Source organism: Rhinatrema bivittatum, chromosome 18, assembly GCF_901001135.1.
Source record: "Rhinatrema bivittatum chromosome 18, aRhiBiv1.1, whole genome shotgun sequence".
Classification (NCBI taxonomy): domain Eukaryota; kingdom Metazoa; phylum Chordata; class Amphibia; order Gymnophiona; family Rhinatrematidae; genus Rhinatrema; species Rhinatrema bivittatum.
In genome coordinates this window covers 28,347,525-28,405,402 of record NC_042632.1, presented here as the reverse complement: position 1 = coordinate 28,405,402, position 57,878 = coordinate 28,347,525, and the positions used below count along the sequence as shown (strand labels likewise).

General features: G+C 47.9%; 2 protein-coding genes across 6 annotated transcripts; both read left to right on the top strand.

Annotated features, from left to right (window-relative positions):
- Window positions 1-1,812: 1,812 nt before the first annotated feature.
- Window positions 1,813-22,418, top strand: LOC115079740 (histidine--tRNA ligase, cytoplasmic-like). Of its 2 annotated transcripts, none has more exons than XM_029583551.1 (13): window positions 1,813-1,958; window positions 2,469-2,558; window positions 4,409-4,528; window positions 5,530-5,625; window positions 6,516-6,641; window positions 7,071-7,178; window positions 8,219-8,317; window positions 8,789-8,927; window positions 9,445-9,572; window positions 9,668-9,934; window positions 10,218-10,334; window positions 11,434-11,580; window positions 19,272-22,418. In XM_029583551.1, the coding sequence occupies exons 1-13, from the start codon at window positions 1,941-1,943 to the stop codon at window positions 19,332-19,334; spliced, it is 1,518 nt and encodes a 505-aa protein (XP_029439411.1). In that variant the 5' UTR covers window positions 1,813-1,940; the 3' UTR covers window positions 19,335-22,418. The 2 variants fall into 2 exon arrangements, with proteins under 2 accessions (XP_029439411.1, XP_029439412.1); XM_029583552.1 differs by having other exon boundaries at window positions 1,814-1,958; window positions 8,789-8,882.
- Window positions 22,419-25,352: 2,934 nt separating this feature from the next.
- DND1 (DND microRNA-mediated repression inhibitor 1) lies at window positions 25,353-53,909 on the top strand. 4 transcript variants are annotated; one of them, XM_029583944.1, is made up of 6 exons: window positions 25,353-25,931; window positions 39,739-39,797; window positions 41,173-42,245; window positions 44,025-44,142; window positions 46,576-47,037; window positions 50,134-53,909. In XM_029583944.1, the coding sequence occupies exons 3-6, from the start codon at window positions 42,162-42,164 to the stop codon at window positions 50,571-50,573; spliced, it is 1,104 nt and encodes a 367-aa protein (XP_029439804.1). In that variant the 5' UTR covers window positions 25,353-25,931; window positions 39,739-39,797; window positions 41,173-42,161; the 3' UTR covers window positions 50,574-53,909. The 4 variants fall into 4 exon arrangements, with proteins under 4 accessions (XP_029439804.1, XP_029439805.1, XP_029439807.1 ...); XM_029583945.1 differs by lacking the exon at window positions 39,739-39,797; XM_029583947.1 differs by lacking the exon at window positions 41,173-42,245.
- The last annotated feature ends 3,969 nt before the right edge of the window (window positions 53,910-57,878 follow it).

Genomic DNA, 57,878 nt, shown 5'->3' with positions numbered 1-57,878 from the left:
TCATCGCTGAGGAGGAATCTGCCGCTTTAAGCCCCAAGCCTAGAAAAGCTGCAGGAGAAATTTCCAAAGGCACTGGCACTGCAGGATCTTGTAAGGAAGGCCTGACGGCTATCTCATGCCATGTGCTTAAGATGGTAGGCCAGCCGCCAGAGCTACTTCCAGTGATTCCCCCAGCACAGCCATTTCCTGCTGTGGACCGACATCTCTCCACACACCTGCAACACCAGATGACTCTCCTCCCATCTGCTTTTTCCCATGATCCCCAGAGGCTACCATAGTTCACAAAGTGGCCCAGAGGAGGACCAAATCCCTCCCAGAAGAAAAAAACAAAACTTTCTCACTCACCCGAGTCAAAACCCTGTTGAAGCAGAGAAATGTTCCTGAAGGCAACGCCGTTTAAAGTGGCTCACTTTTTTTTAAACTTCACTCAAACCAACAGCAAACCGAGGGAGTAAGAGACCCCAGAAAGCTTCTCATTTTTTTTAATTCCTGAAGAGGCCTGGAGAAATAGGAAAGGGGGAAGGGGCAGGGTAGAAGACTGCACCCCAGAAAATCTTCAGAGCTCGAACCCAAAACCCCTGGAAGCCCCCTGGTCTAAAGCACTGCTCAACTGAGGGAGGGAGCACAATGCTTTCACCTCAGGAGCTGCCTCTCCAGTCCAGAAATTCTTCAACCAGATCTAAGAGCACGGTAGATTACCTTCCATCTCTGTTGGAGACAGAGAATACTGGGAAGCTGAGGTCAACACTGGAGCTTATATATGGAGACATCAGCAAACTTGTTAATCTCTAACTTCAAGTGTAAGTCAAGCCATTCATCTGGCTGGAAGATAAGGAAAAAGATATTTTATTTTGCGTCAGACAATTCAAGATTTTCCTCATGTTGCTCTTGGACTCAATGTAGGAGGGAATCTTTTCTCCAGTTGGGTCTTCTCTCTTTTGAAATTTCCTGACAAATGTATTATAAGCTATCAAGGGAGTAAGATTATTTTCTTTGAGCCAGTACATTTAGAAACATTTCTTTTGGATAAGAGTTCAATTAATTATTTTTTTCCCTTTTCTTGGTTCTGGCTAGAGCATGGGAGGGTTTGGCGAGTTAATATACAAGTGGCTTGAGGGTGTTTGGTTTTACTTGTATCTATGTCTTTCTTTTTGCTTTCACCTCAGCAATGTGGTCTTATCACGTTATGTGCATTTGTATTTTTCCTTGTTTGATATTTCTTTGGCGATTATTGCATAATTTATGATTTATGCCTTAATTCATTTGCTAATGATTTAAATGCTAGTAAAACAAATTAAATGCAAAATAGATACCCCTGTCAAAAAAAAAGTGTGTGGCAAACCAGATATGTTATACTCTGACTTAACTGTAACAAACCCCTTCATTTCATATTTCTTCTATTATGGATCTGTGAAATTCCCTGCACCATGTCATGCCAGCCTTCACGTGTGGAAAGAGCTGACTGGCCACGGAGCGCGAAGTGATAAGCGCCGCCAGGCTGCCCAGTACGTGCCTTGCTTCCCCTTTTCCGGGGCATCAGAAGCCGGCAGCCGTCTGCGATCAGCCCAGCACGTGCGCCGCTTCCCCTTTTCCGGGGCATCAGAAGCCGGCAGCCGTCTGCGATCAGCCCAGCACGTGCACTGCTTCCCCTTTTCCGGGGCATCAGAAGCCGGCAGCCGTCTGCGATCTGCCCAGCCACTCCTCTAACCTAAAGCCTCGGATTCCCACCGCGCCCGCGCTCAGCCTCGCGCACCACACAGACCGGCTCTGCTCTGTCACCCTCGCTCACCCGCATGCGCTCTATGCTTCATCTGTTCGTGGTCTCTATGGTTACGTGTCTGCTCTGGCGCTCTCTCTTGAGGCTTCTCTATGACCCCTGGGCGGATTTCTCGCTTTACGGCTTGTCGTGCGACCCTTTCCAGCTTCATTGAAGCTCCAAGATGGCGTCGGGCAGCGGGGTAGGTGCTGGGGTTGTGGATTTCACGTTGTTGGGTGGGATGTTTGCGGGTGGGTTTCTGCTTGTGAGAGTTAGGAGGCTGCTTTTTTCCCCACCCTGGATCGGAGCGTACGAGGAGGGGTTCCCATTCCCTTCAGTTCCTTGGGTGTGGGCACTTTAACTGGTCCTGTCTCAGACCGAGGGAGTTATAGGGTGACCCGAGCCTGCTCCGCAATGAGCTTCCCGGATCGGGAGAATAAGTCCTGGAATGGAATTTAAAGTCTGTAAATGTTTCTGAGCTTGTAGAGATAAACCTGGCACTTTTCAAAATGTCTCAGAAATTCTGATCAATCGTTAATGGCAGTGTAACAGACGTTTTCTTTTTCTGATGGCTTGGGTAATGCTTAAAAGCCCTAGAAAATGCATACATAGGGAAGGTTTTTACTTGCTGTCTTTCTGGGACCCAGCACTGCGTTCTGTATGCTGCTGTAGGGCGTGAGCGATTCTAATTATCTGCTCTTATTGTTCTCAGGTTGTTGAGGATGTCGCAAAGCTAATTGAATTCAAAGCTCACCTTGGGCCCAGTGAAGGGAAACACAAGTTTGTTCTCAAAACACCAAAGGTAGGCCTTGGCTCCAACTCTACAACCATCCGCTTTTCTTCCCGTTAACCATATCTTCTTGGGCTTTCTCATTCAAAGTGTCTCACAAGAACTGCAGAGTTGACTGAAAAGAACCCGATTGCTTGTCTGTCTGAGAAGGGGATTTAGTCTGCTGGCCCTGCCTCCCTCCTTGTGCCATGGCTCAGACAATAAGGCCGTGAGCACCAGCAGGTGATTCCTGCAGATTTATCATATTCAGAGGAACATTGAAGCCATTCAAAAGGATCCTCACACAGTACACCTGAAAGACCTCCTGACTAATTTATTGCAATTACAAGCAGTCTATATAAAAAGGACAAAGCTGGTGTTTCAGAGGATGCCCTAACTCTCCTGTTTCATTAGTATCCTTCAAAGATACCTCCCTCAAAATCATGCACTGCTGAGCGTCTGTCTGCTTTCCCCTTTGTTCTAATTTAAAAGCTGCTCTATCTCCTTTTTAAAGGTTAGCGCCAGCAGTCTGGTTCCACCCTGGTCCAGGTGGAGCCCATCCCTTCGGAAAAGATTCCCCCCTTCCCCAAAAGGTTCCCCAGTACCTTACAAAACTGAATTCCCTCCTGCTTGCACCATCATTTCATCCACACATTGACAGGGATGTCGTCAGGGTTTGTGTTATGGGAAAGAAACCTTCTTTAAAAAAAAAAGACTGTGGTAGCTGAATGTTTTCAGATTCTAATGGTGCCTTGCATTTTTCATTGTAGAATTTGTTGTACTGCTGTGGCTGATATCTCTTTACAGCTTTGGTATTGCCGGGACTCCAAAGAATGGCCCAGTCCTGCTTGCTGCTTCACTTTGAGTCTAAACCTGTCCGCTGTTGCCTTTATCCATTATTACTGGTTTCCTGATGATGTCCTTGTGCTTTATCCTGCACATTGCTGCAAGTTCCACTATGTCTGCTCTGCTTTCCTTCTAGCATGTTTCTAACTAATCTTCTGAACTGGCTCTTTATCGTAGTATTCCACCAGTGCTGACCCAAGTAGATTAGTTTGCAATTCACCTCGGATTTATTACTGCTTGTGCTATTTACTTGTGGGCATGCATTTCAGTATAAATTGAAATGCTGTTTTAATTCTGATAATAGTGATCCACTTGGCTTTATTAAAATACCACAGATGGGGTAGCATTTAGCACGGTTTCCCTAAAAATGTGGCTGCAGAACCCAACAGTATGCAAGGTCTTTAAATCTGTGTCCAGCATTGCAAAGCTTTCACGTTTCCCACAGAGAGGCTATTTTAATTCGTTGAAGAGAGCTCTCTTACATGCATAATGGACTTAGTTTGGCCAATGGTGCATCAGGGCTGTGAGCAGAGCCAGTGGAGCGTTGCGGTGCAAATGGAAAGGCTTAACCAGCAAACAATTGTAATACCTGTGTACAAAGCATTGGGAAGGATTCGTGTGCCGTACGGTGTCCACATCTGGAGGCTGCATTTCCAGACAGAGATAGATAGAACACAGATGCCAAAACTATGCAGGGCCTTATGTCATAAGCCTTAGGAGGAGGGTTGGAAACATCCTGGGTACCAGGTTACCCGGACCCCCAATGAAAGAGACCCGGTAGGGACCTGGACTACTACTGTGGCAGCAGCCGCTGAGGGGTGGGCTCTGCTCACGGGTCAAGGAGAAAAAACTGGTTAAGAGGGAATGGGAGGCGGGAGAGAAGATGAGAGCAGAGGGAAGCAAAAATAAAAGGCAAAGAAACAAAGTGAGAACTCTTCACCCTCCACACCCCCCCCCCCCCCAAAAAAAAAAACTAGCAAAAAAAGAAATTGTCAGGTCAATAAAGTTTCTTGAATCTGTTTTTATTTTGGTCCCAGGGCACCAGGGACTACAACCCCAAACAGATGGCAATTCGTGAGAGAGTCTTCAACACCATCATAAGTTGTTTCAAGCGTCACGGAGCAGAGACCATCGACACCCCTGTCTTTGAACTGAAGGTGAGCTGCTCATCCTGGACAGGCTGTGTACCTGTGAGCTGCTGGTGGACATAGTCCTTGTGTCGAGCTACAAACTACAAGAAATGTTTGGTAGGCCTGTGTTGAATGGGGATGAATTAGGCAGCAAGGTGTCCTGTAAAACAATAAGGCATTAATTCAGTACAATCAGTAGGTGCAAAACATAAATAACCTACGCTGGGATGTGTGCTTCTCCCACTAGCTGAGTTTGAGAGCTCTGCCTTGAACCCAGTCCAGCAGTCTTGAGTTAATTATTCTGAACAGAACTGGTCTCCTTTGATTGCTTGCTGATAAGCTGCCCTTGCTTTGTCTACTATTAAAATAGAGCACCATTGCAGAATTTCTTTCTTCTGTAGCAGATTGTCCAATTTTATTTTTCCCTTCTTGAGGTTTTTCACCATTTAGGTTGGACTTCTGCCCAGTCTGGGCCAATAGGTGGACCCTTAGCTGTATTTTCTATGACTGTGGAACACTTTTAACTCGGCAAAGCTCTTGTTATCTGTCTCCATCTGCTGGGAGGGGAGCAAAAGCTATGCGTCTGGATTGGACTGGTCTGGTAGGACTCAAGGAAAGGAAATTAGCAGGTAAGAACCAAATATTTCTATGAGTACATAAGACTTTCCATACTGGATCAGACCAAAGGTCCATCAGGCCCAGTATCCTGTTACCAGCAGTGGCCAATCCAGGTCACAAGTACCTGGCAAAAAGAATGCAGGATGCCTGACAAGCATCTGACTCAGGATGTTATCACCCGCTGGAGTTCTACCTATATGATGCAGCAGTAAATGCCCCATAGAATGTCGGTATAGAAAAGTTTTTCAAATAAATAAATGAAAACAGTAATGTTATTAGATTAAATTGTAACTTGCCTTGGTAGTTGGAAAGGCGAGACATCAAATCAAGAAACCGATGTATTTAACAGGATGACCTGATGCAGTCACTTCTCACCTAAGGTGGTTTCTTTGCCTCTGTTTTCTCCATAGGAAACGCTAACAGGAAAGTATGGGGAAGACTCCAAGCTCATTTATGACCTGAAGGACCAGGGGGGAGAGCTGCTGTCTCTTCGCTATGACCTGACCGTATCCTTTCCCGGTAACTCATCCTCACGTCTTGGAGGGGTGCTCATAAAATTGAGCTTTGGCAGCGTTCATCAGAGCCCGTCAGAGCAACAAACAGGATGTCCACAATACCTGACTGTAATCTGCTTTGAAGTGGTGAAAGGCAGAGTGTAAATTCATAAAATAACACAAATAATAAATGGCAGATTATTGCGTCCCTAAACCACTCGCATCTCTGGGACTGAAAGCAGCAGCACAAAATATGCCCCCCCCCCCCCCCCCAAGTAAGTTATTGGGGTTAATCTTCAGTGCATCCAAACTGTCACAATATTTAGCTGCTTCAATCGAGGCAGAAAAGGTTGGGTTATTTTTTTTTATATATGTAGTAAATCTCTATTGGCATGAGGCAGAGAGCTCTGGAAATCCTCATTTGAGACGCTGTTTGTTCGCAGGAAGAATTGAGCCGTTATGTCGCCCCGGGATGGGTACAATAGGCAATAGCATCAGGCCTGGGTAAGCAGGGAAAGGAAAACCCTTATGGACTATGCACGAGAGGATAGCTGCAGGGCTGTTATCTATTTGCCTTTGTTCCACACTTCCGAGGGCTCGAAGTGGTGCGAGCTCATTGGAGCGGGGCTGGGTGGCGAAACAAGAATATTTTGAGGCCACCCCCAAACTTATCGAACACACACAGCAAATACTAGGAAAATAAACTTGTTAAAACAGCCTGTGTTAGGAGAGACGGGGAGGGGAGAAAAGGGGCAGAGTAAATGAGCTGTCCAGGGCGCAAGGTGACTGCTTGGCACTGCCTAGTGCTCATTCTGAGCAGCCTTGATCGTCTCAGGTACGGGTAGCAGGATCACTTTCTCCTTTCCTTTCTCTTAATTTACTCCTTAACCTGTTGTTCTCAGGTTCCTTTTGCACGATATTTAGCCATGAATAAAATTACAAACATTAAGCGCTATCATATTGCCAAAGTGTACCGACGGGATAACCCAGCCATGACGAGGGGCCGCTACAGGGAGTTCTACCAGTGTGTGAGTACCTGCCTCATGCTTGCTTCAGGATGATCAGGGGGTCCTGAGACCTGTTTGTAGTGCCAGTGAAGAGCTACCAGACAAATCTTGAGTGCCACAAAAATAGGTTTCCCAAAAACATTTCTTGGGAAAGAATAAAGGACCTTTTTTTTTTTTTATCCAATCTAGTAAATACATAGTTCACACATTTTTAGTATACGGCACATTTAATAAATCTGAAAATATTAAGATCTGTCCTTGTGTAAATGTATATCTTGCTAGACAGAAAAATCTGTAGCATAAAGGTTCTGTTCAGTTGTAAAGAGCATGTTTTACTGGTTATGTCGTTTGTTATGCATTTAAAAGTACAGATGGCAAAATGGAGGCCGCTGGCTTTGTGTGCGTGCTCTCTCCATGTTTGATTCTCATGCCCGCTTGCCTGTGTCGCAGGATTTTGACATTGCTGGCAAGTACGATCCCATGATTCCTGATGCCGAATGTGTGAAGATTATGCATGAGATCCTGAGGGAGCTGCAGCTGGGAGACTTTCTCATTAAGGTAAGTTGTCTACAGCTAATCCTTATTCTTCTCCTAGGAGATGACTTCAGGGCTCAGATGAGAAAGTCCTGCAGTGCTTCTGATTTCTGCATTTTCTTTCCATGCAGTAACTAGATGTATTGGTTTTCTGTGTTTTGTTTTTTTTTGCTCTGTAATGTTTAGGGGACTGTAATTAGTGCTATACTTTCTAGTACTTATGTGCCGTGATGGAGATAGTATAACCAGCCCTGGAGGAGGGTTAGTTTGCTCCAGATATTACAGAGGTTGTACAAATAACTTGTGAAAATTGTGGTATGATAACTGAGGAAACAGAGAGATGCAGCATGTCTGCCAGAAATTTGAAACAGCTCTGATGAATACAGAAGTGCTACAGACGTGTGATGACTGACTTGCAGGATTTCATTTAAAATCCTTGATATTTAAAGCCATCCGTGGCATTGAATCATGCGGCTCCTCTACCATTCTGAAAACCTACTGTCCCCCCTCACCTACTGCAGACTTCGTTAGGCAATTTGCTTGCTGTCCCTTCCTACAAGGTTGTAAGATTTGAGCGAATCTCACAAGCGAATTATCTGGGGCAGGCAGCCCGGTTCTTTGGCATTTACTCCCAGAAATCTTCCAATCCAAATCCTTTCTGCCTTGATTCAGAAAACAGCTTCAGGCTCATTTGTTCACACTTGCATTTAACAAGTAATCTCAAGACTGATGTATCGATGTGACAGGATTTACACGAGCGGTGTATTTATATGAACGCCCAGCTATGCTGGGGTATCTGCTTTGCTGCAGGTGCCTCAGCAGCGTTTATTAACATCCCCTCCCCAGTGCTGCAGTTGGTGTTTGCTTTCCTGTCTGTTTTTATAGCTCCCGTTTTGTTTTATGTATTGATGCATTGTGGATGTTTCTTGTATTGCCCATCTAGAACCGTGGATAGCGCGGGACATGCGGTTTTTAAACAACCGCAGGGGTGAATAAGATGTGACTGGTAGATATTAAAGCTCCATTCAATGCCAAAGGGATGTGATAATTTTTTTTTTCCCCAGGTTAATGACAGGCGCATATTGGATGGCATGTTTGCAGTCTGTGGTGTTCCAGACAGTAAATTTCGAACCATTTGCTCGTCTGTGGACAAACTGGACAAGGTTTGTTTAGAATGCGTTCTTGCTGGGTAGGGCCGGTGGCAGCTGCTCCCAGCAGGGCTGACCTTAAGAGGCAGTGCAGGGCCCCGGGGCGATTTCAGCTGGAGCGGGAGCTCCCCCTCTACCCCATCAAAATATCGGGCTCCCAGTCAAGCACAGCAAAGAAAATGCTGCGGATACTGAGCTAAAGACTCCGGTAAAGCTAGTCCTACATCCATAGAGAGGGGGGCACTCAAATATGTCAGCGTGTGATCTATCGATGGGCGTTGGTGCAGTGCTAGGTATCTTGCCTCCTTACCGGGGAGAGATTCCACGTGCATGTGGTATCTGCAGCATAAGCGAATGGGGGGGATAGAGCAGAGGGAGGACGAAGGACACCTGGTGGCTTGTACACTAATGGATGAGAATTTTGGAGCAGTCATTTTTTTTTTGTTTCGAGAACTCCGGCTGATGTTTCCTTCCTTTCTTTCTCAGACATTGTGGGAGGAAGTGAAGAACGAAATGGTGGGGGAGAAGGGACTTGCACCTGAAGCTGCGGATCAAATAGGAGAATATGTTCGTCTTAACGGTGTGTATCAAGCTGAGATGAAAGGGATTTCAAATCCTCTTTTTGGTAAATGTCCTGCCTACATTCTTAGCCTTTAAATCTGTGTGTCTCCATTCTGCTGAATTGGGGGAATTTGGTAGATGGGGCTGAACATCTGCGAGCCCGTCTGTGTGACAAGTGTTCCAGTTGGCTCTGTTGAAGCTATCTGGACCGTACCTGCAGTGATTGTGTGAAACACTGCTGCTGCTTTGTTATACCTCCAAGTCCCTTGTATTTAATGATATGAACTTAAATGGACCTACTGCCAAAAATATGAGTTCCGGGTATGCATCCTGAGATGCTTGAAGATTAACTGACCAGAAGTAAGGATTACAGTAGAATCTGCATCCATCTTTTTTTTTCTGTGAGGCTGTCTTCACAGCAGGGGCTGTTCCTGGAAGATAAATGTTCATATTTATTCACAGACATCCAGGGGGAGTTGTTTGATGTAATTGGCCTCATTGAGATTACCGTCAAATAGACCTGAAGGTATCTTAACTTTTGCCTAGCAGAAGGTTTCAGCTGTGGGTCTTGATTCCTGCAGGTGGGATGGCTCTGGTTGAACAGCTGCTGCAGGACCCCCGACTCTCCCAGAATAAGTTGGCCCTGGAGGGGCTGGAGGACATGAAGATGCTGTTTCAGTACCTGACGCTCTTTGGTGTGACCGATAATGTGAGAGTCGAGGGACTGGGGGGGGGGGGGGAGAGTAGATGGCCTGACTGCTCGTGTGCTGGAGGTCTTGCTAGTCACCATTTTCTATCCTGTAGGTCTCCTTTGACCTGAGCCTGGCCCGTGGGTTGGATTATTACACCGGCGTGATCTACGAGGCTGTCCTGCTGCAGAATCAGGGAGACGTGCAGCTCCGGCAGCAGAACGATCACGCCGAGGAGGCGGTCGGCGTGGGCAGCGTGGCTGGAGGGGGACGCTACGACGAGCTGGTGGGAATGTTTGACGCCAAGGGCAGGAAAGTGCCTTGTGTGGGACTCAGCATGGGAATCGAGAGGATATTTTCCATCATGGAGCAGAAAGCAGAAGTAAGCTCGTCCCATCATTTCCTTTTCCATTATCGCAGAGGTGTGCAGCACGTGTATCGGACTGCAACCCTTCCCCTCTTCCTCTTTTCTGTGCCATCTCTCCTTTGATTAGCTGCTTATTTTTCCTGTAGTTTGATTAGAAATCCTCTGACTCTTGGCTTAAACGAACATCCAGCAGTTCTTCACCTGTTTTGTGAATAAAGCCTTATAAATTTACTCAGCTGGATTATCCTGCCAGACGCTGCTAACGGGAACTGCGCTGTTGCTCTTCTCTCATCTCAAGGCTTCTGAAGGGAAGGTCAGAACCACCGAGACTCAAGTGCTGGTGGCGGCAGCTCAGAAGAAACTCCTTGAAGAGAGGCTGAAGCTCATTTCAGAGCTGTGGGACTCTGGAATCAAGGTAAGACGTGGCTGGTCCTGAGAGGCCATGAGCATTATAGAGTTGGTGGCTTGGGCATGCTGGGTGGGGGGGGGCATGAGGGATGGTGCATCTGGATCCTGCAGTGAAACAATCACTGGGAACTTACAAACAGGAAGAGCGCAATACAAGAGGTCAATGCGGGAATTCAGGAGGCTGAAAAAGTAGCTGAGCTCTATCATTTAACTTGGCGTTGTCCTTGGTCATACAAAGGGCAAAGGAATGGCCCGGATACTCCTAGAAGAACAAATTGCTTTTGTTCATGCCAAGATTTTTGTTTAGAACATTTCCTTGCATTGCCCTCTGTTTTCATAAAACCAATAGGGTCGGCTTCTTCTAACACCTTTTTCTGCCTGCATTTGCTTTTGGCATTTTTTTTGTTTGTAATTGGAGAAGAGGGTCAAATTGAAGCAAGGTTCTTCAAAAGCACAGGTGAAAAAATACATGTACTGTGATTACTCTTAAGATGGATAAGCGTTAATTACAGTCTCTGAGGTTTTTTTTTTTTAATTTTCAGTTGTTGAGGCCTGTGGGGAATACAGACTTGAGGATTTACAATAACCTAGAGGAGGAATATGGTGTTTATAATAAAGCAATTCATCTTGCGGGCGATTGTGTGGGAGAGCTGAGTTGGCTTCGTCCTGGGAATTCAATAGAGCTGGTGTACTGGTCCCCAGGGAGGGAGAATGGCTACCACGAACGGTGGTGCTGAGATCGGAGTAAAAACAAACAAAAGCAATGCATTTCTGCTGTCATATACTGCGAGTGTGAGGCACATCTGGAAGCTCCTGGATCTGAGGCTGTGTAATCAGCGCACTCTCTGTCAGTCTGTGGGGCACATCTGAGGCTGTGTAATGATTTGCTCACCTCTGGATCAGTGGAGCACATCTGAGGCTCTGTAATGAATGCTCACTGCTGGTTCAGTGGAGCACATCTAAAGCTATATAATGAAGGTTCACTGCTGGATATGTGGGGCACATCTGAGGCTGCGTAATGAATGCTCACGGCTAGATCTGTGGGGAGCACATCCGAGGCTGTGTAAAGGGCGCTCATTCCTGGCTCTGCTCTGGGCTCCCTGCAGGCGGAGATGCTGTATAAGAAGAACCCCAAGCTGCTGAACCAGCTGCAGTACTGTGAAGAGACAGGAATCCCTCTCGTGGCCATCATCGGGGAGCAGGAGCTGAAAGACGGAGTTGTCAAACTGAGAGTGGTTTCTACTAGGGAGGAGGCAAGTATATCTGCTGTTTGAGAATTTGTAGAAAAACTTGTTGCAAGCTTTTGAACAAGAAGGTTGTTTTCATTCATTTATCAGTTTAAAACTAGCTTTCCTGTTAATGCTGGCATTCCCATTCTGTACCTTTTGGCAAAATATTTTAATAGGTGCACAGTGTTCTTTTTGGTGTACCCGACATAAAGCCACATAAACTGTTTGGATCAGGTACTTGGTGAACAGGACTCCTGAGTTGTAAGTTGGCAGCACAAAATCAAAAGCTCACAATCCTCATTGAGGTCTGGACACTTAATAAAAGAAAACTTCAAGGGCAGTCGAGTCTTAGCAGAAATGTTTATATTTTAAACTAAATTCCTATTTTTCCCTGTACATACCCGGATCAGTCCAGACAGTGGGTTGTGTCTCCCTTCCGGCAGGTGGAGTCAGAGAAAAGCTTGAAGCGTGCCCTCTTATAGCCTGGAGCGCTGGGCGTCCCTTCAGTATTTTCTCTGCCTCCAGTAGATGAGGGTGCAGAACCTGCGGTTCCCCATTTCAGCTACAGGAAGATAGAAGTTTAGATTTCTCTTTCTTATTCCTTCTTAAATTTCTTTCACTGTCTGGATAGATCAGGTTTAAAAATACAAAAAACAAAAAAAAAACGGGTTTTCTAGTTTCTGGCTTCTCAGTCACTTCCAAACTTGCAGGCAGAACTGGTAGCAGTGTTCCCTAGCATTTTATAGAGTAGACTTGGTAAGTTTTTGTACTTTTTGCTTCTCTGACTTCCAATGGTGAATGTTGGTGGTCCAACCTCTCCCCCCCCCCCCCCCCCACACGACGGCCCGCTGCCCTGAGATGCCGCCTTCCTCGGGGCAGCGCTAGCAGAGAGGCAACATTCCTCTGCTTTTTGAAAAAAAAGGGCTAAGTCGTTGTTTTCACAGCGGAGGTTCTCTTACCCGCTTCTACCAGGCTCTGGGGGTGTCTCTCATTTATTGCCAGACTTTCCCTTCCCCCATGCCGCGCTCAGTGCGATGTGCCGCCCAGGACGCGGCTCTCCTGTGAAGGCATTCGTTCAAGGTGCCTCCCCGGCGGGGAGGGTCCCTCGAGGCCAGCTGATCATTCGGCTCTGCGCTCCCAAACGCGACAGCTCACTGGGGGGTTGGCCCTGATCCCATCTAGCGCGGGAACGGCAGCCATTTTGGTTTCGGAGCCGGGCGCTCCTAGGCAGCCAAATGAGGATTCTGACGGTGGTTTTTCTCCTTCCCCCCCCCCCCCCCCCCCCCCACAGGTTTTAACTCCGGTTAACCCCCCTGACCAGGGGGCAATGCCAGGGGACCTTCCTGCCATTCCTCACTCGGTACCTCCATCAGGATCTCCACCCCCCAGTCTATTTTCAACAGATTTTGAGCTTCTTTTCCACAATGCTTATTTGGCCGGTTTGGAACAGCACCAGGATGGATCTTCAGGCCCCCCACCTCCTGAGGTGATTAGATTGACAGATCCTTTGCAGTCCGCTGCAGTTCCTCAGCGGTCCACGGCAGCTCCTCAGGGTTCCTCCCGAGTCAGGGTGGTTCCCCATCCGGATTCTTCTCCTCAGGGTACTCTTGAACCTGACCAGGACCACAATCTGACTTTTCACATGCACATGGAAGGGGATGACCCTAGGGTCTTGCGCCTGTTTCAGAGGGATGACTTTATCTTCTCATCCCTCATATCCTAGCAGAGCTGGATATTGAGGCTCCACAGGATCCACCTGGCACCAGTGCGGGGGCCACGAAAGGGAAACCCCGTCCTTGCCAGAATGCGTCCACCAGCTAAAACATTTCCGTTTCATCCTATGCTCTTCCAATTGCTATCCAGAGAATGGGATTCGCCAGAGTCTAGTCTGAGAGTGGGAAGGGCTATGGACAAACTCTATCTTCCCAGAGGAATTCCTAGAACTCCTCAGTCCCCAAGTCGATGCGTCTGTATCGGCGGTCACTAAAAGGACTACCATCCCAGTGACAGGTGGAGCTGCCATCCGAGACCTTCAGGATCGGAAGCTCGAAGTATACCTCAAAAGGACTTTTGAGGTATCAGCCTTGGGGGTAAGAGCCACAGTATGCAGCTCTCTAATGCAGCGCGCAGGTCTCAGATAGGTTCAACAGCTGCTCAGTACTCAAGTCGAAGCACAACAGGCAGAACGCCTAGAAGCGGTAATAGCTTATGGAGCGGATGCGCTATATGACTTATTCCGTGTCCTGGCCAGATATGATATCAACAGTTTCTGCCAGGCGTCTCCTCTGGCTTCGTAATTGGTCGGCAGAGTCCTCGTCTAAGACTCAGCTGGGATCTCTCCCCTTCAAAGGCAAATTACTGTTTGAGGATCTTGAACAATTCATCAAATCCTTGGGGGAGAACAAGGTGCATAAGCTGCTGGACTTCCAGGACGTTCAATTTTACTAGAAGCCGATTCCGGGGTCAGCGCCGTTTTCAACAGTCAAGACTTCCTCACGGTCGCAGTCCTGTTCTCTTTCCTTTCACGGTCGAAGACCAGCTCGGGACAGCCTCCCTCAGGGGGACCCTTCCAAGTCCTCCCAATGAAGAATTGCCGGCTCACTCTTCGGCCTTCCCTCCCCAGGATAGGGGGACGTTTCTCCATCTTCTACGAGGAGTGGGTCAAAATTACCTCTGACCGATGGGTTCTGGATATTCTACAGCATGGCTACGCTTTAGAATTTGCTTGACCCCTAAGGGACAGGTTTCTCTTCTATCCCTGTGGCCCAGTGAAGAAACAACATATAGTATGTCAGACGCTTGACTGGCTCCTGGACTTAGGGGCCATCCTCCCGGTGCCCTCCGACAGAACAAGGGTTAGGCCATTATTCCGTCTACTTCATAGTCCCCAAAAAGGAAGACTCCTTCCGTCCAATCCTGGATCTCAAGATGGTCAACAGGGCCCTCAGGATCCCACATTTCAGGATGGAGACGTTACGCTCCGTAATAGCGACGGTACACTGCGGAGAATTCCTAGCCTCCTTGGACTTGATGGAGGCTTATCTTCACATCCCCATCCTGAAGGAACATCAACGCTTCGCTTCAAAATCCTCGGTCAACATTTTCTAAAGGGAGTAAAGCACGTGAAGCCGCCAATGCACACCCTGTGCTCCTCTTGGAGCCTGAATTTGGTTCTTCGGATTCTAGGCGGCCCTCCTTTGGAGCTGCTAAAAAGAGCTACCCTCAAGGACCTCACTCTGAAGACTGTTTTCCTGGTGTCCTTTTGTTCTGCCCGCCGGATCTCAGAGCTTCACGCTTTGTCGTACAGAGAGCCTTACCTCCGTTTCACAGATTCGGGAGTATCCTGGAGCACAGTACCATCTTTCCTGCCAAAGGTGGTCTCGGCCTTTCATTTGAATCAGTCGGTGGAATCCCATCCTTTCCAGACAAGGATCCCAGAGAACTTAAATGACTCGATGTCAAGCGCTTCCTCATTCGATATCTGGAAGTTACTAATGAATTCCACCTATCAGACCATCTCTCTGTCCTGTGGAGTGGACCAAAAAGAGGGAACAAGGCTTCAAAAACCACAATTGCTCGCTGATTAAAGGAAGCAATCTCTTCAGCGTACGTTGATGCTGATCGGCCACCTCCAGAGGGTATCAAAGCTCATTTGCTCCGTGCTCAAGCAGCTTCCTGGGCAGAAAGCCAGGTTGTCTCTCCGCAGGAGATATGCAGAGTAGCTACCTGGAAATCGTTGCACACCTTTGCACGTCACTATCGCTTAAATCTCCAATCGCCGGGTTTTGGCTCCTTTGGCGTTCAGGTCATTCGAGCAGGGCTATCTGAGGCCCACCCTACGTAGGGAAGCTTTGGTACATCCCACTGTCTGAACTGATCCGGATACGTACAGGGAAAAGCAAATTATTCCTTATCTGCTAATTTTCGTTCCTGTAGTACCATGGATCAGTCCAGATGCCCACCCTAAGAGTAGATATGGGTTTTGGGATCATCCACGCAGTACTTTTGATTATCAGCTCGATTGATTTACAATATGAGGTCTGTTTCATGTATTACCAATGGTTCCTTTTGCAAGTTTGTTCTCACTACAATTTCAACTCAACACATTCTTGTACATAATTACAGTTTCAGGTTGGTTTACTTGATCCATTCAATGGTTTCTTCTTGCTTTGATATACTTAACACTGAAGGGACACAGAGGGCGCTCCAGGCTATGAGGGCACCCTTCAAGCTTTTCTCTGACTCCATCTGCTGGAAGGAAGACACAACCCACTGTCTGGACTGATCCATGGTACTACAGGAATGGATATTAGCAGGTAAGGAATAATTTTCTTATATTCAATTAAAATTTCCTAGCATGTAGCCAGATGGACTGAGGACCAGTGGGTTTATGCTCCCCTGACAGCAAATGGAGACTGAGTCTGGTTTCAAAGCTGACGTCACCCTAGATCAGTGATGGCAAACTCCAGTCCTCGAGTGCCATAAACAGGCCAGGTTTTCAGGATATCCACAATGAATATGCATGAGATAGATTTGAATATAATGGAGGCGGTGCATGCAAATCTTTCTCATGCATATTAATTGTAGATATCCTGAAAACCTGGTCTGTTTGTGGCACTCGAGGACTGGCGTTTGCTATCACTGCCCTAGATACACCCCTGCAGTGACCTCAGCCCTTCAGTATCTCTCAGTCTCCAGCAGATGCAGATATGCTTTCCCTATGGGGATCGCTGTACCTTTTGGAAGAAGAAATTTTACTTTTAAATTGGAGAAAAGATTGAGCCCCCGCTCTCCTGCGCTGATACCTAAAGGTCCCTCCCTTAGCTGAGAATTCCTGAGATCCCTCAGAGGTGTGCCTTGATCTGGTAGCCGGTTCTTGGTGTGGACTTTGCTGCTGAAGCAGCAGAAAGGCAGCGGGTGCAGGAAGCTGAGCTCAGCGGTGTCGGCCAAAGCCCTTTCCCCCTACAGAAGATGACATCAGTCCAATGACAGCAGTTTTAATACACTACAGCCCGAGACCATCTCTATACTCAGCTGGTAAACATTGAGCCCAGGAAAGTTTAAAAAAAAAAAAAAGAGAGAGACACGAGGATTTCCTCCCGATTCAGAGGGGTTTTGGTAAGACTTCCTCCGGTCTACTTGCTCGGCGCACCGTACCCACGTCGTTCCTGATCCTGTTGGGGTAAGGGGAAGTGGGCTCCCGAGCAGGTTCAGCGCGCCCCCCCCCCCCCCCCCCCCCCCCGGTGGGCTAGGCCCTTTTAGGCTTGGTCGGCACAACGCGCGGTAGGCCGCAGCGGCACCATCTTGCGCGCATTCTTGAGCCTGTATTGCCCACCATAGAGCTTCTGTATGCCGGCTCTGCCGCAAAATGTCGCGCGTGCACATGTGCGCACAACTTACCAGGCGCAGAATAGAAGTAAAGCCGGGCGCACCGGCTGTGCATGCGCTTTGCTGCAGCCCACGAGACGCCTGAAATCTGTGCACACAAAATTTTAAGTGCGAGCTGTCCGAACTCGCAGTTATTTCGCCAATGGCTCTGGCAGCAAAGAAACATAAGCGCCTCGCTCTCTCTCCAACTTATGTCAGCACTGTGAGGAAGCCCAGGGAGAGTTGGCCTCCCCAGACTTTGCTAAGCCCGGCTCCTCCCATTCAGAGGATGGGTCAGTCCACAGCCTTAACCAGAAATACCCCGGATCTGAGTAAGCCCGGGACTGGGTCATCCATGGGAGAGGCAAATTTAGCGCCACCTACCGCTAGGAATGTACTCGGCTGCCTTCTCTTGGGTGGAATTTTTCCAGGGCCTTCAAGCCTTCGTAAAGGCGCAGTCTGCTACCTCGCTTGTCCCCTGTCCGGATGGAATCTCAGTCGGTAAGCCCTCCCTATCCCAGTCCTATCGGCAGAACTCGAGACATGCCTCGCCTCACCAAGGGTATCCCTGGCAAGGACTCGCATGGCACAGACGAAGAAGAGGATCCAGATTCCTTGGAAGATGTTATGGCTTTTCCATAGAGACGAATTGCCAGCCCTGGTTTCCCAGACCCTGAAGATGCTGGGAGTTCCTGGGGCGGACTCTGACAGAACCAGAGAAGAATCCCATTCTCATTTTCCTATGGAAAGCCTCTTGCTATTTTCCAGTACTGGAAGAAGTCCAGGAGCTGATTGACCTGGAATGGGATGCCCCAGAAGCAAGTTTTAAAGGTGGACGAGCATTAAAAGCTCCATACCCACTGGATCCAGCAGTGTGAGAGCGTTTGCATTTCCCTAAAGTGGATGCGCTAGTCTGTGCCATCTCTAAGTGAACAACTATCCTAATGGAGGGAGGAGAGGCTTTTAAGGATGCGCATGATACACGGATGGAGTCTATCCTTAAACAGGCCTTTGATTGCTTCTTGTGTCCTGGTAGCTCGTTCGTGCCTGCTCCTCTCTCAGGAGGTGGATGACTCGGGTGAATTCCAGAGCGGTTATGGAACTCACCACTGCCATTTTAGCTGATGGGGCTCTGACCTAGTCCATTCCTCTGCTAGAGGAGTGGCCTCAGAGGTGGCGGCCAGAAGACAGCTATGACTGCAGAATTGGTCAGCAAACACAACCTCCAAGGCAAATCTTACAAAGATGCCCTTTAAAGGATCACTCCTTTTCGGAAATGAATTGGAAAAGCTGGCCAGTAAAAGGAGCCAATCTCCAGTTCCCTGGCTACCAGAAGATAAGAGAGAGCAGTTACAGTGCCCCTCACATAGGCGGGGTCAATGCAAGGGCTCCCATCGCTTTTTCCCCTACAGAAACTTGACATTTCAAAGGTCTCGGCCCTTTTGTGGGAGGTCTCAGTCCTTTCGTAGTTGACAGCCCAAGAGAGGATGAGGTTCAGGTTCACCTGACCCACCCTCAAAACTAGGAGATAGGGGCTTCCTTTGGTTTGGAAGTCTTGAGAAGCAGGCTTGGCAGTGTCCCACCCAGTAAAACAGTTGTTCCCAAACCTGTCTTGGAGGCACACCTAGCCAGTTTGGGTTATCAGGATATCCATAATGAATATGCAGCAAAGATAAATTTGCATACATTGGAGACCTGGGATATGCAAATCAGTTTCATGCATATTCATTGTGGTAATCCTGAAAACCCAACTGGCTAGGTGTGCCTCCAGGAGAGGCTTGGAAACATTACAGTAGAGGGATATCTTGGGCATCCCATGCCTCTGGACTTGGGCTGGTTGGATGAAGAGGAAGGAGAAATGAATTCTTACCTAATGATGTCCTTTGAGTCCAGCAAGACCGGTGCAGGGCCCTCCATGTTCTGCCAATTACATTTATTTTCTTGATTCATTTTCAGAATAACTACTTGTGTGTGCTGGTCGGCATGATGGATATTAAGGTACTAAACCTTATCAAGGAATGCAGGATATGTCTATTCTATTTCTTGTTTTCTGTTTGTTCTCCCTTGGAAACCTCTCTGGTTTTGGCCTAGGGAATGCGGAAAATGTTAATCCTAGCTTGTTACATAGAATACTGGAAGGATGAGGTCAACATGGGACCCCTTAGAAGGAGTGACATCAGCAAGCCTGTTTGTCTCCATCTGCTGGTTGGGAGACATAAACCCATGTGTCTAGACTGGTCTGGCTAGACTCAAGAAAAGGACATTTATCGAGCAAGAATTAATTTCTCCTGTATTGATTTGTAAGTGTGGATTTATTTTTTTATGTTCAAATTGTGTGTTTGTTTTAGCTTGATGTTTCCAGAAGAAATCTTGTGGAAGAAATCAAGAAAAGAAGTAGCCAGCAGTCCTAGAGCACATGCACCCATATGTGTTCTCCTATTTTGGCAGCATCTTCTGCATGCAACTGGCGTATATTCAGGGAGGAGAAGGCCCATCCCAAGAAAAACAGTTCTAGTGAAGAATTACCTATGAAAGTTTTTCAGATTCTCATGTCATTCCTTTAAAATTGATGTGTAAGAGTTATTTCTGTATTATCTTATATTCATCTTGAGAATACAAAACCCCACTTCCAAATAATGGAACAGATTATTGCACCGCTAATAACATATATAATTTATTTTCTGCCTGGATGCATTCAAAATACAGGTAGCAGCAGCTAGGTTTTATTAGGTGGAGGGGTAAAGGAGGACTGATAGAATTATAAATACAGTATCTCAAATGGTGTAAGTAAACTCGTTTATTTATAGAAAGAGGAGTTGAGACATAAGCTGCCCGGGACAAAGTATTTATTTTGTTGTAAAAATGGTTTACTTGTGAGGTCCTGTAGGATGAAGCTTTTCTATTTTATTCCCCCTAAACGGATAGCGCCCCCGAAAGTAAACTTCAGATGTTTATGGTACAGTTTAATTGTATCAAAAGCTGTAACGGATTTCTGTTGGGGAAGCGGGATCTGGGTTGGCATTGCTTAAGAAGGGGAATCACTGACAAATCCTTTGTAATCCTGACATTTAGCTTCTCTGGCAGTTCTAGCAGAATTCTACAGTTGCATCCAGTGTTACTGTTTTAGTGACTGTCCTGTCCTCTGTCACAGTTCTATAAGAAGGAAGTAAGCTGTGTCATGGCTCTCAACGTGTCAACCGTATTTAAATGCCATAAAAGTTACATTATTTCCTGGTGCATATTTCCTTTTTTTTATCAGACACTAAAAACTTGTGGGGAAAAATGTTTGTTTTTAGGCATTCTTAAAGGAACTAAAGCAAGAGCACCTCTGGTAGAGGTGGTGTCTTTCCATCCATCTGTCTGTCTGACCTAGTATCTCAGAGAAACCAGAGTAGCCTGGTGCCTTGGAGGTTCATATCCCATGGTGCAGTAGGGTCTCATTCACACTTTGAAGCTTGTTGGTCCTTTTACTTTGAAATTAAGTATGACCGGCAAAACCAGGGTGAGACGCAGTTTGTGGTAAAGGGAAGGGATTGGCATGGAGGCAGTGTCGCAGCAGCAGACCCTCCGCAGCCCCAGAACAGAGACTGGTACTAGAGAGGGGGGGGGGGGGGGGGAAGGAAGGCTGCCCAGTTAGGGGGACGTATTGACAACAGCACAGAACTCAGTCGCTATAAGAGGTGGGAGTCTGACATCTTGATAGGAGAAGCAGAGACTGCTCCGAGGACAAAAACCCTCTCCTACACAGGTACTTGTAGTAGGGGTAGGCTTCCTTTATTTGGATATTTCTTGCAGAGAGCATGCAGCTATATTTGTAGAGGGGGAGGTGGCAGGAATAATCAGATACCCAGAGTTGAGCTTAAATATTTGTCTCCTCTGGCTAATTAGTTTTTGTTCCAATTCTATACAAAGGAGATGCATATTGCGGTGCCTCTTCCTTGAGAAAAATTTCTAAGTCACTGTGCAAAAGTAGGTAGCAACAGAAAGGGAACAGCGATGCAAGGATTGCGTTTGGAAAAGGAATCTGCTTAAAATGAATTGGGATCCTGGAGCAGGGATGGCGAACTCCAGTCCTCGAGTGCCACTATCAGGCCAGGTTTTCAATGTAGCCACAATGAATATGCATGAGAGAGATTTGCATGCACTTCCTCATTGTATGCAAATCTATCTCACGCATAATCATTGTGGATATCCTGAAACCCTGGCCTGTTTGTGGCACTCGAGGACTGGAGTTCGCCATCCCTGGCCTAGACAGCGAGCTCTAGGTCCCCATCGGTCTCCTGGATCCGATCGCCAGTTCGGGGCCACGTTGGAAGTTCACACTAAGGCAAGCGGAAGACAGAACGTGGAGCCCTTTTTTCCCAGCTCTTCAGTAAAATTTTTATCATGCACTTTTTTGTGAAACTGACCACTTTGAAAAAGGTTATTTTCTCCTTGGAGTTGCCCTCTTACTGCTGCACATTTGAATTTGGCCTCATCCTTTAGTCTAGGAACCAGAAGATTTCAATATGTACCGTATCTTAACAGAAATGCAGTGTGTCATCTGTCACTCTTAATGCTAGAATCCCTATCTTTGCCTCCCTTTCCTCATCCCAGCTAATTGGGTCTCCCCAGACAACCTGGAGCCAGGTAAAATGCAACCAGAACAAGCCTGTCAAGGAATTGTAAGGGAGGAAAAGATAGAAGTGTTTTAACCTCATCAACGGCAAAATGTGGTGAGGCTGCACTAGTACCTGGGCTTATTTTATTTATGTAAGTGCATTTAGATGCCAGCTTCCTCAGCAAGGTACCTGAGAATTACACAGGACAGTCACATCCTGAATCTTAAAACCTCCTTCCTTCTCAAATCATAGCCCCAAAAAACACCGTATTTAATATTCATTACAATTCCTGAATTTAAAACTGTCAATGCGCTTTCAGTAACTACTGAAAATATAAACAGAGACGATGGCATCTTAATGAGCAAGACGGTCCCCTCATAATGCTAAAAGTTCAGCCCTTTCCAAGTCTTCTACCATCGGCTGGTCCCGAAAATGTGACTTAGCATTCCTTCTGCTCTGACCTTTAACATTAGGCAGATGGTGTTTCTGCTCTCTCTGCTCCTTGGTCTTTAAACCTCGCCTGAAACTCATCAGGGTTTTCATAAGTCAAGGCCCTAGCCCTACATTTGATTGACTCCCATCTTGTAAACTTACACTCCCTCTCGGGACAGAGGCCTTCACTTGGCCATCAAATAATGTGGGCCCAAATTGTGCAAGCGCTGTAGCATTTAAATGTCAAGTTTCCTTCTCTTATAAATTCCAGGCTGGGTTCTGAGGTGCTCTGCTCTGAATTCTTGCAGTGCCTCGCACAGCTACTATCGGGAAAAGCACAATTGGTCTCTTGCTGAGTACCAAATCCAAGAGAAAATGGATCTTGCCTTGCCACAGACAGACTGCATTTCACCCTTACAGTTTTAAGTTAGGTTAAAACACCTCTTAAAAAAAAAAAAAAAAGTGAACAGTGGAATCTGCCGTCTTTCAGTGCTTCATTACATAGGACTTCTATGTGTGATGTTGACCTGGCCTGGCGGTGCATGGTACTGATCCTTGGCTGCAAACGGCTGCTTTTCACAATATTAGTAGTGAGTATTCATCATCTTTCCGCTCATTATAGAATCTAGCCCTGTGTGTAGCCCATCAGGACCCAGAGTTACATAATTGTGGAAGCAGGCAGTGCTATCTTATTACCTCTGTTCTCTGGCATGAGATACAGGACAGTACACGGTGTGCATTCCCTAAGAGGCCATTCAAATTTATATTACTTGAATTTATTTAAAAAAAACCAAAATGATTATGAATGTAAATGCAAATAAAAGTACTATATGCAACAAGTTTGGGGTATTTTTTTTTTTATAGCAGGATTGAAAGTATTTTGTTCTCCTACCACTCTTCCCCAAGTAACCTATGGGAAACCAGATCATTAAACTCTGTTTGGCTGTTCCCTCCAACAGTGTGAGATCACAAGTACCATTCTTAGGCCAAGCCAGTGAGGGCCTCCTCTTCAATATTTCAGATGTGTGTAATTTGCATAGTTACAGAGGTGGCGAGAATAGGGACATGAATACCAGGGATTTGGGGGGGGGAGAAGAGCAAGGACAGAGTCCCCCATTCTTCTTTTGACAAGCCACCTGAGTTGGCAGGAGGAGTGATGGGAAAAGACTGGACTGGGTAAAATAAAAAAAGAGGGCAGGGGGGGTCCAATTGCTGGTTCTTGTTTTCCCTGCAGGAGAAAAAGGTAGTGCTTGCCAGGCTTTGCAATTGTGTTCATCTGCCTTGGGTGCAGTTCCAGCCTCTAGTGGCAGTAGGACCTGCATGGTGCCCCCATCGATCAGGTGCTGTTCTGGCAGAGTCTGCTGGCACCTTGTACTCGGGGACAGATTTAATATTTTGGCACCCACAAGCGCAGGGTTGGAGAGTGGGAAAGGGTCCCTTGGGCACTGGAGAACTTGTTTGCCTTCCCAGAGTGCCACCGTAGTGCCCTTCTGAAGCAGTGGGAGCAGGTTCCTCTTCGGCCTGGGTATTTGGTGCCCTACGTAATTGCCTGTATCTAAATCCGAGCCTATGTGCAGTTCAGTGTGCAAGGTGGATACAAGGTAATGAAGTGCTGCTCTCCTGTTCATGGAACGAAAAGGGAGAGCACCAGGCAGGAAAACTTCAAATTCTGGTGTCATCTCAGAAATAGCAATACAGCCTCCCTCCAAGGTCAGGTCCATTGTAAAATAACTAAAAAAAAAATCTCATTTGGATGTTGTTGCATACCTGCCCTACAATAAGAGCACTGAGACAGCAACAACTCTACCTATGAAAAGGTGGTGCTACAAGTATTACACTGGGCCCTAGAACACCAGTGCACTTCCTACTGAGAGCACAAACTGAACAGTTACAAATGCTACATAATAACTGCATATGGGCAAAATCTCTTACCTTGGTTATTAATTTATTTGACGTGTTTTGTATGCCGTCATTCGGTTTTGCCATCAGAATGGTTTACAGAATCATGTGACAGGTTGTATAAACATCATCACAGTAGCTTATCAAGTAGTGTTAGTTGATTACATATAGTTATTACTTGTGAGGCTCATATATATATATATGGTATTACAGTAAAGTTATTACATACACACATATATAGACGGGTTAATAAGTGAGGAAGAGAATGTCTATAGGTTGGGTGAGATATTATACATTTGGGTCTTTAACAGCAGGAGGTTTTGGAATTCATAGCAACAGACCCTCAACACATAGAGATACCTACAAATTGGAAATAGACAAAATTGAGATGGAAGCCCCAAGAAGTCAGAAAATGAAACATACTAATTTTCTCCAATCCTGGGCAAAATGCAGAGCTATAAGATGCAGATTCCCATCACTAAACAAATGTTTTTTCTCCTATTTTTGTTTTCTGGGCATTTTTAATTGTGTGGATCCCAGTGGTCTGCTTTTCTCTGTTTTCTTTCACTTTTTCCAAGGTCTCCTATCCATTTGTCATTTTCTCTCTCCTCTTGTCTTCAATTCCTCTGCTAGATTTGTATCGGACATTGCTTTTCCTAACTCTTTTCTGTCTCTCTCGTCCTTAATCTCCCTCATTTCACTTCTCACCTACCTACCCTCTTTCCATCTCCTCCTGCCACCCTCTTCTCAGTCCACACCCCCTCTCACCATATTTCCTGCTCTTCTATTCCCCATCTTTTACCCACTCTCGAGTACCCGATTTCCACCTTCTGTATTTGCCCCTCTTCACTCATTTTTTTTTTTACTTTCCTCTGTCTCTAGCCCTTCTTGTTTCTTACCCCCAGTTCAACTTCCCATTAACCCCTTTTCATTATCTGCCCAGATAATTTTTCCCAGACTCCCCTCCCCAATACATTTACTCCTTCCTCCCTACCGCCGCCGTTTCTCCTATAAACCATCTCATATCTATCGGCCTTGCTGAAATCCCAGATCATAATCGCATTCAATCACCGAGTCCGCACTCTCTCCTCAATCCTTACTCGTCCATCGGTTCTGCCCTCCAATCCTCTAAGCGCCAACTTAACCACCCCCTCCCCCATTTTCTTCTTAATGCCTCTCTCGTTTCGGTGCTCCCGGTGGGAGTCCCCTAACCTAGTGCTTCGATGATCCGCTGCCTGAAACCTAGTGCGCTGGCACCTAGGGGCCCTGCGCGCTTCAGAGAGGGGTGGAGGTGGGGGGGAGACGGGTAGGAAGTCGGTTAACGCCACCTTGTGCTTGCACAGAGCAGCCACGATCGGGAAGCCGCCGGGGTTCAGGGAGGTGGGACCTCACGCCACGCCCCCGTGAACCCCTCACATCCGCCAATCGCCTTTCGGGAGCCGGAGTGGGTGGGACCTCTTGTGGAGGACCCTTTAATTCAGGGGCAGGGAGGCTCCTTCAGCCAATCAAGGGATGGCAGGTGGGGGCGGAAGGTTCCAGACTTTACAAAGCTAGGAGCGTGGTGGGCGCGCCGGGAGCAGTGAGCCTGATCCGCAGGGAGCTGGGAGCGTGCGGCGCCCGCTGAGGAGACCCCGGAGCCCCTGCGCAGTCCTGATCCGCTGGGAGCGTGCGGCGCCCGCTGAGGAGACCCCGGAGCAGTCCTGATCCGCAGGGAGCGAGGAGTGTGCGGCGCCGGCTGAGGAGACCCCGGAGCCCCTGCGCAGTCCCGATCCGCAGGGAGCGAGGAGTGTGCGGCGCCGGCTGAGGAGACCCCGGAGCCCCTGCGCAGTCCCGATCCGCAGGGAGCGAGGAGTGTGCGGCGCCGGCTGAGGAGACCCCGGAGCCCCTGCGCAGTCCCGATCCGCAGGGAGCGAGGAGTGTGCGGCGCCCGCTGAGGAGACCCCGGAGCCCCTGCGCAGTCCCGATCCGCAGGGAGCGAGGAGTGTGCGGCGCCCGCTGAGGAGACCCCGGAGCCCCTGCGCAGTCCTGCTCCGCACGCCGGCGCAGGGTGAGATGGAAGCAGAACTTGGATGCCAGGTGAGAGGGGCCGCGAGTGGGGCCGAGGCTTTGCTCCGCGGAGACTCTGTACGGCCGCGGCTTCTCTTGTCCGCCTGCGTTCGGGCTGCGTGATTTAACAAGGCGTGATCGGGGAGGGGGCTCGGGTTTTCAGGCTAAGGGCTGGCTTGTTGTATAGGATCCAACCTCCCCCCAGTGCTCCTAGCAAACCCTAAGGCACTGCTACAAGGCGTAGCATCTCCGTCCCTGCTGAAGGGAACTTAGCCTAGTGCACACGGACTCGCCAAAACTGGGCAGATAAGGTTTAACGTGTCAAGATGGGGTCATAAGGTGCAGCTCAGTTACAGATGGACTAATTCCTTTAACTGGGTGAGTTTACCAACTTTTAGCTGGCACTTCCAGATCCAGTTGTGTAAAGTCTCTTTAGCACTACAGGTCCGGGTACAAAGTGGACGTACTTACTAGATTTGTTGGATCTCTTGCAGCTTGACGCAGGCATTGCCGAGGGCTTGTAAACTGCATTCCTGGATGCTTGGGAGGTGAGGGATTGTGCGCATGCCCCATGGGGGATCTGTGGTGATTGCTCCAATAGCAGTGGGTACCTAGGGGATTTGGCACCCCCCACACCCCATAGATAACTTTTACATTTCCTAAATATCAATAAAATATTTCAAAACAGCATCAAACACCCAATAATATAAACTAATAAGGATTTAAAAAATCTGCTCTATTGTTTTGAGGAATAGTGATTCTTGTGTTTCCATTGTTGCACTGCATACAGAATCTGGCTTGTGGTTTTTAGTTCAGTTTTTGTCTGCATGTGTGCATGAGAGAGAAAGCATGTATGTAAGTGAGAGATGGAAGAAACATGTCTGAGAGAGACAGAGGAAGTGTGTGTGTCACATGTTCCCTGACTCAGCAAGCATGTGTATGAGAGGAAGCATATTGTGTGTGCATGGCCCGCTATACAACAATCTTAAGATTATCTCTCTCATACACAGACATGCTTCCTCTATTTCTGTCTCACACACCCACCACCACCCCCAAGATCGGGTTCCCCCCCCCCCCCACACACACCCCCCCCTGAGATGGGTTCCCCCCCATACACACACACCCCACCCCCCAAGATGTGTTCCCCCCACAAGATGGGTACCCCTCACACACACACACCCCCCACCACCACCACCCCCTGAGATGGGTTCCCCTCACACACACCCCCCCCCCCCCAAGACGGGTTCCCCCCCCACACACACACCCCCACCCCGAGATGGGTTCCCCCACAACCACCCACACACCACCCCCGAGGGGTTCCTCCACACACCCCCCCCCCCCGAGACGGGTTCCCCCTCCACACACACACACACACACACCCACCACCACCCCCCGAGATGGGTTCCCCCCATGCCCCCCTCCACACACACACACACACACCACCACCCCCCCCCCCCAGGCAGGTTCCCCTCCCCACACACACACACACCCAGATAGGTTCCCCCACACCCCAATAAGACTCTCATTCACACACACATACCACCAGGAGCCATTCTACTGCTCCTCCTCATGTGCCGGTCCATGCGCTAATCAAACCACGTCAGCCTAGCACTTCCTCTGTCTGTGTGTGCGCGTGTGTGCTGTGTGGCGAGTGTGTGTGCATGTGCTGTGCGTCCTGAGATCAGCATAGAAAATGTGCTAGCTGCGCATGTTTTGAAAAGTGAACACCAGCACTGAGCAGGAGCAGAACAGGCTCCTTCCTTTGGCCGCTGGTGAGATGGAGTCCACCTGCAGCCTCGCGGGCCTATCCCTGCTCCTGTTGCTGTCCCATCAGGTGTGCCGCCCTGTGCAATGGCACGGTTTGCACACCCAGTGGCGCCGGGCCTGCTCATGGGGCTCGTCTCTCCTTTCTTCGGCCACCAGCTCCAGGAAATGCTGCCGGTGCCGCTGGCCTCTGCCATGGCTCCAGGTCCTTGCTTTTGCTCCTGGGATTTCCCTCGCCACGTTACTATTTCCTGCTGCTGCCGCAGGACCTTCCTGCCAGAGCCAATGGCCCTCTTGCCTTTCCCCTTTGTACGCCTCTGCTCCTCGCACCAAGAATTGTTCATAAACTTGGTGTATTCTTGCAGAAATGTAATGGAGAACAAACTCTGCTGCTAGGAAATAGTTGTAAAAGTCCAGTTTTACAGTCACTTGAAAGATTTTCTAGATTACCAGCCCTAGATAGAACAGTGGCCTGTAGCGTACCTAAGTCCCCGGTGGCCTCTTCTTACCCAGACTTTGAGAGCCCTGTCTCTCCGACAGATTCTCTCGGATACCTGCACCCCTGCAGCTGCTTGGTCTGGTGCCCCTTGGCCAGGTGCTCTCCTCTTTCACCAACCTGCAGTACCAGCCGCCTCAGGCAGAAGAGGACCCCCTTGTCCTGGTCACCCTGGCGGAAGGAAATGCGGTTCCTCTGTCTCGCCACGTCCTTGGGGAAAGGAGCCAGCCTGCTACCTCTCCTGGCACACGGTACTCCTGGGGGGATTCTGCACGGTCAAAATAACACACTATACATCAGTGTGAGAAAATGAAATACAGAACAGTTATTACTCAAAGGTACAGAATCTTAAATACTTTCAGCAGAATTCCCCTAAAAGTACACTGTATGTGTCCCTTTCATGCTGCCTTCTCAAGCCCCAACTCCTCAGCTTAACCCCTTCAACTTTATCTCCAATCCCTCTCCGCCCAGAGTTTGACCCCTCTCTCATATAGCCTCTCACACAGGCTCTCTTGCGCACACACACACTCTCTCTCTCATAGGCTCCTCCTCCTTGCACACACAGATCCCCCTCAGAGAGGCTCCCGCTTTCACTTGCACACACATACAGACGCCCTCACAGAGGCTCCCTCGCATGCACTGCCGCCAGCTACCCCTCAGGCTTTTTTTTGCTGGTCCTGTCATCTTCAACCACAAGCGGGATGGGCTCCTTTCATGGCCTATGTTGCTCCTCTGCCACAGGTGGGATGGGCTCTGCTCGTGGCCCACAGAGCCTTGCTCCAAATTCTCCTCCCAAAAATGCAATTTCCTGGCGTGTAGCCAGATGGACTCAGGACAAATGGGATAGTATCCACGTGCTAGCAGTTGGAGACGGATCTGACGTCAGCACAGGGGCGTGTATATATCCCCACAGGAAGCGCAGCTGTTCAGTAATTTCCGTCTCCAAAGCAGTTTGGAGTGCCTGCACGCTGGTTCAGCGTGCTTTCCAAGACTACTTTCATTTTTTGTTTTCTTCTCTTCTAGATTCTACTTTACCTTTCTTCAACACCTTTTTGAGCCCCGCGCTCCTCAGGGGCCGTTCTGGCCGTGCCCCCCAGTTGAGCTTCCCGGGGTGACTGCCGTGGTCCCCCGGAGGTGTAAGTCCTCGGTTCAGCCGAGGCCCTCGCTCCCGGCGTGGACGAGGTAGCGGGTGCAGTGCCTCAACCGCGGCGGTGAAAGGTATCGGCCCTTTCCCCTCGCAGCCGGAGACCGCCTGTGATCCTGCCCAGCAGCGCTGAAGATTTGGTACGGCATACGTCTCTTCACCCAGGTCTCCGCTATCTAGAGGACCGGCGGCGTGGCAAGCCGTGGAGGACGCCATTTGTGGCCTTACTCAGGTATTCTGCGCCTGTAATGGGCGCGGCTTTTATTTATTTTTTTTTATTTTTTTTCCTCCTTGTTCTTGCTTCTTGGCTGCCACTGTGAGTATGTGCCGCATATTGCTGCTGTATGTCTATTGACTGCCCTTAGGTGTATATTGCTACCTGCTTCGTATTGTGCGGCTGTTTTTTCAGCACCTATTGCTGTCGCATACTCTTGCTATTGGGCGCCTGTTCCTACTCAGCGCCTATTGCTGCCGCTTACTATTGCTATTGTGCGCTTGTTTTGCTCAGCGCCTATTGCTGCCGCTTCCTATTGCTATTGTGCGCTTGTTTTGCTCAGCGCCTATTGCTGCCGCTTCCTATTGCTATTGTGCGCTTGTTTTGCTCAGCGCCTATTGCTGCCGCTTACTATTGCTATTGTGCGCTTGTTTTGCTCAGCGCCTATTGCTGCCGCTTCCTATTGCTATTGTGCGCTTGTTTTGCTCAGCGCCTATTGCTGCCGCTTCCTATTGCTATTGTGCGCTTGTTTTGCTCAGCGCCTATTGCTCGCGCTTCCTATTGCTATTGTGCGCTTGCTCTATTCAGCGCCTATTGCTGCCGCATCCTATTGCTATTGGGCGCCTGTTCCTACTCAGCGCCTATTGCTGCCGCTTACTATTGCTATTGTGCGCTTGTTTTGCTCAGCGCCTATTGCTGCCGCTTCCTATTGCTATTGTGCGCTTGTTTTGCTCAGCGCCTATTGCTGCCGCTTCCTATTGCTATTGTGCGCTTGTTTTGCTCAGCGCCTATTGCTGCCGCTTACTATTGCTATTGTGCGCTTGTTTTGCTCAGCGCCTATTGCTGCCGCTTCCTATTGCTATTGTGCGCTTGTTTTGCTCAGCGCCTATTGCTGCCGCTTCCTATTGCTATTGTGCGCTTGTTTTGCTCAGCGCCTATTGCTCGCGCTTCCTATTGCTATTGTGCGCTTGCTCTATTCAGCGCCTATTGCTGCCGCATCCTATTGCTATTGTGCGCCTGTTCTAGCCTGCGCCTATTGCTGCCGCATAGGAAGCGCACGCTTGCTATATTCTGCTCATGGATCAGCTCGCAGCCGCGGCCGCAGCTGCGCCGCCACTTGCCCTAGACGTTTCAGCTCTGGGCCTCTGCTCCGCGTGCCACCTTCGTGCCACGCGCGGTACTGACCCCGACTCACTGTGTACCCAATGTGCGGCGGCCGGGGGACCCTCCGGCCAGGACCAATCTCAGCCGCAGTTTTTTGATAGTTCACCTGCGGCTACCCCGGATTTGGGAGGCGGTCTCGACCGCTCGGGAATCCCGGGGGATCTGGTACCCCGGCGTTTTGAGGCGGCTTCCATTTCCTGGGTGGATCTTTTTCAGGGAATTCATGCCTTTGTCCAGATGCAGACGGCTTCGCGTCCTGCCCCTACGGTCCTTGCTGCGCCTGTTCTTCCGGCGGTTGCTGCGGTTCCTGCGGGGGCGGCGTCTCCGGCGCATACTGCGGCTGCCGCCATGATGGCAGCCTCTAGGGATCCGGTTCCGGGTCCCTCGCAGCCTTCTCGGGAGCGGGACCTCCCGCTATTGGACAGTCCCGATCACTCGGACCTGGAGGTTTCACCGGACGAGTCCGAACTCCCGGACGAAGGGGACCTCCCCCCGGGGATTGCGCCATACCGGACTATGCGGCGCTTTTTCCCTAAGGAGGACCTCTCGGACCTCGTGTCTCAGTGTCTGGCGGAGTTGGAGATCACTGGACCCAGTGCTTCGATTCCTTCTGCGCAGAACCCCCTGCTGGAAGGTCTTCGTCCTACAGCCCGCCATTTTCCTTTCTTGCAGGCAGCTCAGCAACTCATTGATTTGGAATGGGCAGCACCGGCGGCCTCCTTTCAAGGGGGCCGGGCCCTGAAAGGCATGTACCCATTGGCACCGGCTCTCCAGGACCTCCTGGCATGCCCTCAGGTGGACGCCTTAATTAGCGCTGTGGTCAAGCACACTACCATTCCTGTGGAAGGGGGTTTGGCCCTCAGGGAGCCCCAGGACAGGCGGATGGACGCCATTCTGAAGCAAAATTTTGAGGTGGCAGCTCTTTCTTTGAGGATTGCGGCCTGTTGCACGGTGGTCACTCGTGCCTGCTTGTCTCAGGTCCGCAACAACGCTCCGGCGGCTGACATGGAGCCCGCTCTTTCCTTCCTCACCGATGCCGCATCGGATTTGGTTCGAACCACGGCTAAGGGGATCTCGTCTTCCGTGGCCGCCAGGAGACACCTATGGATCCAGCCATGGTCCGCTGATGCCCCTTCCAAGTCTCGCCTCACCAAATTGCCTTTTCAGGGCTCGTTTCTGTTTGGCAGTGACCTTGATAAGCTTGTCGCTTCCTGGGGTGCCTCTCCTGTGCCTCGCCTACCAGAAGACCGGTCCAGGAGGGGACAGCGCTCCGGTCCCCGGCCCTCCAGGGGCAGGGGTTCACAGCGATTTGTTCCATATAGAGGGCGCTACCAGACGCCGCGTCCTCCGGCCAGGAATCAGTCCTTTCGGTCCAGGCTGCGCAGACGGGGGAACGGGCCGGGCGGGGGTCCCGGTCGCATCCCACAATGAGAATTTGCCGATTCATCTGGGGGACGAAGCCATAGGGGGCAGGTTGACCCTCTTCTACCCCAGATGGGTCGAGATCACGTCGGACCAGTGGGTCCTCGCAGTTATCCGAGAGGGGTATTATCTGGACTTTCATCATCTTCCTCCGGACAAGTTTGTGGAGTCTTCATGTTCCCCGCTCAAGAAGGCAGCATTGGCGGCCACCCTGACGAGGCTCCTGACCTTGAACGCCATCCTCCCAGTGCCTGCCTGGGAAGTGAATTCTGGACACTATTCCATTTATTTCATAGTACCCAAGAAAGGGGGCACTTTTCGGCCTGTGCTGGACCTCAAATCCCTCAATCGGTACTTACGGGTGCCGAGGTTTCGCATGGAAACTCTGCGCTCCGTCAAAGCCGCAGTCCAGCCCGGAGAGTTCCTCACGGCTTTAGACCTGTCCGAAGCCTATCTTCATATTCCGATACATCCGGATCATCAGCGCTTCCTCCGCTTCAAGGTTCTGGACCGCCACTTCCAGTTTCGAGCTCTCCCCTTCGGGTTGGCCACCTCCCCGAGGACATTCACCAAGGTGATCGTGGTTGTGGCGGCGGCACTCAGGCGGGACGGGATCTTGGTCCATCCCTACCTAGACGACTGGTTGATCAGGGCGAAGTCCCGAGCGGAGAGCCTGCGGACAACCGACAGGGTGATCGCCCTTCTGGAAAGCTTGGGCTGGGTCATCAACCTCAGCAAGAGCTGCCTACAGCCTTCCCAGTCCATAGAATATCTGGGGGTAAAGTTCGACACTCGGGCGGACACGGTCAGTCTTACGTCCAAGAGACAGTTGAAGCTTCGGCAGCGTATCCAGTATCTGTTGGGAACCAGTCGGCCGTTAGCTTGGGATTATCTGCAAGTTCTGGGTCTCATGGCCTCCACTCTGGACGTGGTGCCTTGGGCACGAGCCCATATGAGACCACTACAGCATTCCCTGCTCTCTCGCTGGAGCCCCCATCACCGAGCCTATTCCACGCGCCTCCCTCTGCCGGTCCATGTTCGGACCCAGCTGCGGTGGTGGTTGCGGTCCGACCACCTGAGCAGGGGGTCGCGGATGTCCTCGCCCACGTGGATCTTGCTCACCACGGATGCCAGCCTCAGCGGCTGGGGAGCACATTGCGAAGAACTCACTGCGCAAGGGCGTTGGGACAGGGAGGAGTCCACATGGAACATCAATCGCCTGGAAGCCCGGGCAGTCAGACTGGCCTGCCTTCGTTTCGCTCCGCGGCTGCGGCACAGAGCTGTCAGGGTGATGTCCGACAACGCCACCACGGTGGCCTACATCAACCGTCAGGGCGGAACCAGAAGCCGACAGGTATCTCTGGAAATCGCCCCACTCATGGTTTGGGCAGAGGCGAATCTGCGGGACATCTCCGCCGTCCACATTGCCGGGAAGGACAATACCACAGCAGACTTCCTCAGCAGGGGACGCCTGAATCCAGGCGAGTGGCAGCTGTCCCCCACAGCTTTCCAGATGATTGTCGATCACTGGGGGCTCCCGGCCATGGATTTACTGGCAGACAAGTCCAATGCTCAGGTACCCAGATACTTCAGCCGCAGGCGCGACCCGTGCTCGCACGGCATCGATGCTCTGGTCCAGCCGTGGCCTCCGGGGACTCTTCTATATGCCTTTCCCCCGTGGCCTCTACTGGGTGCCCTCATCCACAGGATTCGGTCACACCAGGGCCTAGTTCTTCTGGTGGCCCCGGACTGGCCGAGAAGACCCTGGTACGCGGACCTCAGACGCCTGCTGGCAGGGGAGCCTCTCCCCCTGCCTCCTCTCCGGGACCTTCTACGTCAAGGTCCCATTCTGCACGAGGATCCGGCTCAGTTCTCTCTTACGGTCTGGCCATTGAGAGGGCTCGACTGAAGAAAAAGGGTTACTCGGGGCCTGTGATTACTACACTCCTCCGGGCTCGCAAGTTTTCCACTTCCCTCACCTACGTACGGATCTGGAGAATCTTTGAAGCATGGTGCGACTCTCATGGCACCAGTCCACATGCCGCCACTATTCCTATTGTGTTGGATTTCTTGCAGGATGGGCTTCAGAAGGGTCTCTCCCTCAGCTCCATCAAGGTTCAGGTAGCGGCACTATCGTGCTATGGACCCAGGAGAGGTGGCAAGACTATCGCCAAGCACCCTGATGTTTCTCGTTTCCTGCAAGGCGTCAAGCATATTCGTCCGCCACTAAAGTGGCCTATACCCTTCTGGAACCTTAATCTGGTTCTGGATTTCCTTGCGGGATCCACCTTCCGACCCCTTCGGGGCTTGTCTCTACGGTCTCTAACCCTGAAGTTGGTATTCCTGCTGGCCGTATGCTCCGCACGCCGCGTCTCTGAACTACAGGCGCTGTCCTGCCGTGACCCCTTTCTACGTATCACTTCGGAGTCTATCCATCTTCGGACGGTTCCCTCCTTTCTCCCTAAAGTGGTTTCACAGTTTCATCTTAACCAAACCATATCCTTGCCTACCACGGTAGGTTTGAAGAAATCTGAAGAAGGCCGTTTATTACGCCATCTCGACATCGGCAGATTGCTGCCCAGGTATCTGACAATGACTCAAGACCTGCGGAAGACAGACCGTCTGTTCGTCCTACACAGCGGGAAGAAGCAAGGTGAAGCGGCCTCTCGGCCCACCATTGCCCGCTGGATTAAAGACGTTGTCAGAGCAGCCTACGTAGAGGCTGGGAAGGCTCCGCCTCTTCGGGTTAAGGCTCATTCTACCAGAGCCCAAGCGGCGTCTTGGGCTGAATCCCGGATGCTGTCACCGGCGGACATCTGTAAAGCGGCGACATGGTCCTCCCTCCATACCTTTTCTCGGTTCTACCGTCTGGATGTCCAGGCCAGGGAGGACTCGGCCTTTGCGAGGGCGGTACTGCATGGTCCTCAGGCAGCCTCCCGCCCAGGCGGGGTGTAAAGCTTTGGTACATCCCATTTGTCCTGAGTCCATCTGGCTACACGCCAGGAAATGTTCAGATTACTTACCTGGTAATCTTGTTTTCCTTAGTGTAGACAGATGGACTCAGCATCCCGCCCAGCTGCCTGTGTACATGGGTTTTCACTGATTCCGGGTACGCCTTTGACTTTTGTGTTCCTACGAGCGTACACTCTGCCTATATCCACGCCTTCCGGTTGGGAAGGCTGGCGGTCTCCGGCCACTGTCAATCGGTCAGGGGAGGCCTGTTTTCACTTTTTTCTTTACTTTTCATTGAGCGTCAGTACACACATCCATAACAGCTTTTGCAAGGAAGATTACTGAACAGCTGCGCTTCCTGTGGGGATATATACACGCCCCTGTGCTGACGTCAGATCCGTCTCCAACTGCTAGCACGTGGATACTATCCCATTTGTCCTGAGTCCATCTGTCTACACTAAGGAAAACAAGATTACCAGGTAAGTAATCTGAACAATTCTGCACAGGAGGGGGAATGCAGCACATTCTGTGCTACAGTTACCCAGAATTCCCCAGGAGTAACCCGCGTGTTCTGAGAACCTAGCTAACCATGAAGATATTTCTTGTTGAATGAATTATGCAAGTAACTCCATTAATACCCTTTCAGCAGGCACGCATTTTGTAAGGTCCTCATAGGCCTTATATTACCAATAAATGGAGGAGAGACAGCAAGGGAAATAAGCAGTTATGGGTTAAGGCGAACCCTGAGAAACTAATTCTGTTCTGTCTGTGGATTTAAAAGTTCAGTTTCTCTAGGATAGGCAGCAATACAGGTGCAGAGGTTTGATGATTGAAAATATTAAATGGGTCTGCATCTTTGGGTCAGATCTCAGCTCTTGAGGCTTCAATAGAGAGAGGGGGACACAGCTTCAAAAATGAGATGAGATTGTGAGAGACCCATTGGTTAATGATAGAATGGGCAAGGGGGAAGAACAAAAGGACTTGGAGGGGTGAGAGAGACAAAAGGCGGCTGAAAGAGAGGGGGGCTAATATATTGAAGATGGAGATCTCTCGTGAGAGCTATAAAGAATTTCAGTGGATGCTGAGAGAGCAGCTCTGTGCTGCTTGGCCTCATGGTTAGTTCACTACCTCTGCCAATGTATATAAATGAGTGCTAGAAGTAGGGTGAACACAAATGGCATGAATAAATGTTTGGAGCAAAACAGGGGCTTAAATTCAGCCAGACCTGTCTGGAGCTCTGCTTTTAGTAAATATTGTAAAACCATGCTGGCAGCACCAGTGAGCATTTTCACCTTTTAGTGGCTCTGCTGATCTTATGCTTTTAGTTCCCTTAGCCAGTATAACAGCTGGGGTGAGGAGAAGGGAGTTGGGATGGAAGGGAGAAGGAAGTGTCCAGTAAATAACATGACATAAGCAAAAGAAGTGGGACACAGGAATGAGATCAGCAAAAGGAAAAAAGTTAATGGATACTGAAGCAGGGAGTCTGTTGGACCATTAGTTGATTGAGGGGTTAAAGGAACACTTAGGGAAGATGAGGCCATCACGGAAAGACTGAATTCTTTGCTTTGTTGTGTACTGAAGAGGATGTTGGAGAATCCCATGCTGGAAATTTATTTTCAATACTGATGTTTTCAGAAGAACTGATACAAATCACTGTGAAACTGGAAGATGTAATAAGGCAAATAGCCCAGACCAGATGGTATACACCCCAGAGTTCTGAAAAAGCTCCAAAATGGGATTGCAGATCTGTTACTAGTAACCTGCCGTTTGGGTTCGTCCGCTGTGCCTGAAGACTGGAGGGGTGGCCAATGTAACCCAAATCTTTAAAAAGGGCTCCAGGGCTGATCGGGAAGCTAGAGACTGAGTCTGACTTCAGTGCCTGGAAAAAGGAATCTATTCTAAAGAGCAAAATCACAAAACATACAGAAGGGCATGGCTTATTTAGGGACGCTTATAAATCACCTTAGAGTAGAGTAAATCTCTCAGAGTAAGGTACATCAGACTGAACACTGATGTTGAACTGAGAGAACCATTAAACAAAAGTTAGAACAGGTACAATACACAAGACATTTAATGCAGTGACATAGTAGCAACTGGATGTTGGTTGGCACTGTAACAAAATATGTGGTCACCTGAGTTCTGAAGGCTTTTGTTCATACTTTATTTGATTTTTCCATCAACCCAAGATAGGTCACCAGTCTGATAGAGATTATAGAGTGATTAGGGGGGTACAGAAGAGTAACAAAATCATGGGAGGCTACATGTCTTCCTGGTGCTTGGATTTGCTGGTAAGGCAGAGCGAATGACTAATTCCTTACGATAAGGGTCCTGGCTGGTAAAGATTGGTGTGTGTTTGATCAGACTGAAGGAAGGTCTGGCTGAACCAACATGCTTTAGGTTTCTTTTGGAAGGTGTGGTAGCATGATTCAAGGTGAATGGGCTGTGGAACTTCGTTCCGGAGTTTAGGAGTGTAGCGGTTTTGCAGCAGTCAAGGGAGAGGAGAGGAAGAGCACAGCCAGCATTGCCTCACCATTTTTTGAAGGGGGTCAATATAAGTGGATAATGGGGATCCAGTGGAAGTATTGTATTTGGACTTTCAGAAGGTGTTTGGCAAAGTGCCTCAGATTCCTGAGAACATTAAAAAGTCCTATTGTGGATTGCAAATGGAGAGTAGGATTAAATGGTCCGCTTTCTCCGTGGAGATAGGTAAACGGTGGCGTGCCTCAGGGATCTGGACTTGCACCGGTGCTTTTTAGGGTCTTTATAAATGACCTGCAAAAGGGAACAAGCAAAGTGAACCCACTTGCAGATAATGCAAAATAATTCTGAGTTAAATTGCAAGTGCTTGTGGAATACTGAGCATTTAAATGGCAGATGGAATTTAATGTGGATAAGTGCAAAGTGATGCACATGTGGAAAGTAGCTCTCGTTGTAGTTACAGGATGTCAGGTTTCATATTAGGAGTTACCACCGAGGGAAAGGATCTGGGCATAATCATGGACCATACTTTGACATCCTGGGCTCAGTGTAAGGAGGTGGTCAAAAAAGCAAACTGTTAGGAATTAGGAAGAGAATGGAGAATAAAACAGAGGATGTCAGGGTCTCTATCGCTCCATGGTGAGGCTGTAATATGTATAGTTTTGGTTGCAGCATCTCAAAAAAGATAGATATGGTTGCATTGGGAAACATACTGAGGAGGGCCACTAAATAAAGGGAATGGAAAGACTGTAGTGGCTGGGTCTGTCTAGCTCGGAGAAGAGAGGTCTGAGGGGATACGATTTAGAGGTCTATAAAATCATGAATGGAATAGAATGGGTAAATGTAAATTGGTTATTTGCTTTTTCAAGAAATGCAAAGACTAGGATGGTAGATGTTGTAAAACCTGCAGTCTGGAGAGAGAGATTAAAAGACAAAATCTGGATCCTCCCAGGGGGTTATGAGTTCTGCTGGGACTGCATTCCTGGATTGAGGCGGCTGAGGTTGGTGACCCTTCTGGTAGCTCGGTCCGGAGGTCCATGGATGGACATCTGGCGGTCCAGGTCCCTCATCCCTGTGAGGCAGCTGTGGAACCTGCTGGCAGTTCTGCACTGGAAGGCCAGTGGAGCAGGGAAGTATCCCTCTTATACGATTTGTCACGGGCAGAGTCGCTAAAGGAGACTGAGATATAGCCAGTGGTCTGGCTCCTTTCTGATCTGCCATGCGGCCTTTGCTCCTGGAACCCGAACCTCTGCACCCAAAGGAAAATATTGGTTTCTATGTGTCTTTATTTGTTCTCAGAGTTAAAAAAAAAAAAATCGTGTGGGCTATTTTTTTGGCAGATTTCAGATTTGGGGGGGTCGTGCACGGTGTTTTCCTTCCTACCAGAGATGGTTTTGGCCTTCCATCTCAGACTGTGGAAGTTCCAGCCTTTCCAGATTTGGAAGCCTCCACGCCTCACACGAGAGAATGTAAGCTCTTGGTTGTAAGGTGTGCTTTCTGGGGCTGTCTGAAGATCACTATTGATTTTTGTAGATCCAATCACTTGTTGGGTCTGTGGAGTGGAAGGCTTCTAATGCTTAAGAAGGCGTTGGGCTCAATTTATATATCTCATGGTAGACCTGTGCCTGAGGGCTTAAGGGTTCACGCGATGTGTTCTCAGGTGACCTCTTGGGCCAAATCACAGCTGTTTTCTCTACGGGAGATTTGCACAGCGACTACCTGGAGGTCGCTATACCCTTTTGCCAGATGTTCTCTTGGATGTCTGGGCTCCGGCTTCCATGTGCTTTGGGGAGTGTTCTGTGAGCGGGACTCTGCAGATCCCTCTTGGGTACATCCCAGGAGTCTGGACTGATCTGGGTATGAACAGGAAAGGAAAATCTGGTTCTTACCTGCTAATTTTCATTCCGGTAGTACCACAGATCAGTTCAGAGACCCACCTTTAGGAGGCGTCCACTCGTACAGGTAAGTAATATATAATGTAGCATTGTTGGGGCTTTTCAAAGCTGTTTACTTGCATGGTTTTCCAAGTTTCCATTGGGCTGCAGCTTCACCCCACTCCCCTGCTTGATGGGGGAGTTTGCATTTAGGGTTTTTAGTGTTAAGGTCATCTTGGCTTGGATACAGGTCGATACTGGGGGGAACTGCAGGTGTCACACTAGGTTATGTACAGTGTCAGTAAAACTTTGTCTTCATCTGCTGGCAGGGATGGAAAACCCAGGAGTCTGGACTGATCTGTGGTACTACAGGAACAAAAATTAGCAGGTAAGAACTAATTTTTCTATCCTCTCCTTCAGGGGAGGACAGGCTGTAGAAGGAGGGGAGCAGAGCTAGTTTCTGCTCTTTAGTGACTGCACCATCCTCTCCCTTTCCCTTCTGTTCCCCCAGGGAGAGGCAAGGGTAAGGCTGGAACAGACACTCCTGGGGGAATTCTGTGCATTGCACTTATTACTTTTCTGTGTAGTTTATCACTTGTCTTATGATTATTTTATGTATTGTGTTTTTTATAATGTTTGAAATATTTTTATGGTGTGTGTATTTTATCATGTTTGTTTTTTGTTTTACTTATGAACTTTTAGGGAAACTGCCTAGAAAAGTAGATAGACGTATACATTTTTAATAAATTAAAATGTGCATGGAATTCACCACCTGTGTGCAGTCTGCCATAGAAGCAGGGCCAGAAAAGGAAGGAGGTGAGGGACCGGGGCTGGAAGCAGGAGGTGGTTTCTTTCCCTCATCCGTGGCGCCTCCTGGCAGCAAAGAGCAGATCGGGCTGGCGGGAGCTTTCCTGCTCTGCTGCACCCAGCAAAACCGCTGCCCTGGTCTTGCCTGGCTCCCAGCCCGGGACAGTGGTGAGCTGGAGGTGGGCAGGCTTAGAGGCCGCACCCCCTAACACAATAGACTATTGAGAAGGGGAGAGGAATTGCTTAGTTTAAGGGATTGGGGGAAGTGGCCTGGTAGGAGATAGATGCTAAGGGGGGAGAAGAGTGGTGAGGGGGAGGTGGGTGATGGAAAGCAGGTATTGAGTCTGGGAGACACGGAGAGCAGGGAGCAGGTATTGAGCTGAGGGGAGGGAAAATAGGGGGTGGGTATTGAGTCTGGGGAAGGAGAGGGAGTGAGCTGGGGAGGGTCGAATGTGGGATGAGGGAAAGCTGGAGGTTTAGCTTGGGTGGGTAGGAGGGAAGGGTTGAGCCTGCCTGGGTTGTGGAGATTGAAGCCTAGAGGGCAGGGTCTGGGTCTTATGTACTTATGCAGAATTTTTCCACAGGAGAACTATAAAAGAATGTAAAGTTATGCATTGCCTTTAACATTTTCAGTGATTCTATTTTTACTGTGCAGAATTTTGCAGATTATTTTTTCAATATTGTGTGCAGAATTCCCCCAGGAGTAAGACTGCAGGCAGTGTGAGGAGAAGTTGAAAAGGGAGCAACTTTTTTTTTTTTTTTTTTCTGTCTGCTCCAGCTTCATTCCTTTTTCCTTTTTTGTCAAAGGGCAGCAGGTGGAAAGCATTCAGTGATCTTGGGTGACTTTAATACCCATTCAGCTTCTGTTCAGCTTCCCATTTTTCAGTATTCAGGCACCTTTTGGGCTCAGTCTAGTGTGAATCATTCATTTAGCTTTGCCTATATATTTCTTACAGGGACAGGTGATCAAATATACGTGTGAACGTACAAGTCGCATGCTGTTTTAAAAACAAAACGCCATCCAGAGGGAAAGCATAATTCAAGTTCATCCCAGATCAAACATCATGCGCCTACCAAACGGAGAAGTTCCACCTTGTATAGACTTATGTTGACCAATAGATGAGGTGTCCCTCATTGCTGACCTGACAATCAATAAAACTAAATAAAATTGTGATACAAGTGTTTAGAGACTTGATAAAGGAGTAAAGAATTCATGTTGCGTGCCAAGATCCCTAATGCAACCATGGAGGTCTTTTCTTATGCAACCACGGTGCTTGGCCCGGTCTTTATCCAGCACCAAGGGCAATGGAGATGAACCTGATGATATCAAGGGAGGACAATCGCCAGCACCATAAGAACATAAGAACATGCCATACTGGGTCAGACAAGTCCATCAAGCCCAGCATCCTGTTTCCAACAGGGGCCAATGCAGTCTACCAGTACCTGGCAAGTACCCAAAAACTAACTTTATCCATCAAAGATCCTGGTGGAGGGGTGGACACCGAAGCCCCAGTTCTCTCTATGGCCCTTCGGAGTAGACTGCCCCAATGCTGAGGATTCAGATTTCGACTCAAAAGAGCTTCTCCATTTTGTCCAAGCAGGCGCACCGGCCCATGGGGGTCATCTGATCGCAGAACCAACACCTCCTGATGTCGTGCAATGCCCCAAGGCAGAGAACATCTCATGTGGGTCCGTGATGGACATAGTCCGAGGGCATCGGTGAAAACCCAATACTATGAATGCACAAAAAAAAAGGCTGACGAGCAGTCGATGGCTGCTGGGCCTCAAGGGCTCCACTATTGGATGAACGACTGCACGTTGTGAGGAAAAAAAAAAACAAAACTTACCATGCCACCCAGTTAGCTAAAGCTGGGAGGAATCGAGGGACCCAATGTAGGAGTGTTGAAAAACAGACCGCACAACGTTTTCCACAGACAAAAAGAGCATGAGCTCCACAACCCCTGAAGAGGGACCGTGCATGGACGCATGGATAGTGGCATGCTGGGCATGCTCAGTCTGCCACACATTTGTAAGATCATTACAAAAATGAATGCACAATTTTGGCACAATATACTGTTTTTAGAGAGCCTCCTATGTTGGTGTTTTCACATGGAAACAATATTAAAAAGTCTTGGGATGGGAGCAGTGTCCTCTTGTGGATTGGGAACTGGTTAAATGATAGAAAACAGAGTAGGGCTAAATGATAAATGTTCCCAATGGAGAGAGGTGAATAGTGGAGTGCCACAGGGGATCTGTTCTGGGACCGATGCTTTTTTAATATATTCATAAACTACCTGGAAATAGGAACAATGAATGAGATCAAATGTACCGATGACAGTTATTCAAAGCTGAGAAATTACAAGAGGACCTTACAAAACTGGGAGAACCTAAGAACATGCCATACTGGGTCAGACCAAGGGTCCATCAAGCCCAGCATCCTGTTTCCAACAGTGGCCAATCCAGGCCATAGGAACCTGGCAATTACCCAAACACTAAGAAGATCCCATGCTACTGATGCAATTAATAGCAGTGGCTATTTTCTAAGTCAATTTAATTAATAGCAGGTAATGGACTTCTCTTCCAAGAACTTGTCCAATCCTTTTTTTTTAAACACAGCTATACTAACTGCACTAACCACATCCTCTGGCAACAAATTCCAGAGTTTAATTGTGCATTGAGTAAAAAAGAACTTTCTCTGATTAATTTTAAATGTGCTACATGTTAACTTCATGGAGTACCCCCTAGTCTTTCTATTATCCGACTGGGCACACAAATGGCACACTAAATTTAATGTGGACAAATGCAAAGTGATGCACTTAGGGAAGAGTAACCGAAATTATAGCTACACTATGCAAGGTTCACATTAGGAGTCACCATTCAGGAAAAGAATCTAGATATCATTGTTGAAAATAAGTTGAAATGTTCTGCCCAGTGTGCAGCAGCAGCCAAGAAAGCAAATAGAATGCCAGGGATTATTAGGAAAGGAATGGAAGATAAAACAGAATATCCTAATGCCTCTGTATCACTCCATGGGGCAACCTCATCTTGAGTACTGTGTGCAGTTCTGGTCCCCACATCTCAGAGATGAAGCAGAATTAGAAAAGGTACAGAGAAGGGCAACCAAAACGATAAAGGGGATGGAACAATTTCTCTCTGAAGAAAAGCTAGAGGTTAGGTCTCTTCAGCTTGGAGAAGAGACGCTGAGGGGAGATATGATAGAGGTTTATGGAATTGTATATGTTGCTTTCTGAGTTCAACGACTAGGGGATGAACAATGAAGTTACTAAGTTGTACATTTAAAAATAAGAATGTGTGTTTTGGTTTTTTTTACTCCATGCTAATTAAGCACTGGAATTTGTTGCTAGAGGATGTGGTGAAAGCTGTTAGGTAGCTGCATTTCAAAAAACGTTTGGACAGTTTCCTGGAGGAAAAGTCCATAAACCATTAAGGTGGAGTTGCAGAAATCTTGCGATAAGCAGCAGGTACTTGCAACTTGGATTGGTCACTGTTGGAAACAGGGTATTGGGCTTGATGGATCTTTGTTCTGACCCAGTATGGAAAATCTTATATTAAGTCGCTCTCTCCTCATTCTTCCCAAGGTTAGTGTCACTTTTCATCTATAGTGTAGGATTGGCATAGGGTTTTCTAGGAGGAAATAGCCAGGGCCCCAAACCTTTTTTTTTTTTCACACTTGGAATGAGAGTTCTGGGAAAAGATGATGGTATTGAAGGGGGGTCTTTAGAAATTCTTCTGGTCTTGACTGTATTTAGTACCGCTGGCTTGAATTATAACTCTGGTTCTTTCTCAGATGTGGCTGAATGCAGTGAATCCTGTAAACAAAGCTGCGCTGCTGGCCTGGGTGAGAGAGACTGGAATCGGCCTGGTTCAGGTCAATGGTCAGAGGAAATATGGAGGACCCCCGCCCGGTACGTAGAAATGTATTCAGACTTCAGGGGCTGGGGGCGGCGGGGATTAAGATTGGGTGCTATCAGAGTACCCGGGATTGCTTCTCTCGCCTTTTAAGAGCCACGAGCTGAGGATGGGTCCCTTCTTGGCCTTTTGGCTGAGATTGAAAAGTTGTACAGCACAGGGGGGAACGGGTAAACCAGCTGCCGCTAGACTCCATTGGGGACAGAATATTTTTCTTCAAAGTTGGGAGGATTAAATCTCCTGGGTGGTTTGTTTGTTTGGTGTGTTTTGGTTTTTTTTGTTTTTGTTTTTTTTTTTTTTTTTAAATCGCCAGAAGTGTCAGCGGACCAAACTGGTCAGACTTCCTGGTGAAGGAAATAATTTAAAAAAATGACTGACATTAATGGGGTCTTTAATTTCTACTAGTAAAATGGTGGCCGCTGTAGCCAGTGTTCCTCTAACTTTTGAAAGGCCATTGTGCGCAATCTTTTCTTTGTGTATAACTTGCAGGCTATGAGCCAGTGAGATGCAAGTATCAGGATTTCTTGTGCACGGGGGTTCCTGACCTGCCTGTGCACAGCTTACAGGGAGCAGTGGCTGTAGATATGGGATGGGTTTTTTTTCTTTTATATCTGTTTTCATATTTTCAGTGCTGCCATGCAGCCCGACTTGATTTTTCTTCCATGTTATCAATCCTTGTTGATTTAAAAGCCACAGATGTTTTTCTGGTAGATGACTCTTTCTCTCCCGGGGTACAGTACTAAAGCACATGATGGGGATCGGGGCCAAGTGAGGGTCGCACAGGGCACAACTGCTTCAGTTGTGGGGGGTGAACCCCCTGGTTGGGGGAGGGGTTATGAGACCTAGCAACGCTTCAGCCTATTAGACGATAAATGCTATGCTGGGCCAGGCCCATGGGACATTGAGCCCAGCATCGTGTCCCACATTCTCCAGTCCAGCCAGTACTGGCAGCATAAGTAGTGTCCCAGGCATAGGAGTACCTCCCTCAGAAAGATTGCGTGGACCACCTGCAGCACTTCCCTTCAGTACTGTGCTTGGTCTGCTGCAGGCCCAAAGGCAAAAGGGACCCTGTGAAGGCATCTGGAAGCTTTCGATGCTTGAGGATGACGGCCATGTTACACTGCAGGGACCTCAGTGCTTCTCTCCAAGATGGACCTGTTTGGACTGATCAGGCCAGACCTCAGGACCTCTCTACAGTTATGGAGGGTACTGCTCCTGTAGTGCTTAGACTAGTTAGGTCTGGACTAGCTCTGAATTACTGGACAGAACCTCCCGCCCCCAATCACCCCCCCCCCCCCCCCGCCCCCACCCCCAAAAAACCCCAAGAGAACCAAGGCCACATGTCTGCTCTGAGCCGGAGGCAAAACAGAACAGAAGCCCCAGACTGTTCAACTCAAATTGCTGCTGTGCTTAATCCTTTTTTAAAGAGCTCAAAAATAAAGGCCAGGACCTTTATGGCATAAAATTGTTTTCCCATTCACCTTTTGTGTTACTGAAAAAGGAGCGAGCTCATCCAAACAGGAAGGAAAGAGTGCAATTTGGGGATTTCTCCAAATGCATGGCTAATCCAGCAGAGGGCACTGTTGTCTCTGCACAGCCTTGGGGGAGGGGAGGGGGGTGAATCTGTCATCAGCATGTCTGCCCAGAGCCTCCGTTAAATGAGCTCGTAATTCAGAAAGATCAAGTGGCCATGCGCCTGAGGCACGAGCCTGGCTCTTGGCCAGTACGGTGGATCTCAGCCAGGAGGCAGCACTGGCTGAAACAATGGTTCGCTTTCTTGTCCAAAAATGTACCCAGTGAGGCCAGCTTTGTGGTTATGTTTAGTTACGCGTTAAGGACCTGGTAGACGTGCGAAAAGCCGTATTGCTAAAAGTTGTACTGTAACTGCGTCCACCCTTGGAACTGGCGAGGGGAAGGGAGGGGGTGGGCAGGACACGTGGCTTGGGAGTAGCGGCTGAGATGGTTGTGGTGTCCGGGCAGTATAGGAGCTTGCATCTGTCCCATGGCTCCTTGTGCAGATGTTGGTGCCAGTAGCACTTCTGCCAAAAGATGTTTCTGTCCAAATCTACCGGGGTGGCCTTGCCAGTCACCAGCCCTGTTTTTTCAAGTGATCTATTTTTCCTCTTCCCTTCCTCCCACCCACCAGCTGCGGCTCCTCTAGTGGCAGGGGAGCCACCCTGGGCTGCAGGAGTTGCAGCTGCTCCCCCCCATCCGGTGACCCAGGGCCAGCTTTTTTCTCACCCAACGAGCTTGAGATGCTTAAATAGCTGCCATTTACTGCTCTGTAAGTCTCCAGCTCCGAGTGTTGTATGCCAGTGGTGCAGACTAGTGTAAAACAGAAAAAAAAAAGTCATACCTGTCTCTTCTAACATTTTATAGGCATGTGTATAAAACTATTCCATTAATATCTGTATTTTCTTATTCTGCAGGGTGGATAGGAAGCCTTCCTCCCCCTGGCTCCGAGGTGTTCATTGGTAAACTTCCCCAGGACATCTATGAAGACAGATTGATCCCCCTCTTCCAGAGTGTGGGGAAACTGTATGAGTTTCGCCTGATGATGACCTTCAGCGGCCTGAATCGTGGGTTTGCCTATGCCAAGTACACAAACAGGCGCAGCGCCCTGGCTGCCATCCGAGCACTGAATAACTTTGAGCTGCAGAAAGACTGTCACATTATAGTCTGCAGGAGCACCGAAAAGTGTGAGCTGTCTGTGGACGGCCTACCCTGCTCTCTGGGGCAGGAGGAATTGAAAAGGGTCTTGCAAGAAGTGACGACGGGGTTGCTGGAGCTCTCGCTGCATCCCAGTCCCTCCAGTAAACATGAATGCTTTGCCGTTGCAAAGTACAATTCTCACCGGGCAGCTGCAATGGCCAAGAAAGCTTTAGTGGAAGGTACTGCTTTAAACGGGGCTCTCCTGTACAGTGCATGAAGTCCTCACACACTAGGGAAAAAATACAAATCACAGTGCACGAAAGTGGTTTTCCACTGATCTATACCACATGATGTAAACTTTCAGCGTGAAAGAGCTATTATAGAAATATTCCAAAAGTCGTGATTACAAAAGTCCTCACATCCCCTGAGCTCAGTAGCTAGTGGAAGCCCCTTCTGAAGTATTAACAGCTCTGAGTTATTTTAAGATAAGTGTCTACCAACGTTGCACAGTGGAGTGATGCATTTTTGCCTATTCTTCTTGGCACAAGAGTTCAAGCTCTTCCACGTTGATCCGTGGACTGCAGTCTGCGTCTTGCCACAGATTTTTCTGTTGGATTCTGGTGTGGGCTTTGGGCCACTTGAGGACATTCGCTTCTTGCTAAGCCACTCCATCTGGTTTTGCTTCGTACTCAGGGTCATTCTTTTATTTCCACACTTTCTATTCCACTGATCCACCGATCTCTGCAGATACAGTCAACGCGCCCAATAAAGCAAGGCCACATAAACCCAGTGCTGCGGAAAGGTGAACCTTCTCCCCGTGGCGGGTCAGTGGCAGACTGGAACAGGTTTTCCCACCATCCTTGTTTCCCTCGTGTTTTTCACAAGACTCCCTGTCCCCCCGCTGCCGCAGAGCATCCCCAGGACATAATGCTGCCGCCCCCATGCTTTACTGTATGCATAGTGCTGGCAGGGCGATGTTCTTTGTTTTATGCCGCACACATCACTTAGCATTGAGGCCAAAGAGTTCCACTTAGGTTTGTGGTCAGATGAGACCTTTCTCCCACACTGCCTGCAGTGTCTCTTGCCAATGCTTTGCGGTACATCATGGCTTTTTTTTTCAGTAGTGGTTTACTTCTTGCCAGCCACCCATACAGGCCATGGAGTGATATTGAGATTGTTGAACAATCCATGTTTTCTCCAATCTCAGCCAGCGATCTCTCTAGTTCTCTTAAAATCTTTGGCTTCACAGTGACCTCCCACAGCAATTTCCTTAAGCCTTGGCTACTGACTCTGGAGGGGATGGCTTGATCGCAACACCGTCTTGGTGATGCTGAACTGTGTTTCCATTTTACAGTGAGCCATAACGGTGCCCGTGCCCCCCCCCCCCCCCCAGGGATATAAAAATACACTGAAATGTTCTTATAGCCGTCCCCCAGTGTGTACCTTGTTGAATAACATCCCACAGTTCTTTTGGGAGAAGTTTGACCTGTTGGCTTCTTTCTTCAAATGCTCTTCATATGCTTGACTGCACACCCAGGAGTATTTGAATCAGCCCGATTACTGGACATAGATGGGCTCCAGTCAATTTATGGGTCTTCAGGCAATTTTTTCAAAACTGAGCTAATTTGGGTTTGCTCTAACAAGGATGTGAAGACTTTATGCAGTTAAAGACCTTGTATTTTATGTGTGTAATTGCTTTTGAATTGTCTCTCTAAGTCTTTCACAGTGAAAGTGTAGAGTGTTGTATAGATCAGTGAAATAAATCCTTATGTATTTTAACAGAAGGTGAAGTGTACAAGTGGGAAGACATGATTTTTTTTTAACACGGCACTGTATGTAAAGTGGGCTGTGGTTTTAATCTGACAGAGCCCTGCTGACAATCTTCAGTTCATCTCATTTTTCACCTGTTGCATTAGCCATCAGGTTTTCAAGTGGATCGAGATTATTTAAAAAAAAAAAAAAAAAAAATCTTGAATCATTGGTTTTGGAGTTCCCGTTTTATTCAGCAGGATCAAAATTCAACACTTTCAAGAGGCAATGCCAGTACCCAGTTAGGCAGATGTCTGCCTGGTTAGATACCAACAGCAACCAAAAAAAAAAAACAAAGCTGGTAAAAGTTCCTTTTCAAAAGCCTCACTCGACTTGTGCTAGCATTCATCTTATCAGATTAATCTGTCCACTCATCCTCTATGTTAAATATTGCAGAGAGATGTGCTGAGCACATGATTAATATCCCTCGCAGTTGGGTTAGTTTATTTGCAAGCTATTCCTCTAACACATGGCCTGCAAGGGAATCTGTAATCTGGTTGGACATATGGTTGTCCCTTAAAGAATGTGAGAGCTGTCCTGTGGCTCTATTCCGATCTTTAAGACTTGTGTACACTATCATAGGGGATTTTTTTTTCCAAAATGAATTAAATTGGTCCGATTCTTCATAGGAGACATGAATTCACTAGATATACTGCCTTATATCTACTTCCTGTAGATGGTGGAGATGCTTGGCAATCATGAATATAATGTAATCAAATTAGAAAGCACTGGAAGAAAAATAAATAAAACCGCTGCAGTAACATAACTTTAAAAAGGGAGCGTCTGATAAGATGACTATTTAGAAAGGGAAACTAAAAGGAGGTGCAAGGGTTAAGCTGCATGAGGCATGGAGATGGCTTAAAAATACCATCTTGGAAGCCCAGATAAAACGTATTCCACAGAATTTTTCAAAAAGGTCCGAAGCACAAGCATCTGCTGGCATGACTAAAAGGTGCTGTGAAGGAGGCCATCTAAGCCAAAAAAGGCATCCTTTAACACATGGAAAACAGGGCTTAGTAAAGAAAATAAGACATTGCCAGACAGATGCTGATAGGAATGGGAGATTTTCTAACTAGATAAAACAAAACAGACAGGGTCGGACAGTACTCACAGATACAAGGTTTGAGCCATGAACAGTAAGTTAAGTGCTTTTACTTGCATTATAAAAAGAAAAAAAAACTACTATCAAAATGGAGGCTTGTAAGTCCTATGCAGTCCATTTGGAGACCATTTATCTCTGCCACTGAGTTACTTGGGGGTGTCTGTATGATGGTCATGAAGTAATATGCACTTGTTCAAGCACATTTAGAACCTTTTCCTTAGATGAATTTATTTTTTTGGTATTTCATACTTGTATTTGGGTTCTTGTTTAAAGTGTTTACCATAAGCAGGGCATCCTTTTTATTGCAGTAGTGTTTTTTTTTGTGTTTTTTTTTGCCATAATTAGGTAAGCCCTGCTCTATTGAGCTGTGAGCCTTTAAAATATCACTTTTTCTCTCTTTTTTTTTCTTTTTTTTTTTAAATAGATAATGCACATCTCTGTGGACAGCAGCTTGCCATAGACTGGCTGAAACCAGACATGAAGCAGAAGCTGGCAAAAGCTACAGCCACTCGGGACAATGGCAAATCCTCCAGGCACGCCCTCTCTTCCCCCGGCCAGCAGCCTGCTCCTAGTGAGAGTGCACAGCAGTTGAAGCCCCCGCTGACCACGGTGGACATACTGCACGCTTTCTGCCAGAGGATGCAGCTGGGCAGCCCCGTATTCCTGACCAATATCGTGGCGCTGAGCCCCAATGGCTGGCTGCGTTTCTGGTATCAGGTGGTGATCCCAGGGTACCCAGTCGCCTATAGCGGCTACATATGGGTCATACCAGATAAACAGGGCTTCCCAGAGCAACATGAGCGAGCAAAAGATGCCGTCGCTCAGCGGATCTTGAAATCTCTTGCTGAACCCAGAAAGGTCTGAGCTAACAAAACAGGCTGAAATTCTACAAGAAGCAGTTACTGGGGAGAGGGGGGGTTGTGTGTACTCGAACCTCTGGCACGTGTGAGTTCACTGGAAGCACTCTTGTTTACAAATTTGCTTTTTTTTTAAGCTAAAATGTTTTATTTAAATTTTTTTTTTTTTTGAATAGAGAATTTTGTTTCGCTTATTGTCAGTTACATATAGTTGGGACTTAAGAGTTGGAATGGTTTGAGAATTTCTTTTAATATAGAGAGATATATATATATATTGCTTTTAATCAGAAGAAAGTTTTTTTAGTTCAGTTTAAAAATTGTCCTCTGTAAGCCCAGGGGAGGAGAGCTGTGACACTGGGTATTCAGGTACTCTACGAGGGCTGGATGTAGCTTTGAATGCTGTGCGTCTCATTCTAGATCGGCTGCTTGTAAGTGGTGGTTGCAATAGATAGTGTTAGAAACTGGGACACTGAGTTCTGGTTGTGCAGTGTTTTGTTTTTGTGTGTTTTTTTTTTACAAGGGTGACTTTTTTTTTTTGTGTGGTTTGTTTGTTTTTTTACTACTATACTTTTTTACCTGGAATTGCTGTCTTTTGCTCTCTGACCACCAAACTTGGCGCGTAGAGAGGAGACAGAGTGGAAGTCGGAGCTGCCTGTTTTTCACGGTTGTTTTTCCTCCAGGCACTGACTGGAATGCCAAGGATTTCTTTGCATTCAAAGATGATTTATGAGTGACTTTATGAGGAAATTCTCAAGCAGCTTTTTTTTTTTGTGTGTGACTAAATTCCAGATGTGTTCTAGAGTAGAATTCTCACATCGGATGTGCATTTCTTAGAAGATACCAAGGGTTTTAAAGTGTAACATGGAAAGCCTCATCACCTACTCAATGTTTAGTGTTCTTTTGTTTTGGGTTTTATGTTTTTCCTGCTATTTGCCTGGCTTGGAAACCACAGTAGTTTGAATTGCACTGGACATGGGTGGATTTTTTAATAGAAATTAATATAAAACGTACTATGGATGACACATTTTTTTTAACAAGGCTATAGTGCAAGATTAACAACAAATGTAATATTGTAAAGAGCTGGTTTGTTGGAAAGGCGTGTTTGTCTAAAGTGCAGTAGCACTTGGCTTGAGTCTTCACTGTAAGTCACTGAGATTTTCACTTTGCTCTTTCATTAAAGAATGAATGGAAAATTGTCTTAAATTTCATGGAGCTTTCAGCTGGATCTGAAACATTTTGGCCAAGTTACTAGCTAAGTATTCAGTTCATCTGATTAACGACCTGTTAACTTGTCTTCCCCCTTGCTCTTCTTAAGAGGTACAGAATAGCAGGACAGTTGCTCTTAATGGTCACAAGGGTAATGGCACCCACAATAACAGGGCGCTTACAGAGGCAGTGCTGTTCACTGAACGAGCGCTCTTACGTAGGGCCATATAGTGTGGTTGTCATGTTTGTCTGCTTAGAAAAACACCGGCAGTGTAACAGTGTTTATTTGTATATTTGGGCAACATCCTAGGCTTGTTGTGCACTGCCCTAATGGGAGTGCAGAGCTCTCAAACTCTGCACATCTGTAGATTAGTCTGGTAAAAAAAAAGTGCCTGCTACTTGTTTGACCTCTTGATAATGTGCCTTTACTGTATGTGTAAACAGCCCTCTCCTTCCATATTATATGGAGAGATGCCTTCCCCTCCCATTCAGTGGGGCACACCTAACCAGTCAGGTTTTCAGGATATCGGCCGTGCCTATGCATGAGATCGGTGGAAGCAGTGCAGGCAAATCTCTCATGCATATTAGTTTATGGGTATCCTGAAAAGCCTGACTGGTTAGGTGTGCCCTACCCCTCCCCAAACATCTGTGAGGATGTCACCCTTCTTGCAGAGGCACTGGACAAGTTTAATCATATTTCACAGAGTGGGTTCTGTTAAGATTAAGTGATGATGGCAAAGAACTAGAGCCAAGACATTTCTAATGACAGGCATTATAATGCACAGTACTGAGAGCAGTTGGACTATTTTTCACTAATTTTGAAAGGATTATCCCAACTCTATGTACCTTAACTATTGCAGCACAGCTCCCTTTCAGTTTGCATTTATAGGACTACACCTACTTCAGATTAGATACTGAGAGCGAGTAACTAACCTTTGAACTCACTTTATAATATGTCAACAATAGTTGCCTTGCTTTTGCATCTAACACACACTATGAATTTAGGTCTGCATTTACCTCCCTGCCCACTAACACGTTAGTAATCTGTCTCATTTATTACCTGGTTTTAAAGCTGCCTGTCCACGAGACCAGATTCATGGATGTGTTGCCAAATGTATATAACCTTCTGCATTTGACTGTCCTAGCCCAACACCCTTTCTGAAGGTCAGCCTTTACTGCCCTAATCCTATAGGAGGAGATGCTTAAGTATTTACTGGATCCTACTTGGAGTGGATTGACTATCAGTACATTAAACTTCCTCCTCAATGTGTCACAAAGGTGGTCTGCTCTGTCATCACAGAGCTGCCCATGCAAGCCTGGCTCTGTACAGCTGGGTCCCAGATTCTTGTATTTTCTCTCTTAGCAAGGATCTTGCTCTGTGCCTGTTGGGAAGTGGTGTTGACTCTAAAGAGGATTTTGTCTAATTGTTTGTAGTCCAACTTCTGCTCTCAAAGGTTTCTGTTGAATCTTCACTGAAGAACAGAAGCCCTACCCTGCTGGAGCAGACCACAGCATCCTAGCTCAAGCCAAGTAACCTGTTTGGCTCACAATTGCCTGGTTGATCCCCTACAAATAACTTTTCCTGTTGCTCACTGCTAGGGGTAAAGGAGGGTCTTCCCAACTCTCCAGGGCTACTACCTCTGTAAGGACTTGCTTCAGCATTTTGTCAAGAATCTTTCTATAGGCCAATGCTAGTTTCTTTACTCGATCTGCTGGCAACAGATTCCATAACTTAAGTCTGCACAGATGGAAAGGTACTTCTTCCTAACTGTTTTAGATCTGCTGCTGCTTAACTTCAGGAAATGTTCCCTTGTTTTAGGATGTGAAAGGATAAAGAGTGCTTATTTACTATTTCTACCCCTGTATAATTTTATAAACCTTGATCCTATTCAGGGCCAGGCTTTCTAAGCTGAAGAGCTCTAGTCTGTTTTGCTTTTATCATTTTTGTTGCTTCCTTATGGGCAGTGAATGAACATCCTGCCAGCTCTGGCTGCTGTCCCTGCTGCTCAGTGTCAGATACCCCACCAGCCCTGGCTGCTCTTATGAACACAGGAGTGATGTTCTCCTCTTGCTTTCAATACACTGCTGTTGTAGCATTTTACACAAGTGTAAGTGCCTTGCCTTAAGATGTGACAAATGGACTTTGTTGAAATGTAGGCTTGTCCTTTTTGGCTGGACAGCTTCTGAGCCTCTAAGACAGTGGGCCTGGTGCTTGGCTGTGGGAGCAGAGCCTAGGAGAAAGTGCTACTGGGTTTGTCAGTGCAGCTCCCTGCTAAAATCTATTTCCTTAGTGTTTGTTATAGATGGGTACAGGGATAGGCAAATCTAGGCCTGGGGGTGCCATAGGCAGGTCTGCTTGTCAGGCCATACAAACTGAATAGGGAGGAAGTATATTTTGTATGTAATGGAGGCAGTGCACATAGATACCCACACTGATGATGTGGGAGGTGTACCCAGAAACCCAGCTGGCTGTGGTACTCCGGGATGGCAGTATCCTCCCCATGTAGGAATCCACATCCAGCTGCATTGGTGCACCTATTGATAAAACTTTGGTTTTTTCTTATCTAAATGCCATAGTTACCTCTAGAGAGAGATTAATGACACCTTATGGAAGAAGTGCTAGCTTATTAAAATAAAGGTGATGTTGACCTTTTGGATAGCTTCAGGAGCAGTGGTAGAAAATAAATTCACTCCCCTCATTCCTGCAGTTGTGGTTGATAGCATGGAAAACAGATAGGGGGTAGAGTGAAATAAATAATAGTTGAAGCCCAAATCAAGAGGCTGAGGTAGCACCAGACCATGAAGACAGAGCCCTGGTGGGGGAGGTGGCGGCATGCAGAGAGAGTCCTATCTGCTGAGGTTTGAACAGCGAGACCGGGGCAGCAGTGTTGCCGCTAGCCTGAGAGCCTGGCATTGCTGGCTGCGTAAAGAGAGAAAGCTAGGGCCAACCATTGCCATACGGGCATGGAGAGAGGTCCAGCGTCAGTGGTGCTAGATGTGTAAGTAAAAGGTCCAGACTGGAGCCCCCTCACTATAAAGTAGACAGAGCATCCCAGGGGCGAGAAGAGCCACTGCTGGGGGAGGAAGGGCACAGATGATGAAAGGAAGGAGCCAGTGTACAACCCCCAGGTACCCTCCCTCACTTCCCCCTGGAGGCCGCTGCTGGGGAAAGAGCAGGATTACCAACCTACACCATGCACTGACCCTCTATCTGCTATACTCCTACCCAGCATTTCAACTCCTCAGAGCTGAGATGGGCCCCCATCCTCACCCTTATGCCACAACCTCCTCACCTCAGGTCTTCCTGGTGCTTTTAACTGTCCTGTGTGGCCCTTCCCTTGCAAGTTGTGATCCCCTGGGCCAAAGTGGCAGGATGGAAGAATGAGCTAGAAAGCTGCCTTAGCAAACTGCGTGCCTTTTAAATGAAAGAGGTGCCCGCAGGATGGAAGAGAGGAGGCCTCATGTTTTGCATTACCGTCAGCTCAGCCCAGCTGTAAAAGAGGAGATAAGTCAGTCCGGTCTTTCTAGGGATTGGCATAAGTAATTTCTGGGAGCACCTTTTTTTCCCTGCAAACACTTTTGTGCTGGATTCATTCCCTTATGGGAAAAAGGCAGGGGGAGTTTTTGCTTTGGGGCTAGATTCATGTGTTTTAGGGTGGGAAGAAGAAACATTTTCCTTTTTTTGGGATTTGATTTTCCACCAATTTTGTTTAGTCAAATGTTTATTTTATTTAAAAAACAAACAAAAGCTAAAAAAAAAAAGGAAAGGGGGCAAAAGCCCCCTCCTCTTTCTCCCATCTGAAAAAATGCCAGGGCCAGGCTCAGCCCTCACTTATTTATTTTATTTAAAGGTTTTTCTATACGGACATTTGTAGGGTAACATCAGATCGGTTTCCAAGAAACCAGAACAGCAGCAACAATTACTTTACAGAAAACTAGAACAACATGGTAACTGATAACAGTAATGAGAAAACAAAATTACCTAGCACTATAAAATAAAACAGCAATTATATTACAACTGCAATACTACCAAACAATAATACAGCAGTTATATTACAACTGCATAGGGGGAAAGGAGTGAGAGAGGAAACGAAGAAGGGAGGGGAGAAAAAGGGCAGTAAAACCTGTATCCAACTTACCCTGTCTGGGGGAGAGCCAAGGGCTGGGCCTTGCATACAGCAGAGACCTACCCTGGCCTACGTTTACACAAGGCTAAGGTTTCAGCATGGGGATGTCCCTTCTAGGCCGAGGCTGAATGCTCAAGCTTGCATAAGCCTATGCTCTACACCCAGCCCAGGCTTTTAGGCTTGGACCTGAACCTCAGCCTAGGCTGGAGCTGTGACCCGGGCCAGAGACCGGGTTCCAATGCAGGGGCCTCAGCCCAATGCTAGGCCCCAAGGCCCAGTGTGGAGACCAGCTCCTGACTGTGGGGCCACGTCCCGAAACCTGGCTTCAGCGTGCTCCTCTTCCACCACCTTCTCTTTGGCTTTTGAAGTGGACCGAGGCCGTCCTCTGGGGTCATGCCAGAATTAACTCCAGCGCATGGCACCAAGTTGATGTACCACATTGTGCTTCAATGAGTCCCGTGCACGGGATATGACCATGCTAAACTATAATCTAAGGAAGGACAGGGTTAACGGAAAGGAAGTGGAATAGCTCTTATGTTAAAAAAAAAAAAACCCCCCACAATAATAAAGTAATGAACTGCAGGGAGCTTGGAGACAGGGCTGCACTGGAAAAGAACGATGACATTTCCATTTACACAAGGATGGGCTACAGCCCACAAGGAGGAAAAACTAGACAGAACTCTGGCCAAGGTCATCCGAAGGTGGAGCTGGTGCATGATGACTCCCAGGCCCTTTACTAAATTGAGAAGGGCCACAGGCCCCCTTGACTGACATGGCCAGCCAGCCCTGGTCCTCCTCCAATGATGCAACTGCAGCCCAGCAGCCACGTAGTGCTTCAAGCAATGGCTAATCGGGCTTATTAGCATATGGGTCCGAATCCCTCTATGTATCATCTGACTGGGACCAGTATTAGCAGCCACTGGAGAAACCTCCTAATTAGCAGTTTACCACATAATGGACACTGCCACAGAATCAGACCTGACTCTTCCCCACCCCCTAATTCAATCTTTTAAATAGAGCTCAGGTTCTCACCTCATTCTGCTCCCTCATCCAGCCCCTTTCCTTCTGTTCATTTTTTCCCCTTTCTGCTGTGTTGAAGGGGACAGGAGAGGAGAGGTGAAATTGGAGGAGTCAGAGAAAGCGGTCAAAATATTTTATCCCTCAATCGATAAATCAAACTAAGGATTAACATAAGAACATGCCGTACTGGGTCAGACCAAGGGTCCATCAAGCCCAGCATCCTGTTTCCAATAGTGGCCAATCCAGGCCATAAGAACCTGGCAAGTACAATTCTATCCTACTGTTATAGATAAAAATATATGATGGGCATTCCCCAGATTTTTATTAAGAAGCATAAATACTTTTTGGATAAATTAAAACAGCTGGGACAGAGATATACAGCTGCCATCACAATACAGAATGGATTCAGTGGTGAAGGTCTTTCAGAACTGGGTCAGGGATCACTTTCCTCAAGGCCTCGTGGAGAGACAGCCTGCTTTCTACAGAGGAAAAATAGTGAGAATGAGAGGCTGGGATGGTTTCCTTTTTCAGTTAATGGGTTAGTTTATCAGCCCGCATGAACAGTGGCTTTCAACTTATAAGATAAAGGAAAGATGACAACATTTATTATATGAATAAAGATGAACTCTAAATAGGTATGAACTCTTTAGGAGAGTTTTTCCAAACCTTGGCTACCTTTAAGAAGACAAAATCTCGAGTCTGAAAACCAGTTTTAATAATTGGGACAAGGTGACAGCTTGTTAAGGATATGGTCCATGGCATGAATAGAGGCGAGTGCAGATTAATTTCCAAAGTCAGCTGCCCTAGTCGCTCAGTATTCCAACAAAAGAGCTAGAGAGAGAGGTAAGGAACAATAACATTGCACTGTTACCAGTTAGATACTCGTATGTTTATTGAAGTTGACTGCTGGCAAATCCATTACTTCCTACCCAGTGACCAATGTGAAGGAGAAACCCCAG

Excerpts from the sequence above, each read along its gene's own strand:
- LOC115079740 (XM_029583551.1), top strand. Across the intron at positions 2,559-4,408 it reads TTGTTCTCAAAACACCAAAG|GGCACCAGGGACTACAACCC; the intron begins GTAGGCCTTGGC and ends TTTTGGTCCCAG. Across the intron at positions 8,318-8,788 it reads CTGTGGACAAACTGGACAAG|ACATTGTGGGAGGAAGTGAA; the intron begins GTTTGTTTAGAA and ends TTTCTTTCTCAG.
- DND1 (XM_029583945.1), top strand. The coding sequence starts at position 42,162 with ATGAGCTCCACAACCCCTGAAGAGGGACCGTGCATGGACGCATGGATA. Across the intron at positions 42,246-44,024 it reads GCTCAGTCTGCCACACATTT|ATGTGGCTGAATGCAGTGAA; the intron begins GTAAGATCATTA and ends GTTCTTTCTCAG. Across the intron at positions 44,143-46,575 it reads ATATGGAGGACCCCCGCCCG|GGTGGATAGGAAGCCTTCCT; the intron begins GTACGTAGAAAT and ends CTTATTCTGCAG.